At 37.5% G+C, this 62,381-nt stretch overlaps 5 protein-coding genes across 5 annotated transcripts; 2 read left to right on the forward strand and 3 right to left on the reverse strand.

The window, feature by feature from the left end:
• Positions 1 to 8,880: 8,880 nt before the first annotated feature.
• LOC146137889 (uncharacterized) lies at positions 8,881 to 28,661 on the forward strand. Its single transcript, XM_083394464.1, has 22 exons — positions 8,881 to 9,169; positions 9,694 to 9,841; positions 10,180 to 10,333; positions 10,562 to 10,930; positions 11,197 to 11,251; positions 11,729 to 11,919; positions 13,845 to 13,979; positions 14,348 to 14,429; positions 14,862 to 15,060; positions 15,255 to 15,312; positions 15,420 to 15,537; positions 16,178 to 16,690; positions 17,340 to 17,577; positions 18,133 to 18,276; positions 18,754 to 18,837; positions 19,349 to 19,429; positions 20,103 to 20,263; positions 20,814 to 20,929; positions 21,313 to 21,474; positions 22,083 to 22,189; positions 23,883 to 24,077; positions 26,611 to 28,661. Exons 1-22 carry the CDS (start codon positions 8,967 to 8,969, stop codon positions 26,908 to 26,910), a joined length of 3,813 nt encoding a protein of 1,270 aa, XP_083250590.1. The 5' UTR covers positions 8,881 to 8,966; the 3' UTR covers positions 26,911 to 28,661.
• Positions 28,662 to 28,789: 128 nt separating this feature from the next.
• On the reverse strand, positions 28,790 to 37,374 carry LOC146137890 (popeye domain-containing protein 3-like). The gene is made up of 7 exons (XM_083393280.1): positions 36,911 to 37,374; positions 35,731 to 35,862; positions 35,460 to 35,551; positions 35,075 to 35,189; positions 34,628 to 34,739; positions 33,795 to 33,959; positions 28,790 to 29,402 (listed from the first exon to the last, which is right to left on the reverse strand). The coding sequence occupies exons 1-7, from the start codon at positions 37,292 to 37,294 to the stop codon at positions 29,260 to 29,262; spliced, it is 1,143 nt and encodes a 380-aa protein (XP_083249406.1). The 5' UTR covers positions 37,295 to 37,374; the 3' UTR covers positions 28,790 to 29,259.
• Positions 37,375 to 40,412: 3,038 nt separating this feature from the next.
• Positions 40,413 to 46,730, forward strand: LOC146137891 (popeye domain-containing protein 1-like). Its single transcript, XM_083393508.1, has 6 exons — positions 40,413 to 40,744; positions 41,601 to 41,802; positions 42,573 to 42,721; positions 43,319 to 43,427; positions 43,786 to 43,917; positions 46,315 to 46,730. Exons 1-6 carry the CDS (start codon positions 40,593 to 40,595, stop codon positions 46,435 to 46,437), a joined length of 867 nt encoding a protein of 288 aa, XP_083249634.1. The 5' UTR covers positions 40,413 to 40,592; the 3' UTR covers positions 46,438 to 46,730.
• Positions 46,731 to 47,079: 349 nt separating this feature from the next.
• On the reverse strand, positions 47,080 to 60,010 carry LOC146137892 (proteasomal ATPase-associated factor 1-like). Its single transcript, XM_083393507.1, has 7 exons — positions 59,434 to 60,010; positions 52,263 to 52,500; positions 50,749 to 50,847; positions 49,660 to 49,787; positions 48,638 to 48,873; positions 48,009 to 48,216; positions 47,080 to 47,572 (listed from the first exon to the last, which is right to left on the reverse strand). Exons 1-7 carry the CDS (start codon positions 59,490 to 59,492, stop codon positions 47,260 to 47,262), a joined length of 1,281 nt encoding a protein of 426 aa, XP_083249633.1. The 5' UTR covers positions 59,493 to 60,010; the 3' UTR covers positions 47,080 to 47,259.
• LOC146137893 (uncharacterized) lies at positions 52,525 to 56,431 on the reverse strand. The gene is made up of 5 exons (XM_083393506.1): positions 55,615 to 56,431; positions 55,323 to 55,445; positions 55,077 to 55,228; positions 54,682 to 54,802; positions 52,525 to 54,436 (listed from the first exon to the last, which is right to left on the reverse strand). The coding sequence occupies exons 1-5, from the start codon at positions 56,413 to 56,415 to the stop codon at positions 54,173 to 54,175; spliced, it is 1,461 nt and encodes a 486-aa protein (XP_083249632.1). The 5' UTR covers positions 56,416 to 56,431; the 3' UTR covers positions 52,525 to 54,172.
• Positions 60,011 to 62,381: the final 2,371 nt, after the last annotated feature.

Raw genomic sequence — 62,381 nt, forward strand, 5'->3', positions numbered from 1 at the left:
ATTTTTGAGCTATTTACCTAACTTCCCTGCAAGCAATGAGGGCTCGCCGAGTTTTAAACTTCTATTTAATATTTTTACATTTTAAAGACGTTTAATCTTCGCTATAAAAACCACGAAAAGAACACGCATCTCAAGCAGTGCTTCGAAACTTTTTGCACTTGCAGCATAAAAAAAAGAAAAATAGGCGGCATAAGCCTACTCAGTGTTTTTTAAGGCGTTTTGAAGAACCGAACGGTCGCCCAAATTCTCTAGCGGTTTCCCAAATTTTGGACTTGCAACTTTTTGGTACTTAAATGAAACACTTGCGGTCTCTTAAAACTACTTGGCGGTCACCCAAACCAAACCTTAAAAAAAACCTTGGCCTACTTATAAAATATACTTGAAACTGCAATGAATGAAGGGAAACATTTGTGATATAACTAATAAAAAAATGTCCTTTTGCGATGCTATTTCAGGGTGACTAGCTCATGGAAATTACATGCCTCTCACTTAATGACGTGCGGTGAGGTCCGAGATGGTAAGGCACTATTTTTTTCAAGCCACGCTTTCTTTAACAATCACAAAAACGGTATCGCACTAATAAAAATAAAAAAATTAGCGGCATGCTTTCACGTTTATTAGAAAAAACAAGAAACAAGGAAAGTAGAAAAGGCTATTTTTTTAAAGCACAGCCACCGGTAGCGCAGGCGTAGCCAGCCATAAATTTTGGGAGGTGGGGGGCTGGGCAAAAAGTTTAAACTTTTGCCATTGTATGAACTGCGTATCGAACACAAATAAATACGCTAGCAAGCCGTTTCGAGCAGCGACTTATTGAGTTTTAGCGCAATACTCAAAAACCATTCAGAGAGAAAAAACAAAATGACTAAAAAGTAGTAAAATTACATCAATAAGTATAAGAATTTAATAATAACTAAATCGTTTATGACGTAACAGTGCATAACAATTGAAGGTGTGGCATCGACTTTAGTGGTACTGCATATAATGCTACAAAACAAATATTATTAAGAGTACAATATTTATAAATTTTTAGAGGGGTTATGGCCTCTGTGGCCCCCTGGCTGAGCCTATGACAGTCATACATCCATTCCTTTTTTACCAATCTCTTTGAAAGTTGCGTGTTATTTGTTTGTCCAGTCGTCTGATGCAAACCTTTTAAATGTGAAAAAGATTTGCCTTTATTATGACTCTAACTTTCGACTGATTAAAAGTGTTAATTTCCACCATTTTAGTAAAATTTTATAAAAAAAATCCTTTACACTGCAAGAAGTCAATGTTGAAAGGTTTTATAGCTGAGACGTCACATTTGAGGCATGCCTCAAATCCTAGCTAAATCGTTTATCATGTACTAGACAAAATACCCGCGCGTTGCCCAGGTTAAATAGAATATTTACCAGTTATTCTTACTGGTTAAAAATAATTACACCAACAATAACCATCATAATGTACGAAGTCTACCTGAATTTAATCTGGTTAAACAAAATGAAACAATCCATCATACTGTGGCTCTTTATTACTATTGCACATTACGTTGTAACATGTTAAACTGATAGCCTCATGTTATAGCCTGTAATTATGGAATCAGCATATAACCCGAAAGTTATGTTACGGATAGCGTAGGATCTTCGTAAGAGGCATGAATAATGCAATAAAAAATGTTAAATGTCATAACAAATTTGCTTATGCCTAAACGTTTGTACTGCGTGTCACTAAATAGAAAATTCAAATCATGTCATATCGTATGTCTAAAATCGGTTACCCTAATGCAGGGATGTCCAACCTGCGGCCCGCCTGATATTTACGTGCGGCCCACCACTAATTCTCACTTTCAGTAACCTTTATTAAAAACAGTTGTTTCGAATATCATCAAAACGTGAAGATCGCGCAGTATTTGATGTAGGCATAATCTTGTGTTTTTTATAATCGAGTCTAATGTCGCATTTCAACATCCATCGAGCACTTTGTGCACCCATCATTGCTAAGTAAGATGTTTGTTTTTCTGAATGTGTGTTTTTCCGGACCGTTTTAAGGAAATATGTCAGCCCAAACACGTGAAAACTTAAATTTTTGCATATTTGCGCATAACTTCACTCTCGAAGAACGGGTGTTTATAAGTTAGGTTGTTTTATGACGTCACGATATGACGCAACTTATGACGTCACCCCTTTAATTTGAGAGATTTTGGTTGGACATCCCTGCCCTAATGCTTCTCCACAGAATAACACGACACAGCCTGTGTGAAAGCGGGATTTATTTGAAAGCGGAATGGCGTGTTTAATTGTGGGACTTATCTGCGTGGCTCTAAAGATCTTATTTTTTGTCTCCGTAATTTCCCAGTACTTTTTTCATTTGGTTAACACAATCTAAAGATAAAAAATTAACGTAGGCCTATAACCTAAAAAGCAGTGTCTGAAATTTGGGTCACTAAAGGAAAGTCGCGAACGCGCTGTGGCCGTATAATTACTAATTCACGTGTTACCAGCATTGTAGCATCCAACGAAAAAAATACAGTTTGAAAAGTAAATTTGCATAGAGTGTTTAAACCGCTGCAATACACGCGATGTTTTGCTAACTCAGTCCAAATGTTTAGTAGTTTATACTCGGTTAGGGTTGTTATAAGTTGGCTGTGTAATTGTCTTGGTGCCTCATAAAAGAATGTTAAGGACGCTACAAAACGCTGCAATAAACGCAATATTTTGCAAAATTAGACTATCTTTTACGTGGTTAAACAAACTGCAAAAAGCTATTAGACATACAGGTATAAACTTTGCCACATTAAACTTTATTTTTACCAAGGCAATGTAGTTCACGCAGGTTGTTGCCTTATAAATGTGTGAAAACGTTTTACCTTTTCGTGAGATTTTGCAAGAAGTCGCACGCCCGCCCTTTCGAGTTAACATGCAACCACTGTTGTGTGATGTTTTTGAAATTGTAAGACTCAATAATCCACCATAGCACACAACACTTGGCTAAGCATGTCATACATCTTTCAAGTAACGAAAACCCTTGACATTTGTCAATTGACAATAACTCTCAAACGTAAAACTTCAGGTTATACCAGCAATTTTTTTGCGACTTGCTTGATAGCGTGATATTTAAGCAAATACGTAATCTCGGTGCTAGCTGCGTCAAACAAATTGCGTCGAAAATCCTCATTGAAAAAACAAGTGCTTTCTGTTAAACTGCTGCAATGAACGCAATATTTCGCAAACTATCCCAAGTATAGCGAGGTTAAACCCATTGAAACCCTTATAGTGTTCAAACTGCGACAACAAACGCAAAGTTTTGCGAACTCTGTCTAAATTTTGCGCGGTTAAATATACTGCTAGACGTATTAAACTTAGCCTATTGTGGATACCGAAGCGCTGGTCGTCCCTTGACTTGTAAGGATTTAAATTAAATTACTCTTTTCACACGTTTTTTTATACACAGCACCAACAAAATATGTAGCGACGTTTATCGATCCAGAATTGTTAACTAACGCCTTAAAAATAAAAGTTGCTCACCCGTGACCGGTTTGCGACGGCGCTCGCTTGAGATGCGCGAATTTCTCTCACAGAAAGAAACAATTTTTTTTCTGTCTGGGAGCACACGTGTTTCTTTCTATTTTACCCACTTGCCAGGCGACTCGCTTAAGAGGAGCAATATAAGCCATACGTTTCTCTGTGTGTTTCCCTAAAACGCGAACTTGCTGACCACTCACAAACTTTTCCATTTTATATATTAGATTCCGAGAGAATGGGAAAAGAAAAAAGCACGCATAATGCAGTACATAGAACTTTTGTGATCTGAAGAGAGGCACAGCTTGGCGCTGCCTCTCTTCGCGTATTTCAACGAGTTTGAACGCTTGATATAAATAACGCAACAGAAATTGGAAAAAATAAAGCACGCTTTAGGTATAGAAACGTAAAATTTGCGGGAGAGGGAGTATGAACTACAGCAATTCATACAAATTAAAGAACTCAAAAACATGCAATGTGTGCTATAATTTAGCAAATAATATATATTCTGTGATAACTATCTCTTAATATACGTTTTGCCTTGCCAGGTGTTGGCAGTGCCTCACCTGCCAGGCAGTGACTCACCTGCCTCCCTTGACCGCACGTCCCAGCTCTCACTTTCCGCTTTACAGTAGTAAAACGATTCGAAATCATTTTTGTAAAGTTTAGACACATGAATCGCCTGCTAGTTGAGTTTGTTAAATATATTTCTACATATAACTTCTGTTTTTAACTATGTCGAAATACGAACATACGTTTAAAAAAATATTAAACTACAGCTGAGTTTGACGAATACGTTTGTACGCGTAACGGAAAGATGTTTTAAAATATCACGTCACGCATATTTCCAAATATGTTATAATAGCTGATACCCGTTGCCTGACGCAGCCCTTTCTAACAATAACCAGTGCTTGTTTTTACTTGCTTACGCAATGGAAAATGCCATACGTCGCCGTATGGGTCTGCTGTGTGGTGTTTTAATAGTCCCTAACTGTTTTGGGAGTATATGAGTGTTTCCTTTATGAGAAAGAAAACATGATTATTGAAACATGATAGCCTTTGCTAATTTAAATGATAAATGTTTATTCGTGTTACAACATCGCAGCTGCGTAGCACCTATGACCAACAGGCTGGTTAAGGCAATCTAGGCATGTCTTGACCATTATACAAAGGAAACTAAAAATGGGAACTAATGTCATGTTAAAAATGACAAAATGAAATTTCATATTTAGTTTATTTTGGGACGTATAATATCCTAAATTTCTGCTAGTCGCATCTCATTATATCACATCTAATCGTTGATTTTTTGTCATAACGGTAAAATATATTTTTAAGTGGCAATTGTCCTAATTAAGTGGCAATTGTCCTGCTTTCGGCCTTCTCAGTGATCCTGCTAATTAACACCATTTTTCGCTTTTCTGGTCGCACCGAAGTAATTTTGTTTTCTCAGTGGTCCAATTGGAAAACTGATTCGTTAGGCAAGCGAGCAACGGATAACGACAAGAAGCTTGCTTAAGTCTTAGAAGTTAGCTTGCAGCATCCGTACATCGCAGCATTTCGCTTGCTGCCATCCACCCACAACAAAAGTTGCTTTCGGACAAAGACGCCTTCGCCAGAAAACAATGGCCGACACTGCTGCTATTTGTATTGGTGGTGAAATGGTGACAATAATATCCGTCCAAGGTCCGTTTAAAGCACATCGATCTTCGAAGAAGGCACGTAGATAAAAGGGCAAGCGAGTTTTTTTTTTCGTGTGTTGGGGCATTGCTTTAAAATAGCGCACAGACAAACCGAATGCCTTTCCGAAAGTGAGTAGCTTGTTAAGATGTGCAGGGTTATTTTCAGCGGTGGTAGACTTCATTAAAGCTTTGGTCGTATAGTGAATAACAGCTTGGCAGAATTACACTATTTTTGGCTGATGTCTGTTTGGTTGTGCAGGAGTATAGGCTTGGTTATTGACACCGTAGACATGTATTTAGATATGTTTTTTTCTTATATGCCGGTAACTAATTGATGTTGCATGACAATTAAAAGGAAAATACAATTATGAAAAATAGAATTCTAGCCCTGCGTAAAATCGCAATTATTTTACTTATTAAGTGTCATTTTCAACCGACCCAATAAACTACGCTTATCCCAGATGCATGTTATTTGGTTAGTCGCTACTTCACTTTGGAAATATCAAGCTTCAAATAACGTTTGACAGTAAATGTCTAATATGAGACAAGTTGAAAAAATGAACTAAAAACAAACAAAATGTTTTTTGGGGTGTTTGAAGATTAATTACAGTATCTTACAAAAGATTTGGATAATATTTTTAGATACCGTACAGAAAACAATTAATCGCTGGCGGAAACGATAAGTGGGGTGGGTGAACACATTTGCACGTACGCGAGTGAATCGCTGAATGTTAACGTCCCCTAAACAAGAAGTTGGTGACCAATAACAATATGTTGGAGAATTTGGCGAAATACGCTGCCTGAAAAAAACAACCCTAAATTTAACTAATCCTTTTTTGTATGAGATCGGTATATAAACAAGTAAATCCAAAATTATGTATAATAAAGTACATTGCAGGATCGACGTTTGTTAAGAGTGTATCTTTTGCTTTTGTGCCATCATTTCTTTTTTTTAGTCGAACGAATTAACCGGCTGCCCTTGGTTTCGAGTTCCATGAAGGTACAACCATTTATTTCGCTTACCGAAAAAAAAACTAAATGAGACGAAGATAGCAGTGATCAACAAGCAGATATGTGCAGAAAATGGTTTCCAATTTCGTAAAGTTATCTTCCTTTATAATATAAGATCTGTGTTTTTAGGCAAATAAATGAGTATTAATATGTTTCCTTCCCTAAACAGTAAACCATATGGTCCATATGAATTAAACAAGCAGATAAATTGCTGCAGCTATAGAGTTTTTTCTTGGTATCGAACAGGCGATCAACTTATATAGTTTCTACTTCAAAATCAACAATGTTAGTTCTTTGTTCGTAACCTTTAATATTCCAAGGCAATATTCTTCTATAGCCTATACCCAGATATCAGTCTAGTCGATACGTCGCTGGTGGCCGATGGTAGGCAGTGAAATAAGTTAGAAGAATGCAAAGCAACTCAGCAGATGCGCTGTGAGCAATAATAATAAGATGTCCTATAAAACAACAAAAGCACGCTGAAGCTGTTTCAGACGGCGACGGGACAATAACGATTGGAACTCGCGGAATTTCAAGGGCCCCCAATTTACAGCACAGAACTGAAAGGGAGCGCATAAGCACGAAGTGACGCAACTACTGTAGCCTATAGACGGCAACATGTTATAGATAAAAACTTTGTCGAAAAACTCGAGTGGCGAATTTTCATACTGAATCACGACACCATATATCCTACGCAAAGTGACTTGAGTGGTTCAGTGACGACATACTTTATAGTCACTCAACCCGGTTGACTGTGCTAAAACTCAACGTAGTTTCTCTATGCGACGTTCAAAATTTTCTCAAAGAATAGTGTCCGCTTGATATCTGTACCGATAAACAGTAACACTAAAGAAGTAATGGAAAATGTTTTCTACCTTGTGCCAGCTTATGTCCCTGATATGTCACTCATATGAACTTCCATAAGTCGAAAGATGTATGTAGGCCTAATGCTGATTAAGGTCGCAAACTTGTTTCTTTCGAAAATTAGGTCTCTCCGGTACATAAATCACCAATGAGAATAATTATTTGTTAAATGCTATAATTGAAATAGTCTGACTTAATGTGGTCCTTTTTAATTTTCTTTAATCTTTATTTTTATATCTTTAAATGTGCCATTCTGATTTTTCTAAAATAGAAATCTTACATCAAAATCGATTTTCTCAAACACAATTAGCTGTGCACTTTGCCGAACGTTGTTGGAATTCCTTTCTTGTTTGTTTTTTACAATCCAAGGCTGTAGTTCACGGAACTTGCGTTGTTTTAGGGCTTTTTATAACATTCCTAAATAATGTTATTGCTTAGGATAATATGACGACTAATATGTGTCTAAGTTTCACGTAACCTCAGTAAAGTTATTTCTAATTATGTTTTGGGTCAGACTCAAGAACTGATAGTTACGCAGGGCTACAATATCTTAAGAATTTCCTAAAATATTTGTGTTGTGATTTATATCAGTAGTTGACCATATTTTTACAACCAAACGGTCAGCGCTGGTCTAGAATCCTACCACATCAAACAATATTTGGGTTAGGGTGCAGGTTAGCGTTTTGGGCGCTGGTCTAGAATCCTACCACAACGAAACACCATTTGGATTAGGGTGCGGGTTAGCGTTTGGGTTAAGGTGGGTCAAGTATTATTATTAAACAAAGAATATAATAATACTTGACCCACCCACACCCGAACGCTAACCCGCACCCTAACTCAAATTTTGTGCGTTGATTTTAGAACTGTGGTAGGATTCTAGACCAGCGCCGCGTTTTGTTTAGGGTGGGTCGAGTATTATTATTATTAAATAAAGAACATAATAATACTTCACCCACCTACACCCCAACTCAGATTTTGAGGTTTGATTTCATAACTGTGGTAGGATTCTAGACCAGCGCCAAACGGTTTAATTTTAGAACGAGTTATCAAAAAGTGTTGACTCATAGATATGCATGTATTTGTCCCAAGTCGAAATTGACAAGATTTCAACTGGTTGTTCATGTAGCATTTAGCCTAAATAAATGCTACAGTTCATTAGAAAACTTGTTCAAATCTTGCCGAAATTACTAGCTTGTGTTTGTTGGACAAAATATTATGTTGGATGCTGGTCTAGACACGAGAAACCTACCACTTTTTTAACACCAACGAAAGGAGTTGGCAAAATTGAATTTGCAAGGATGGAATTAAAATGGGAGAATAAATGCGGCTCCTTTATATTTGGTACGTAAAAACCGAAGTTTTACAAATATTGCATCGGTCTGCGTTGGTCAAGTATTATTATACAAATAATGTGCGATTGGCGGTATTCATCGAACTTTTTGCATTACTTTCTACATACCAAATCGATGGAGTGCCAGATAAATATAATAATACTAGAGCCAACCAAAACCAAACGTTAACCCGCACCCTAACCCAAATAATTTGGCAATGTTAACCCCTCAGATGAAAATATGTTAGGATTCTAGACCAGTGATAAATGTTGTAAACATGTAACATTTAAATATTTCAGAAAGGATTCATGCTGATTTTCTTGAAAAATATTTTTGGTTTGCATCCCTTTTTATTATTTAACCTATTTCTTGCTTGAAATTTACAATGTAAGATTGTATAAACACTGGATTTTCTTTACTTCGTACGTAAGAGGCCAACATTACAATCTTGGTTATTTGAGCTTTTTTTTATTTTGATTTCTATATAGGTTCTTTGTATTGTTTGCAATAGGTCTAAAATTAACTAAGCTATGAATCTGGTGAACTAAATTTGAAGGTGCTCTGACATATCCGCCTTCCTCAGAATGATGAGGCGGACTGATTCATCGGCTAGCGATTCTTCGCACGGTCGTGCTTCACGACCATCAAGACCTGTTTCTTTTCCAACTGGCTCTCGGGGAATCCACGAGCTTGACAAACAAATGAAACAATTTTCTGTGGCGGATAAATACAAAAGGAATAGCTTGATAGAGTCTGATGGCCACGAAACTCCTATCACTGTTTCTAGGTATATAAATACACACACACCCTTGTGTATAAAATGTTTTTTGGTAATCCAAATACTGAATAATAGCCCAATTAATAAAACCAAGGGTAGAGGTAAATTAGCAGATTCCTGAATTGTAGCTTTTACTTTAAAACATAAACTATTTTGGTGAGGGTTAATTGTTTTCTTTATTAGTTGACAAAATGCCCTACAAAACAATTAAATAAGGCTATTGCTTTTTCTAATGTCAGTTACTTCATTTATTAGGTGTTTAAAATAATTTTTAAGCATAGTGGTAACCTAAATATCCATACCCATAGGGGTTAAACTGTGATCTAGCTATTTCAAATTTTAGTAATCATTGTCAACTGCATATCTTCATATAGGGGTTAAACTGTGATCTAGCTATTTCAAATTTTAGTAATCATTGTCAACTGCATATCTTCATACTATATTAGGAGGGGTAACCAAAATATGTCAATTAATTATGGATTTTTGAGCAAGCATGGCTAGGCTGGATACCAAATGTTCGCAATTTTTTTCAGGCATGGCAGCAATGCAAGCTCCAAAAATTCTCATCGAAATCAAACCCTGCAGCAAATACGTAGCAACCTTGATCAGTATGCAGCAGGAAACACTAATGTTCAATCACAGCATGTGAGAGATCTCATGGCAGAAATGAAGGTGGACAAGGTAAATTTAGACAAACCATGCCTTATGTTTAATTATTTTAAATTGTTAAGATTTTATTTAAATTTATATATAAAAACATGTTTTCATTTTTTTGTTTTTTGTCTAATAATAGTTATGTGATTGATAAAACTAAATAGTATCATTTTTCTTTAACATTAAAATATCATTCAGCAGTCAAATAACATAACAGTGTTTGGTATTCCTATTTCTTATGTATTTTAAAACCAAGGCAGTTATTATTTTATGGCATTAGTAGCCTTGTGTTTAATTTGATTTAAAAATGCTCATTTTATAACAATGTAACAGCAACGCTTTATACAGATTTTTTTATTGCTCAGGACACTGCCACCAAAGCACTACGGGACACCAACAGTGTTCAAGCTGCCAGAGAGAGACTCATGTCAATTTTGAGTCGCAAAATGCAGCAGGAACACAAGCATGCAGCCCCTGTGAACCAGCAGATTCAATATGGCTACCAGCAACCTAGCCCAGGTGGTCCTAATATGCTTGCTAATGTAAAATTAGCCTGTCAAATGGGGTAATCTTAAATGGCAATAACTCAATGTGAAGTTTCTATGGTTTTATTTAAAGAATTCCATAAAAATATTTTTTTACTATGTGCATGTTTTGATTTCGCTATCTGGTTTTGCATATTTCGTAGTTGGTTCGCTTGTTCTTTACCCTATGTTTGTCATCATTTACCAGCTGGTTCATTGACAGATTTTCATCAGCCCCTTGGTCGTCGCTCCTACTATGGATCTCACGAATCCCTGATGATAAGAGGAAGTCCGGATGGGGCAAGCAGCAGAGCTGAAAGTCCCCCACCCAACGGCCCAAACTCAGTCCGGCTCCTGTCAAGTCCTGGTGGAACCCACATGTATGAGCAAAAGTCATACCACAATCATAAGCCGCCCACCATGGATGGAAATTACAACCAGTATCCAAGACACTACAGGCCTGAGAATGTCATACATCGCAACACCAGGAAATGCCCAACCACCCTGCCCCCAAGTTACCCTGGAGTTGACATGCAGTCCAATCGAAACAGTGGGTCGTTTTCACCCCAAAGTTCAGACTGTGGAATTTCAGGTATTTGTCAGTTATATTTTTGTGTTCTAATATATGTGTTTACAAACTTTTAATTAACCACTTTGTATTTAATAAAAATATATAGCGTGTTGACCTTAAACTTTGTTTTTTAGGGTATAAAAAAGCCTTATTTTGGAACATATGCGTTTTTTTTAATTCTCAACCAGTTAACACTGTTGCTTCTTAAAAGAACTTTATATTTTTATGTTGATGGGTTTTTAAGCAAGATGCTTTACATGTGATTGATTGCTTTATTTACTTTTCAGGCCAGAATGTTTATCATATGACAAGAGATCAAAAGAATCGATACAGCTCCACAATGTATGTGTCTGTTTTTGAAATATCCATGACTAGTGAAGTAGTGATATATTTTAATATTTTTACTAGCATTTTATGTAACAAAATCCCCTATATCACTCAATCAATTGTTTAACTGCCATTTGGAAGGTACTTGTCACAAGTATGACTTCGATTGATAGTTAATAAGTTTATACCAGACAAAAAATACTTAATTGGTGCCAAGTACTTGTAGTCAGTGTTGTCTATATATGTATCACAGTCGTTGTTATCTTGATTGACAGAAATACAAGGTTTGAATCTATATCTATTTATATCTATATGATGCAAACTGCCAAACTTGTAGGGCGTAGTGGAATTTTTTTAAAGCTTATCATTTTGTTAGTTCTGTACTTATTTTAAGAGTTTAAATCAAAGCTTGTGAAGGCCACACGACCAGCATTGTTTCCTATTAATTTAAGGAAAGCGTCCAGACTTTAAGATATACTTGTGATTGTGCAGCATGGATGTGTCTGACCCCGAATCGTCGGATACAGGGGTTAAGCAAGGCCATGTGCAACAAATGATTCGACAGATGTCGATCAGTAATACTCACCAGCCAGGAATGCAGTCAAATAGTTCAGTGGATGACATTGACATGGCGGTGTTGACAACTTCAGCTGAGGTTTCCACTCATCAGCCAATCATAAAAGGTATCTTTTCCTATATTTTAAAAGGTTTATATTTTAGACCCATTCTTATTTATTTTCTGTTCATAAACCACTGCCACCTTGTTTTTGCAAAAATCGGTTGAAAAATATGCCTGCAATACAGAGCAACAAAACAAGTTCTTTGTGAATACTAAAAATGACCGAAAAAGGGAAAAAAAAGTTAATATTTTATTTCTGACCATATTGATAATGTTATCACTTAATCGTTTAAATGTTTAATGAACACTTTGTAATGATCATTTAGGTCAGTGTTCCCCAATGTTAGTGGTACTGCCTACCTGTGGGACCCACAGTGTGGGTGTTTAAGAGTTACAAGGGGATGTCAAGAGTTTTTTCTTTATTTTGTGGCTGCCAAAACCACATTTGGCGGCGTTCATAAAAATCCTTCCACAAATTAATCTATTTAAAACATGCTGCAACGTACAGTATTTTGTTATTTTGGCCTGCACAAAATGTACTGTTTAAGCCTATATATCAGGGTAGCCAACAGTGGGAGACTAAAGAGCCTTGTTTCGTCTTTAAAAGTGTTTTGTTAAATACCAAAAGCCACATCACCAATTGGCGACGACTTAGTCAAGTTGCATGTGCTGTGACCAGGGCTTTGGAGCCTGAACCCCGGAGCCGTGGATGTTTAACTGAGCAGGAGCTGGAGCCAGTTGTTTAAAAAATAGCTCCGGCTCCGATGTATTTCATAGGATGATATGCTACTAGCCTTTCACTAATATCTGAATTCACATAATTTAACAGCAACCCTTCACAAAATTAGGAATTGTTGCCTCTTTGGCGCACCTTTTCTAAATAACCATTGTGGTGTTTCGTTTGTGAATATTTTAAAATGTTAGATATTGCAAATTAAGCGTTCAGCCTTAAACCTCAGTGTTTGACGTAATGGAGCCGGAGCAGTGGTATCAATAAGCTCCGGAGCTGGAGCTAACCTATGATAAAAGAGAGCTCTGGAGCCGGAGCCATTTAACATTTACGCGTGCTCTAAAGCCCTGGCTGTGACCACTATACACAGAAAGCTGCATATGGCTCTCTATCAATTGCTGTTCAAGCCCAGAGCCCTATACAATGTGTTTCATCATGATTGCTAACCTGTGTTTTTTTATGTGTGGCCACAAAAATGTTTGCATATAATGCAAAAAGTGTTTGGTTGTTCCGGGCAGTGACAAATAAGATGTGGGGTAATGCTTAGAATAATTTTGCTTTTTATTTATTTTTTCAATTGGTTGCAAATAATGTCTACAAAACAACAACTACAGAGGTGGCCTTTAATCTTTTAAATTACCCTTTTTATTCTTGTTGTAATTTTTCATTTTAATTAACTCTTTTTTTTACCTTGTGTTTTTTAAATGTATAAAATAACCTATATTCATCATCAACACTTAATTACAGGAAATGCTCCATAAAATTCTTTTTAAGTTTAGACTGAATCGCAATCCTCTATTTACCTTCACACAAATCTTGTTTGGCTTTTTGGTAGCATGTGTGTCTTCGTTTAACAGTGAAAATGTTTGTCAATTTAAACCACAGATAAATGCGTTTTTTTCGTGTGTAAATTCTTAAAGCAAACTCAGTTTAGCCAAGGTAATTTTACAAAAAGTCCCATTTTAAAGTTGTAATGCCACCCCCAACGGCCAACAAGTGTGTTGTAGTACGTACGGGTGTTAAAAGAATTCGTCTTTCCCAAGGAGGGTCAAAAAAAAAAAAAATGTTGGGAAACTCTGATTTAGGTAATGCAGTACATTATCCTCATGATCTTTAATAAACAACTTGTAGTGAACTTGTGATTGCAATAGAGGCATTTTTTCATTTTTTGTAGGTTTTTAAACTAGCAGTAATCTCTACAAGTTAAACTTTGATAGTTTATAAACTTTTGATTTTAAAGTTATTTGCAAACACTACAGGTTCCTCTGGTAACAGCCAGTTTCCTGGAAGCAACAGTCAGACAGGCCACTCCTCCTATGTACGCCCTCCTCCCAGCTACAATGCCACACAGCATCACCACCTAATGAGGATGACACAACAGCCAATGTATCACCGTAAGTACACATTGTATTTTCTATTAATTGCCTTATGTTATACCTTTTTATTTGTCAAATGATCTAAACTATTTTATATTTCCATGCCCATGGTATGTATTTTTGTAACGATAAGCAGGCATACTTTTTGTTTTTAATTTGTGGAGTTGTTCAGTGTCGAAAATGGTTGGTTATTCAACTTCCAACAAAACGTTTCATGAACCAATTAAATTACCATTCTATAGACTACCTAATAAATGGCTTCCATCCACAAATATGTGATTTTTTTCCGCTGGCAGAATAAAAAATTTGGCCTGCATTAGAAAATAAGGCCGGTGTGAGTTTTCTTTTATTATTTCATTTAAAAATTGTTTTTAATTATGGTTTAGCTACACAGAGCGCCACAGGTTATACCCACATGGAAGCAATGCAACAACAGCTTCCTGATACAAGGCAGCAACAAGCCAATAGGTTTGTAATTACTTCCTATGTAGTGATGGGTTTCTATAAAACGCTTACAAATAACAGCAGTAACTCCCATTATCAATCAGCTGATGTTTTCTATTTTTTATGGCTAAATATTATTATTACCTATTTTGTTTGTAAAATACCATTGCAATTAATATGTCTATCCCAATGGTAGGATTTATGCATAGGTTTTTTTGAACGAAGTTAGTTTTTTTGGCAAATCAATAAAATATTACCAGTGTAAAGTTAGCAATTAATATGTCTATCCAATTGGTAGGATTTATCTAATGCATACTGGTTTGAACTAATTTAATTTTATGACAAATCAATGAAATATAAATTTGTGTAAAATTAGCAATCTTCTACATTTTTCGGGCAAACTCGTTAACATGCATTGTGACCACAATCCACAATAATTTGTTGTTTTTTTGTCAGAACAATTGATTCTGCCAGCTCAGCCATCAATAGTGCCTTGTCCGGTAACATTCACACTTTTGATGCCTCTGGTGCTAGTGGACTTTATGTGAGGCAGAACGGTGACATCGGAATGTCAAGGAACGGATACAGTGCCGAACAACTTCACATGGAGAGCTCTGACCATTCCAAGCGTAACCCGCCCCCATCTTACAGCCAGGTTTGTTGGACTACTGTCTTAATTAGGGTTACAACATAATTTGGGAATAAATAGGGTTTTTTTGCTCCAGGATTCTGTACACCCAAAAGTATGCCTTTCAGTCGATTTTTAACTATGTAGCACTAGTTTTTTCTTTGCGGTACATTTATGCGTTGAAATTAAACAAAATAAAAAAGATTTTCCCATCTTTACAGATTCCACGGCAACCAACTACAGCATCCCAAGCTGGAATGCAGGTGGAACCCACAATAGGTAGGAAAACTCTTGCTGTTCTTTTTGTAACTCTTCACTAGTTTTGTAATATTCAATTGGATTGGATTGCTCAATATAATGACGTTGTTATATCGGGATTGTTGCAGGAAATCCACAAGCGTTCGCTGACCCAGGAAGACAAAGCACTGCCTCTCAGTTTGTAGTTTCCAACCAACCCTACATTTCAAGCAAAAAAACGCGAACTTCTGCAACGGCAAACAGGCGGTAATTATTTACTATGTCCTATATACTGCAGTGAAGCAGAGAATACGTGTTTTTGTTTTTGCTGTTTCTTAAACTAATATAATAATGAAAAAAGTTAAGTCTGTTACTAAATGCAACTTGCAAAATCTCTGCCTTTTTACAAGAACTACTGAGTAGTTGCTCTGATAAACAAATAAGTCGTGCATAACAAACTATTGAAATGTTCACTAATGGGTATTTTTGTAAAAAACAATTGCCATCTGCAACTCCGTTTTTTCTAGTGATCGTTTGAGATTTTTACAATCAGTAAAGCTAATTTCTCAAGTATGAGAAGTTCTTCGCTGTAACGACTAATCTACGTAGCTTCATTGGGAGCTGGCTGGCAAACGACCATAGCACCGTTGCCGGCTGCATTCTGTTCGTACATACAACCTAATTTGTAACCTTTCTCTTTGTTTTCTCTTTTCAATTTATAATGTTTTGCGTAATTTGATAGGTTCAAGTCAACCTTAAAAGTTTACAATTTGTTTGACACAGGCAAACCACCCGCTCAACATGTGTGAAACCTTTATTTAAACTCCCGCTCAAGTACAGAAATCGCGTTGAATCCAATGAACAAATCAGTGACAATAAATAAGTAAAAGCCGTACGTTTTGCGCAGGGAACCGCCTCCATACGTTGGCGGCAGCGGGCAGCAGCAGCAACAACAACAGCAGGCTCAATCCCAAGCCGCGCCTGCTTCGGTTCCCCAAAAGCTGGCGGTGGACATTGCGCAGGCCACCAACACAAACAGCGCAACCAGCAGCAAGTCGAACACGCAGCCGCGCGGCGGAAAGCCCAGTCCCACGTCGAACATCACCGACGCTTACCTATTCGCCGTTGACAGCAACAAGGTGGTGATGCGCCATCCCAAGTCAAAGGACCTCGAGCTAGTAAAAGGCGCCGCCAAAGTTACCAACAAACGACATTCGGGCGGATCTTTCACGGCGGCTCCCAGCTGCAAACAGATGAACAATCGTTGGTCAGACAACTCGGTCCAGTCGGTTCACTCCGACTCTAGCCAGGAGCAGTCACCACTCTTTCAGGTTGACCCTGCGACCGAAAAGACGATCAGCACGTCGCCGGTGCCCGTTCGTCGCGGCATCAAGCCCGAACCCACGTCCGCCCAGCAAAGGTGAATTTTGGCGCTTCTGCTTAAGTACCGTGGGTTTGACGATTAACGGTATATGAGCAAACAATGATTGCGTTTAAAACACCTACCGCTTCGCACCGCCCTTACTCTCTTTGCAAAGCTTTCGCATCGCCCTTACTTTCTTTGCAAATTGAATGTTTTTAAATGCTACAGAATCGTAATGTATCATTTCAGATTGCATGTACACTTTTGTACACTGATTCAACTCGAAGTAGGGTGTTTACCAAAAATTGAATTTAAATGGAAAAATGTCCCACTATTGGCGTAAACATAGCATCAATTTTGCCTGCTACCACGTACAAATAAAATAGAAGAAATTCCATAGACAGAAAATATGGTAGACATATTAAATTCACAAACGTTCCAGTTGCGGTCACAAGATATTAGTCATAAAATTTAATATGTCTACCATGTTGTCTATTTATACAATCTACATATTTTTGTTGTGTGAAAACGTGACAGTCTGACAGCAATATATCTTGCGTCTCTAAAGCTTTATGGTGCCTAGATTATCAAAATTTTAAAACACTAGCTTATCCTCGTATTAGTATGTAATTGCAGTCTCGATCAATACCGTACTAAATTTGCAATTATCTCCATCATCTTCACGTATTTTCATTTAAATTCACAGCCGACTTCTGGCGACGAGCCAAGACGGTACCGACTCGGATTGGGACGAAGAGTCGGGGGTTGACTCCAGCGGCCCCGGCGAACCCCAACTGCCCCCGTTGGCCACCAAGACGCGAAGGGTAAAGAAGTACTCGCCCGAGGCCTACAAGTTCTACATGGAGCAGCACGTCGAGAACGTGATCAAGGGATACAAGGCGAGGACCAGCAGACGTTGGCAGCTGGAGAAAGAGATGAGCAAGGTAAGGTACTGCTTGTGTTTGGCTTAAGGCACGGTTCTTAAACTGGGCTTAGGGGATCCATGAATTAGTTTTAGGGGGTCCATTAAGCCCCAATTAAAATATTAGTGTACATTTAAAAAGTAATCATTTTTCAAAGAAAGAAGTTTAATTAAAAACAAAACGGTTTTGCACTGACTGTATTTGGATTCCATTTCACTTTTCACCTTAAAATAAGTAGTTATTTACGATACGACAATCTTCGCAAAATCACTTAACTTACTGTTCAACTAATAACATTGAAATTTGGTGAAATGCAATCGTTAAGCAAATCATTTAAGTTATAATTGCACCTCTGTCATTCTGATCGATTCACTTCACTTGTAATATTCTGATACTTGGGGTTCACAGCACCTTGATTGAATGCCAGCCTTATATTGTTTGCAAGAATACAAAACAGGTCGACACTAAATTAAAATCACTACTGGGGTAATTTTCTCTTAGTAAATGAAACCAATATACAGCAGTTTCAAGGTGGCAAAACTGATGTGTAAACTAGACGTCACTCTTTTATGGCAGTTCTGCCTTCCCGAAGACGCCAAGTCGGAAATGCGAAAGATGCTCTTCAAAAAGGAATCCAACTACATTCGCCTGAAACGAGCCAAGATCGACCTGGACATGTTCCACATGATCAAAAAGATCGGCCACGGCGCTTTCGGAAAGGTACGTCCTGATTGTTTCACAACTATCGCAACTGGATGCCACCTGTCAATATACGAAACTGCGTATCAACTAATGCGCTGTGATGGCAAAACGCTTTACGATGTCTTTTAATGACGCAATTAAAATAAATTATCGACAAAACAGAGAAAAAAGAAGAAACGTGGCCAAGGCGCTACCACTTAGCCCCTATATAAATTATAGAATCATGCTAAGCAACTGCATCAAACACATATTATATGCACCGTCTGACATTATTATGTTAATATTTTTTACTATTTCTTGTGTCTTTTGACTGATTTTGTAGCTCTAATGGTACTTTACCAAGAAAAAGTGCAAGTTTTTCATTAATTTTGAACCTATATTATTGAACCTTTTCGTTGTCATTTTTACGTTGTTTAGAACTTTCGTATGTGAGATGATTTTATAAAACGTTGACTAAATTGTACGTTAAACTAGCGATGTGATTCTGTTGTTCAGGTTATGCTCGCGAGAAACAACGTCAGCAACAAGCTTTACGCAATAAAGTTTCTCAAGAAAAGCGACGTGCTGAAAAGAAACCAGGTATATAGATCGACTTGTTACACAAAACTAGTGTAGCTTCACACACACCTTAAGCAAACAATACATACAACATAACTAAAATGTTGGTACTATTTACGGGTACAAAAATATAAAAATGTTTTATTTAAGCAGTTTAAATGTTATACCAATACTTATAAGACTGCGTCGGATTTTGGCTATTTTTTGTTATGAAATCCAATAGTAGCATTCAATTTGCGTTGTATTTCCATCCTTTGAAAGTAAATTTCTTAAATTTCGAACCCATCGTATGCTATAGTCGACTGGTCAGTGGTCCAGTCGACTGTAAAGTTAAATTCGCTATCTATATTTATTGTGAGAAAACAACTGTGGGCGTAAATTAGGACAGATTACAAACTTTGTTAAATACGTTTGTAACATACAAATCGCACACGTTTTTCAGATAGTCAGCTTCGCGAATACAATTCGCACTATTAATTACTATAATCGACTGGTCAGTAGTCACACCTAATTTCTCGTTTTCGATCACAAGGTGGCGCACGTGAAAGCAGAGCGCGACATTCTGGCTGAGGCGGACAACGACTGGGTAGTGAAGCTCTACTATACCTTTCAGGTAAAATCTTGTGAACGATGAATTGCGCGTTTAAAATCAAATGTCCGCGAAACAAATTGCACGCCTGCTAAATTAAACTCCATCCCCCGTTAAACTTGGTTACTGGTTAGGTATGCAGTTTATAAGTTGTCTCTTGTTAAATTTCGATTGTCCGCATCGACATTTCTTAAGAACAGCTGTGTTTAATATTTAAAAACAAAAATAACCTGCTTTACTACTAAAGAGCGCTTGTTTACGCTAATTGCAGCTTTACAATGTTTACTTAAGTTTGTCCATTCCTTAATCGACAATAGTCATAAATTTAAAATAAACAATTAGGCTACGTCGAAATATAAAAATGTCATTGAGATGTCAAGCGGCGTTGTCTTATTTTATTAAACGTCAGTTGTGTTTCATACATATAAGCGAAGGCGCTACAGATAGACCGTCAGAATTGTTCTAGAGGTGCGTCGCCTTTTCCAAACGAAAAAGCCAAAACTGAGAATCGCTTTGTATTTCTCGTGCGGCAATCTATTAACTAGTCGCACACGTAAAACGCCCCCGCCTTGTATCTGAGCAGTCCGCTCATTATTATCCACCAGCACGAAACGCCTTTCAACGGTTTGCGATCGTGTTACCCGCCAGCCTTTTGTCCGCCTCTCGTTCTCAAACAATGACTTTGCGAATGTGGCAGGACAAGGAAAATCTCTACTTTGTGATGGATTTCATTCCGGGCGGCGACATGATGAGTCTGCTCATCAAGAAGGAAATCTTCAACGAGTCACTGGCGCGATTTTACACCGCCGAACTCACCCTGGCGCTAGAGAGCGTACACAAGATGGGATTCATCCACAGGTAGACACTTGCTCTGGTTTGGAAATGTTGGTCACCATTTTATTCTAACGCACACCATTTACTTATTTTTTTTTTATTGCTCAAAAAGTGTTTTTTTGTTTGTCACATAGATACTCGCAGTGTGGTTTGTTTGCAGTATGTATAATGTTTATTAGCCAAGTGTTGAAACGTTTTATTTAATATTTTTTGTGTGGAAGAACTTTTTTAACCGAAAAGACTCGCATTGTTTCAGTTGTATTCATATACCTTTCGAGGTAAAAAAATTAAATGGCTCGTGCCATAAATTACATCTATGATCTATTATACCCGAAAATAGATATAGCTCCACCAGGCAACATATCAATAGATAGAAATCGCTCTTCTGGTGTAAACGAAGTGTAAAGAAAATTAAGAACGATTTTCATCTATTATTACTACTTGTTTTAGATGTAAGGTCCAAACAACATTGTTAGTGGCAGAACAACGTTTTAATTTTGTGCATTAAAATTCAAACGTTGCCAAATCGAATCTGTACAGCATTTGACTTATTTTTTCACGCTGTTTTCCACAGGGACATCAAGCCTGACAACATCCTGATCGACCGCGACGGTCACATTAAGCTTACCGACTTCGGCCTTTGCACCGGATTCCGCTGGACGCATGACTCCAAGTTCTACCAACGCGACGGTAATTTGTTCGCCCCGCAAGCTACGAATCCCTGCAGAATCTTTCTTGTCGCAACCGTACACGAGAATATGGCGCGAAAGAGCTTGCTCGAAATTAAGCTAACACTCCTTTCGGCGTTTATGCGTCTCCTGAACTTCAAAAAGTTGGCTTTCCGCTGTTTAACGCTCTTGAAGGTCAAATAATATAAAAAAATTAGCCCAAAACAGACTGAAAAACCAGGATTTTGTAACTTTAGACACAATAACGAGCGGTCTATTGCCCCCAAGACTAGTTGTGCAACAATATAACTACAACACAACCCAAAAATACTTATGGCTTAAAAAAGGTAAAAACACTGCCGAAGACCAATAGATAAATTTGACCCGCAATCCTTTGTTGTTCAGGTGGTCACGGGCGGCAGGACAGCATGGACTTCAGCAATGAGTGGGCAGACGTTCCCCTCAAACCACTGGACCGGAGGCGGATAGAGGATGCCAACAGACACGTGGCCCGATCACTGGTCGGCACGCCCAACTACATCGCACCTGAAGTTCTGCTGCGCGAAGGTAAGTCTCTTTTTGCGACACGATGCTGGTTTTGCGAGTTTTTTTAAATGTGTCTTTTGCAAGCGTATGAATTTTTTTTTGTTTAACTTTCTAAAGCCATACGGGATATAATTCATGTAAAAAAAAACGAAGTATTGCAGCTATTTTTGGTTGAAATCTAATGTTAGCCCTGTAAGGCAGTGGTTCTCAACCTTTCATGGCTCACGGCATCCCTCAAAAAGAATAAATAGATTTTCGGCACCCCGACTAGAATTTTTGTTGAGTAATTTACTGAAATGTCACTATAAATGGAACTGGAACAACACAATCAATATAAAACATGTAGGAAAATGTCGTTTGATATAACCGTATCCAATCGTATACATTTGTATGAAGAAGCTTACCAATTCAGCTAAAATCAGATTTAAAAAAATTCGCAATACCTATCGGCACCCTTGAGCATTAAAAATGGTACACCAGGGCGCCGCTGCATTCCGCTTGGAAACCATTGACTGTAAGGTAACGGTACCCATGGTCACTAAAAATAATAAATCGGTTTCCAAATTTGTGGGGTTAAAACAAATAATATGTTAAAGCTGACACCAATAACATCAAGTCTTTGTACGCAGGTTACAACCAGCTGTGCGACTGGTGGAGTGTTGGCGTTATTTTGTACGAGATGGTGGTCGGTTGTCCGCCCTTCCACTCAAACTCGCCGTCCGAGACGCAACTAAAGGTAGGCTGAGTCTTTTTAACCCGTTTTCAAGCCCTAAACACACTTTTTATTTGGCGCCTTTTTCAAGTAGATTGGTTTAGGGTAGTCTATTGAGGTCAGTTTACATAAAGGCACCCAAAACAGCAATAAAAAAGGATTCCTTTGTGCCCATTTTACACACCGACCTGTTAAAGTAACTGCAAGCATAGTACAAACTGGCACTTTTTAGGGACTTTTTTTTCAATTTCATTTTATTTTTTATTTGGTAGTTTCTACTTTTAATCGAACTTTAAGACTGAAAAACCACTAGGACTGAAATTGAATAACTCTATTGTGGAATTACATCGAACTAAAATCGACTAATACCTTAGAGTCGAGACTCGAGACAAGACCCTAAGCAGCCAGAATAATATCTAAACAACTTTTTCACTAACTCACATTATAACCCTACGTATGGCTACCCCCAACCCCAAACAAAGGCGAACAACAGTCCAGTGCTAAAAAAGCAGCGGACCGATATTTGAGCCGATCTTTTCAGACAGGTTTAAGTTGGAGAGTCTTATTCCGCCGTCGATGTTACTATGTATTTGTCTTTTATAATGTCGAGTGGTCTGAATACTACGTTATCAGAGGGCAATCAGGTGGCACTATACGAAAACAAATTGTGTTGCAATTTTGACAGAAAAAAGCTTTTTCAATTAGGCTTCTTATAGTGCCAACCTATTTAGACTTAGACAAATACAACCATTTACAAAGATATGTTATCATTAGGGCCATTTTTATTTTAACCTAAAAAAACATTTTTTTAGCTTTATTTTTATCAAATTTTAACTTTATTTTAACCTAACGAAATTGCTTATTTGTGGAGGCCACAGTTCTTCCTTGAATTGATGCCAGTTACCCAAACATAATATGTTGTCGATTTTAGACCCAAACGTGATATTTTGTCGCAAAGGCAAGTTGTTTTATGGATTATAAAAGTGCGTCGTGTTTTGGGCGATAGATTTAGCTTGCTTAGGCCTTTTCGTATTACAGAATGTCAGTAGGCTATTTCTAAAATTCAAATTGTTCATCTTCGAAAAGACCACGTTTATGAAGATAAAGTGTTTTATAAGAATTATTTAAATACGTAACAATAAAAAAAAATAGACAATTTGCGATAAAAGTTACCGCTGATCCAAGTGGGCACTGTGACATTTTGCCTGCTTTTATGGGTTAATATGGTTTAATTGTGTCGCAGTTCCTGATTTACGACGATTTTTACAAAAATTACTCTCAAGAAACAAACAAACTTTATCAAAAGCTATAACATGACATATTTTGACTTTATTAAAAAAATTTAACTTTATTGTAAATTTTAACTTTATTTTAACCTATAAAATTCTTAGAAACAGTCCCCTAGGTGCTGAAAACAACTTTATTCTTTGATTCGTGGACAGACGAGGTCCTTAAAAAAATTTAACTTTATTGACTTTTGCGGGCCCTAGTTATCATAGATAGTTCTGCCTTACACATTGCTGCTTTATGGATCCTGTTGTGTGTTACTCTTTTTAACAGGTGCATGCTTGCCATATGTCTGGGAATTAGGCTTGACTTACTAATCTAAAAGGATTATTCGGCAACTGTCTGTAAATTGTCCAAGGGAGGAAATAACTACTATAGACCCAACGTGTATCTCCCGAGTCCCGATTAATTCTCCTATTCTCCCCCGTAGGTGGTAAACTTCAAGCACTACCTGCGCATCCCGTCCAAGCCTCGCCTGCATCCGAGCACAGTCGACATCATCACTCGTCTCTGCTGTGACCAGAGCGAGCGAATCGGAGGCGCGGCCGAAGTGAAGCAGCACGACTTCTTCGCGGGCCTCGACTGGCAGCAGCTGCGACAGATGGAGGCGCCCTTCGTTCCCGAGGTAAGGCTCTTTTTATTTTTCTCTTTTTGGGTTGATTTTTTAGCTTTCGTTTTCGAGTAAAACTTTTTGTGTTTGTCGGGTACAGTAGTTTTTTTTTTCTTTTTTTCATTAATTGACCCGTTATAGTCGGCTTTGGTTTCCGGGTTGAACTAGACATATTTTTAGATTGTGTTCGCTAGGCCGTCCAAAATCAGCCTTTATTATTAAAGAAAGTTTTGATGGTATTTTCTTTAACCACTCGCTTTCCTATAAATGCATTTATTTTGGCAAGCTTTAATTGTGCATACTGTTTTTAACTATGATTTAAGTGTAGTGCTTTATTCACCCGTGTAAAGTTTTAAACGTCTTAATTAACTAATTAGCCCTGCAAGCTGCAACCACCACATTCCCCCGAAATATCAACCTGCTTTATTTTTGCATGTATCAGCTGGAAACAACTGCTGTTGTACATTGAGTTTGTAAATCTCAATTGTATGTGAATTTTTTCGGCGGTCGATAACATTTGCCCCGCGTTTCTACAAGTGAATAGCGTAAAACAACGCTCTAATCAATGTCGGATTTATCTTGCTAGACTGCCGCCAATGTTAAACCTTTCATCACAATTAATCCACGCGAACATATAAGCACCTGTCAATAACCCTTTGTCGGGCGTGATATATTTCGATTGGCGTTTAAGCGCAAAAATGCCCGATAGTCATTGTCTTTTGCGCTTTCTGTCAATGCTAAAAGCCTTGAAAATGCCAGACAACGTCAACCACCGTTTAAAGTGCTCCGACGGCTTCGTATCTGTCCTTGAACTACCCGCTTTGAATGACTTTAATTACCCGGCCGGATTAAGACCTTTTGTTCCCCCAACCCGAGGCATTCCAAAACGCACTAATTCTCTTAACTTTAAGTGGGACCCTGGATACCGTTCGTCAAACACAAGTTCATGTCATTTGAGTTCTGTATCACCTGTAAGCCTAATGCGAGATCGCTTATTTGTAAAATTCCATAAAATAATGAGTATAAGAAATCATTCTACAAGTTTTCCTTTATTTAGTACAATAAGGTTTTCGGTTTCGGGTAGTTATGTGGCTTTCTACAAAGGTGAAAATTCAGTCGTTAAAAATTCGCACAGTAGTCTGAGAAAATAAAATGTTAAATGTCCTGGTATGTTACATAGTGGCATGCGCACGGTAAAAACTCAAATAAAATACTCCCTCCCCCCTTACTACAGCAAGATTTTTAAATGATGGACATGGAAAACAATGCTTTATCATTGTAATTTTCAATAGCGCTTGTCGTTAATTCGATCAAGATCGCCCCTTCAACTGCACTTCTTTCTATTCGTCCTCGAATGTGCTTCCGCTTTGCTGAGTACCCTGGATTAAAATCTCGATCACTTGAATGGCGTTGTACGCGCCACTATCTCGATATCAAATGGCAAGCATGACGAAAACGAGTAAAGGTCACACAATCGTTTGTCACTGTCCGTCTTTCGACAATGAGCTTGTCAATCATGTCACGTTAGAATATATTATAATTGACAACCGGAATAAATCGTTTTCCACTGATGTAAAACGTACCGTTTTCCCTGATTTCCATAACAAGCCGAACTTACAAAATTTAAGTTATGTACGTCCGCAAAACGCAATGCTCTTGAGATAAATACTTGCAGGCGCGCGATAACCCCACTTAAATTTCTATTCATTTCCACGTTACGTTTTTGGGGAGTGAAGGGGGAAATTAATGTTTAAAACAAGATATAGCTTTTAAGGTAGTATAAAAAATAAAAAAGCGATTCTACCGGTTAAAATATGACAGCTGTAAATAAACTTTATATTATTGCATTTTACATATTGTTAAGTTTTGTTAACGAGCTTGTAAACCCGTTGAGTACATAAAATAATTCCGAACACAAAATCGAATGGTTTTAATAGTAAAACGAAACGAAAAAGCCACTCGAAAAACATTACAGCACATAAAGAAGACTGACATCCCGATGTTTAGGGCCTGTCCAGTTAACAGGTTTCTTCGCTCGTAATTGTCTTTTCAAACATATTTTTTCCGCTTCCAGATTTTTTTTCGGTGTGCCTTAGTGTTATTACACTTAAACAGCATAACAGAAAGAAGGACAAGAATAAAAAATAGCACATATCAAGAAGCGACAGGTTGGGCTAAAGGCCAGCCCAATTAACTTAACGAGTTTTTCAGAATTTAAAGCAGAATATACTCGGATTGTTTTATTTAACTTCTTGGTGGCCAAATGGTTTAGGTTTGTTCTCACGATGTAATCTGGTATTGATATTTTTGCCGATTTTGTTGAGAAGTGCGACTTAAAGAGACAGAATATACACATATGTGTAATATATTCGGCAGACAAACAGGCCAAATTTTCATTGAAAAACTACATGATTTTAGGTAAAAAAAAATATAAAAAACAAACATAGAAAGCATCGGTAATGTGTTTGCTCACTTACAATGGATAACAAACCGCGTACATAACAGTTCCAAACCGGAGAGTTACAGGGTTCTTTTTCCCTTTTATCAGATTCGTTTTCTGGAGGACACGTCCAACTTCGACCTGCCACCCAGCGGCGAGAACAGCACGCTGAACCTGGGCACTTGCGGCGCCAACCTGAACAACGGCACGCTCAAGCTGGCGCCGGGCGAGCACGCCTTCTTCGAGTTCACCTTCAGACGCTTCTTCGACGAGGACGGCCACGCCCAGTCATCAGTTCCCCGACGCTACTGCGACGAGTACTACCCCGCTCTGCCTCCAGACGACGAGCAAGGGAACGAACAGCAGCAAGCACAACAGCGTCGCTGCTCCGACTCGCTCTATGTGTGACGTGGAGCGTTTCAACTCCAAATTAACGTCACCCGATTTTGGGCCGCGGGTCGAAACGCTACAAAAAGGCGACGCGTGATGGGGTGGCGGGGATAATGCACGCGAGGTTGCAAGGTTGGCTCGCAGGGCCACAGCCGTGTGCGTGCTTCGTTAAGATAACAAGAGTATTTTTTGACGAAGCATGTTCGCGATTGTTTCGATTAACAACAAAATGGTTATTCATCAATTTGTCAGGTCTGTATATTTAAGATTGAAAAGCGAATTTGACCGTAAGATAACTGTTTTTGCATCAATGAAAAGTGTTAACGCAAAAGGCTGGAGGCGAAATGAGACGCCAATTGTTAGTCCTGCGTTGCTTTTTTGAATTTAGCCACCTGCATCAGACACCAAAGTTCATATACCAGCGGCGCGTGTTACCTAGCTTTCTCGTATTAGAGGTCGTTTCTCTATGGTGGCCGTCTGTGCCATTTTGTCATATCATATATATTTATAAAATTGTTTATTTTTGTGTTGTTTTTAGCCTTGGCAAACACATTTCGCGAAGTAGTTGATTTTACCGCAGTGCATTTCAACTTACAGTTCGTCGCTTGGTACAGCACTCGGCAAGCCTCACGACTTTGTATTTTTTAGGCGCTAAACTTTGATTTTTCAAAAACTGTACAGAAAGTTTAGCATTTTGTACTGTTGAACGCACCATCTTGTTTGGCCCTATCGCCAAGTTGAAACGTTAACATTTTTGTTGTTTAAAGCGTCATGTTTGAGGATAAAGTGGCCTAACCAACAGTGACGGCGTGCCGTTTTTTATTGGCAGAAACGCCTTTTAAAAGTTTTTGTACTAGGCAATTCTCGTTACGACACACCTATCCTTTCGCAACTCGGTTATTGCTTGAAACGAACGTATTGGTTTTCGTTTTTCGCGTTTCCGTGCCTTTAGTTACTTACCTTCGTGTTGTTCTGCGCGTAACGACGTTATTTATATTCCAAACAAAAATATAACTTAGCCGGGTTTATCAAATCAATTTTTTTCACTGGTTTCTAAAATCCTATGTATATCTGTTTTGCAAATTATCGTGTTGTTGTATATTTCTCTTAGAAGCCAAATATTTGTTTTATTTTTGCATCGGCGTTTTCATGAGGTTGCATTGTTGAGTATAGAGAACGAGACGGATTGCGAAGCGTTTCGGTTGCAATGCATTAGCTTTTTACATTTCTGGAACTAAAATTTTGCTAAATAAACAGTGCAGCTATTTCTTTGCACCCAGCTTTCCAGGTCGAAAAACGATGTTTTTGCGTTGCTGGATTAAATTTTTAGAAATGCAGAAATCTTTGGACCAATGGTTGTGCGCTGGCCGCCACAGTTAAACATTGTGTTTAGCTGCAAAGAAAACTGTTCTTTTCATATTACGAAAGCTCAATTGATCTAATTATTTCTGTATTCACAAACTTATTTCGTTTATTTAAATTCTGAACTCGCTTTCAAACAGAATCTTTGTTTTTTGTAAAATCATCGCATTTAACCGTATAAAGTTAGTAGTCAAGTGGTTTATAACTTGGTAAATTATTTTGTGATGTGCTTTGCTTCGCTTATGTTGGTGTTTTACTGGTGCCTTAGTGGTCGTTTGTGGTGCGTACACCCATTCTTATATACTTTTTTACCATTTTACTGTCTGGTGCGTGTCTTTTCCGTGTCATATCACGATGCCTCGGTCGTTTATTTTTGACTCTTTTTTTGCCATGTTTTAGTTCAAATAAACCGTACTACATGTATCGTGTCGGAAAATTGCTCAAACACTATACACAGGTTTCCGTATTTAGCCCTAATGCTTAAACGCCATTTCCTACTTAAATTCACCTAAAAAGTGCCAAATAAATCCTCCGGTACAATTCTGTACTCGAGTCTAAACCGCGGTTTTTGTAGTACAGTGAAAATTAGACCAAAAGTGTGCAAGAAGGCTCGTTGTCAAAGTGGCTGAATCAAGGCATGTTTAAGCGCTGGCCTTAATCTTTTTAGAATATAAACTGAGTTTCTTCATATTTTCTGTAATTAAAGTTATTCAGTCAAAATCGAAACATTATACATAAATACAACATTATGCGCTGGTTTTCAACAAGTGATAATAGTTATTTGAGAAAATCAAGCTACATTGATGGAAAAGCCATCTATTACAATCAAGTTTGGCAAAATGGCAGAACTGTAAACAATTTATGAGCAACATGAACTAAGTCAAACATAGCGTTATAAAAGGGCAGATGTTTTTTTCCCAATTATTAAATTTCAAAAAATGACAGCAGCAGTCCCCAAAATACTTCAGTTAGAGAGGATGTCTGCCAGCTGGTGTCCTGAACACTTCACTGTTTATCAGCGCCAGCCGAAGACGGTGCTCGCTGCTTAAAGCGACCTCCAAGCAAACCTAGTCGCTCCGACATGCGGCGAGTGAACAGATTCCGATATTTCTCCGACGCCACCTTTCCCATCTTCTTGTGTCGGCGACCTTGGCAAGTATACACTTGTCGTTAAAAAATGTATCTGCTACACCGGCCTGTTTATTCCAAAAAAAGCGCACCGGTCCACACTGTTTGTTAGCTCAAAGGGAGGGAAACTACCGGGGCAAAGCCAAAGGGAAGGAAGTCATATTTTTGGTGTTTCCTTGACTAGTGCTCCTTTGAAAAAAACAAAAATCTTGTTTTTTTTGGATGCTATACAGCTGTAGGGAGTGTTATTTTTTTATTATCCTTAGCATTTTAGGAAGACTTATTCGTAAATCGAAAGTAGTAGTTCAATTTTAAAATGTTAATAAAGTTTTGTTTACACCTTGAAAACTGTTGCTTCTAGATAAGCTAGGATATTTGTCTAAATTCAACGTTCTGCGATTATTACCGAACGAATTTTTAGCCTAAATAGAAACCAACGAATTGTTGTAGTGGTTAAGTATCCTATGTTATGCTAGTGGAAATATCTCTAGCAAAGCTATACACGAAACAAAAAGAGGCAGTTCAAAAAAAGCCTGATTTGCCTAAGAATGTAGATTCGCAAAGCATGGCAGGAAAAACACGAGAATGCCACTTTGAGCCCTCTTCATCGAGTGCTTAAATCCGCCAAGGGATTGCTACAAAGGTCTCCCAACGCATATAGCTGCTAGGCTCCCTAACCGATTACTTCGATGCAAATTTACTCGACCTTAACAGCACAGGCTATAGTGCGTCAGCGTCACCGTCGAAAGGTGAATTTCGAAACAGCGTCGTCGTGTGTATTCCAAACCCGGTCGGGTCGCCGTCGCCATCGACTGAATTATAAACGCCCAACGCAACAAGAGAGGCGCGCCCTGGGAATCGCGAAGGTCAAACGACCGACTGATGCAGCCTGAGTTGCCAAGCAGCAGTAGCAGCAACCTGTTGCTGTCTGCGGATTTCTGCGCAACAGCTGAAAGAGTGGGCACGGCCGCCAAGTTTGCTTTGAGCCCAGGCCTCAGCTGCTGCGCGCTCCTGTATTCTTAGCGCCTTAACGCTGATTAGTGACCTTGTGTAATTCGATGTTGCCCGTTGCTGCTTAATCCAGAAGCTAATCCGCGCGCTCAACCTGGACTAACCCCAAGCGTGGGCCAATTGATGGTGGCTGGACCCTTGGCCGGTTAAACTTGATTTAGCGATATTCCGAGTGTGTTTGTTCTTGCTGAGTTACGAATGCCGACGAAGTTGCAAAAGACTGTAGGAAGGGTGTCTAAAATAATATTGCAATGGGGACAATATCTGAGATGGTTGTCGCTTGACATTAAAAGTGGAAACTCAGACTCTGTTCTATTGGCATACCAACTATATTCAGAAAATCCTAAACATTTAAATAAAATTAAGCGTAGAATGAGGAAAGCTTACCATTATGTTTACTGTTTGAACAAAAGACCACCAAATGGAAACACACTTGGAAATCAGCCTTTTTTATCAATCTACATAACTTACACAAGTGGTTCACCACTGTTTTGCCTTCAAAAATATAAATAAATAAAATAAGTTAATTGCAAAACCTATTAGCATTTTGGGTAGATATTAAAATATGATGTATAATGGAATGGCAAAAAGACGACCTGACTCTGCTCCAAGTAGAAAAATATTTCGTGATTCCTTGCACTCTAATCGCACTTACACAGATATATCGAGATGCTTACTAATGGTGCAAGTAAAAAATATATTCTGAAAGAATGCAAACTATCTCTGGGAACCCTTTAGAATTACAAACAATATTTTGGGATGTCGCTGCAGCTCAGGTGAGAACCGCTGATGTAGATTTAGGCCCATAGGAAAATTCTTATTCGCAGAGGATTTTTGTTGTTAACGCTTCAGTATTCTAGCTATTTTTAAGTTTCCTTATTCTATGATTTTGAACATTATTATCCTCTGGATTGTCAACTCAAAATTCCTAAAGTGAAATACGTGTTCTATCCGTTGCAATTAAATCGCTGGCGTTTTTAGCGTGCGCGTGTGCCTGGGTCGCCGTTAATAATTTAAAAGCGGTCAGCAACAAAGGTCTTATTTTGTTTGACAGTCTCTTACTAATTCTTTCACACGTTTAACGCCATTAGACCGGTGAAAGAAAAAATAGATTTAATTTCGTTTGCGTAACTAGTCGGAAATTTATTTTATTGCCATATTTAATTTATTTTGATTGTTTGATTTGGGTAATTATTTTTGCGACTGAAAGTGAAAAGCAAATTTGTTTGAGATTTATTTCTCTTAAATACACCACACGCCATTTGCTTTTGGGGTATATGTTTTTAGAAAAACAATAGATTTGTATCATGCCAGTCGATTTAATTAAAATATCCCGCCTGTCAATCAAATGCCCCTCCCCACGCATCTTTAACGTTGTGCGCCTGGACAACGACAATAAGCATTTTTTGTCATTTGAAGTTAAGGTGACATATTGGTAAACTGGTAATATACCCTACAGCAATTATCCTTGACAAATGTATTTATAACATCACGTTTCCGTCACATGTCTAACTTTGACAATCCTTTTTTTAAATCAACGGTTATTATCATAATATACGTTCGCACATTTTATTTCACGGGAAGGTCTAAACAAAGAGGCCACAGCAATTCCTATACGGCCACGCTGATATAATTGCTAAAATTTTGTTTGAAATAATTGAACACTGTTACGTCAAAAGCGAATAAGAGGCCACATCTTTATGGTATTTCGGACAGTAGAAGCTCGCGTTTTCGCATTGTCTGTAACTCGCTGCAACCGACCAACTATTGTTTTGTTATCGTCGAATTCCTAATGAATGAATACATGTTAGCCGTCTATGTATTTTGTATTGACTGATGTACAAAATTGTAGTACGGTAATGTTTTTCAAACATCTTTTTAATTAAAAGCTACGAAACGCCACTTGAACAAACTTACACGAACGTGGCTTAACATAGCAGTGTCTATATGTGGCAATTGCTTGTTTTTTTTACATTTTGTTAGCCCACGCAAAGAATCGCGGTTATTGCAACAGTGATTACTTTACATCACCGTGACAACAACAGCATGACCTTGACAACCACAGCTTTTTAGTGTTATTCCAGGGTGAAGGGAAATATGATATTAAACTGATAAATACCCTATTAAACCTTGGAAACGCTGGGTATTTCGTCTAGTTAAACATAAATATTTTTTTAACCCGATTAAAACGAATTTTAGGACTCAAAGTAAGCATGCTAACAGGCAGAGACAGAAAAACGTATAACACGCGTCCGCAATATGACGTTAAGAAAAAAACAAGCATGATGTCGAGAGGATGAATGATTTTCAGTAAACCGTAATCAAATCGTGATTCGCCCGTGCTCATGTGATTGACAAGCGTCACACCGATCTTTCATAAAAAAATCTCAAGCAGATGATTCGCATGGTTTTTCAATGGAGGTGACTTGCTCTGAAACAAACAGAAGTAATGCGGATTAAACCCCCGGGATAGAACATGAACCCCAAAATTAATCATATTTTTTTAACGTTTGATGTGGAAATCACATTTTCTCAGTGTTGTAATGACTTAAGTCAATGACTTGACTTAAGTGCACTTAAGTCACTGTTTTAAAATGACTTGACTTGACCGAAGTCTTTCGGACAAATGACTTGACTTCACTTAAGTCTTATGAACAAATGACTTGGGTTGAAATAAAGCATTTATTTAAGTGTATTTTTTATAAAATTGAGCTATTTGTCCAAATTTTTGCACAAAAAACAAATTGCTTGTTATATGTTTCGTTTTCGTTAGTTTTTAGTTCAGTTATTGTACATAATCATGCAAGTTTAAAAATTCTAATAGTTTAACGTTTTATTTTTATGACAAGGACATGACATGAAGTTGACTTGCTCTAATTATGACTTGACTGGGACTGGACTTGCGCAACTGATGACTTGGACTGGGACTTGACTTGTTATTTATTCGAAAAGACTTGACTTGGACTTAAGTCATTTCAAAATGACTTGTTTACAACACTGCATTTTCTTATTAGTTTACTGAGTTGATGATCTTGCAGAAGGCGTTATTGATACCAAGGTTTATCCAGGTCTAATTATAACCAGCAAGCTCTAATAGGGAGATATTCGGAACATATTTATTTTTTCATGATTTCCTTACAATGGACGGTATTAACCAATTTAGTATTTATGTTTGATAACAACAGTTTGTATATTGAATGGTATATTTAAAAGCAAATGATACAGAACCGATGTTAAATAGTGTATAAACCACAACGCGAGATAAAGTTCAACATGATCTGAACTCAACAGCCATATGCTACTTTAGAATGTAATTAACGGATGGTTCAATCATGATCAAATGAGGCATCGCAAAAAGTAGCTGGACGCCCGGTTAGGCACGTCAAGCCTGATATTCTCACCTCCGGGGCTTTCAATGCCAACCAACTGGTCCTTCTTACGCTTCTGACGTTCCATGACGTCATCACGTAATGACATGATCAAAGGCAGGCGGATGTCGTAGCGGTAGCCGCGGTGGTTGAAGTGGACGTTGTTGAGATGGTAGAGCTTGTTCACCACGTCGCGACCTTGAATTAATGGAGGTCAGGAAGGTCAGAGGTCATTTGAGTCGGCCAATGCGATGTCAATAGGCCAAATAGCATATACGTGATGATAGGTCAGTTTACGTTAGTTAGCATGCTTTTAATCTTTCGACCATCCCTGACCATTTTTACAGCCGATTTAAACCAGCTGCCTCTAATGCTTTTAACCTTGTCATGGTTATTCAGTTTTCAGAAAAAAAATCCTTTGGAAAATAGAAGTATTATTCCACGAGCGTTTGAAAATAACCAAACATTAATGAATATAAATTGCATTATAACCAAATACTTTCAACCAGTGGAGAAACTAACAAATGATTTAATCTGTAATGAAACAAATGGATCAAATTGTTTGAAGAAGGTGTCACAACACATGTTCCTAGCCAAGCTGAAATCAATTTGATATACGTTCAAGTATAAATGTTTTTGTATTTGCATCTGAGTGATTGACAAGACAACGAATTATTTGACAAAAAATACTAAATGTTCGAACAACGAAACACGACCATAGTTTGTTATAGTTTATGACACTGATTTTGCAAAGTTAAAACAGGGCCTAAAGTGCAAACAAGCCAGTCCACCGTTGTTTTATTACTGCTGGAAAACACGGCCTCTGATGAATATACAAGTTTTCATCTATTCGTAAGGTAAGCTACCTATCATGTGGCCGACAAGCTTTCCAAGACGCTTGCGTTTGGTAAGTAGGGCAAGAAGAGGCTTTCTTTTCCAACTGATATACTTGCAGTCGGTCTCGGCAGTAATGGTTACCTAGAAATAGAAATTCGATTTAGACTGTCTAAGAAAATAATTTCAAGATTCAGCTCGATTCTTTAAACCACGTGTACTTCACTAATATTCGTTAAACCTGAATTACAAGTACTTTATTTGACAGATTCGTTATTTTGAAGTGAAATGTCTTAGTTCAGGTTTAAAAAAATCGATTCATCTTGAGACTTGAACTTTTTACAGAAACGTTAGCAGTTCATTAAATATATTTAAAATATAATAATTAATGTAAATAATTTTTTAACAAAGTAAGGCGGTATGTGTTTGTGCATATTTGATAGCTAAAAAATAGGAAGGGCGGATACGCCGTAAGTCACCTTGTAAGTTTCTCTGGCACTGCTGGAAGCTTTGAGAGCTTCCCATTCCGATGAGTCGATAAAGTCATTTGGTTTAATGTTGTGAAGCACTTTGTTGTCCTGACACACTCTTGCCCTGATCATAATATGCATCTTTTTTTATTTCGTTGAGTAGTTTTATTGTTCTTCAGTCTTAAACCGTAAATAAAAATGTCTTAGTTTTTGATCTATTGACAGTGACCGGAAACCAGCATGTAGTATAATTTTGATTTATTAGGAAATTCATATTTTAATTTATTAGGAAAATTTGTGGAAAACAAACACTAAACGAAAGGTTTGTTGATCTGATAATTCTCCTATATATTTTTCTGGACGTAAAATTAAATCATTTACTTAATACGATTACCTGCCAGCGATGAGAAAGGACAGTCGATCAACAGGGGTCTTTCCCTCGGCAGAGTAGTTGTGGCCTTTTGAAAGGGTGAAGATGTCACAGCCCTTTAACGAAAACGATCGATAATCTCTTTATGATGAAAAAACAACTCGCCATAACTAAAGAAGTTACCCCAGCAGTTTAAAAGCTCTTTTTATTACAATTTGAACATCCGATTGTAATTATCATCGGCGGCTCATAAAGGTACCAAATTTGCTTGGATTATACTGCAAGTATACGTCACCTTGCAAGTAACCAGCTCGGCAAAGACTTGCTTGCTAATTTCAAATGGGGCAAATCGCATGTTGTACATGGTCTGCATATCGCTGTCAAACACCTTTTCCATCTTCTTGCTTTCCAACTTGATGTACACGATCTGTCATATCAACATAACGATTGCAATGAGGTTCGGTTGGAATTTTAAAGCTACTTATTTCGTCGCTGTGTGATTAAACCCGTATTTTCCTTAAAATTGTTTGTTACTCGCTGTAATTGGTGTCGCGACAAAAGGTTTTCTTCAGTCGTAAGACTGCCACCTGATTGTCGTTATCAATGACAAAAAAAAACAAAAAAAAACCCGTATTTGGATGCAGTTTCAAACGAAAGGCATTTTAATACAAGATGATTTCAAGGAATACTTTATGGGGCACAAAAAATCCAACCATAGTTAGGAAACTGGGCTGATGTCCAAACTCATTTATTTGCCGAGGCCGACAAGATTTGAGTTAGGGCCCCCATTTTCGTAAACAAGCAGATTTTTTTATCAAAGAGGCGCAGTAAGTAGTTTTAGGGCAGTGGTTCTCAACCGCCGGTCCGCGGACCGGTGCCGGTCCGCATAAAGTCTTTAGTTCAAAACCAGTTGTAGGTTAAAAAGTTCAATGAACCACGTAAAACATGTATGATATCAAAAAGACAGCACCAAATTGCTTATTAAATTGACGTTTCCAATCTTCGCTTTTACGTTGCGTATACTTTTGTCGTAATTACATTATGGGTTGAGTTTGCTTTTTGAAGGTCCACCGGTCCGCAAAACTTGTTTTGAAATTTTACCGGTCCGTAAGTTAAAAAGGTTGAGAACCATTGTTTTAGAGGACGTGACTAACACAAAAGATAGTTTTAATGGTGTGACTTTTTTCGGCTAATAAATTTTCAACTCAACTATTTTATCGAGGACCCCGACTACTTTTTGAGGACCTCAATTATGTTATCCAAGTGCTAACTGCCAATTGCCGGTTGTATTCAGCAAGTAGGCTATATTTAGAGTGACCTTTGGAGAAATTCAAAATGCATTTTTGGTCTCTCAAAGCACCTTAAAACTCACTAGCCTTCAGTAGAAGCCCTTTTGTATACATATTTTTGGATATATATATTTAGATATATATTGTTTTTCAATAGGCAACCCCTGATGAGGCAGTCGAACTTACCTGGCCGACGTTGACCAGGCATAGGACCAGTCCCCAGATGGCCAGGTCGGCGCTGCACGCGTCAAACACAGCCCAAACGGCCAGGAAGAAAAAGGAGAAGGCGCCGAGGGCGTGTGTGTAGAGCGCCGTGAAGGGACTCTTGCCGCAGCCCCAGAAAGCAAGATAGAGCCCGACGCAGAATACTTGGAAGAACGAACCGGGCATCGACGGGTACCAGACCTCGCACTCCTGCCACGAGTGACCCCGGGTTTCGTCTACAAACGCCGTTGACGCCACCACGTCACCTGGTGACGTAGGTGCCTGTGCGACGGCAGCGGTTGTCAGGACGACGAGCGGCGGCGCAAAGTTGTCGCCCCTCGCCAGTGCGGTGGCTGCGGACGCCATTCAGGTGTGTTTGGGCGCTGCGACAATTTCAATCCCAACTTTCGGTTAAAAATAATAAATCTGCAAAAACAGTAAGAATTAACACATTCTCGTGTTTTGCAAAGCGTATAATAAGGATTAGATTGTCGCTCAGTAACAAGTCTTAAACATAGCACCAAAATAGATAATATTTTAAACTTGCAAAAAATTTAGATTTTTGTTGCGCTTACACAGTAAATTTCCCTTTCTGACAACGAGTGTCATTTTTTCTGATCTTAATCTAGGCATATTCAGGGTACCGTTATTTGTCATTTTAACCAACAATGTAATTTAAATAATTTACAAAAAAGAACAATGTGGTTCTCGAATTTGGAACTATTTAACAAACTGCTGGCAATTAGTGTCGTCGCCAATTACGCCAATATATGTCAACTCGTCCAGTTTTTGAATATGTCATTGGTTACTACTACAATTAATAATGTTGACTCTATCTAACGTTTTTGTTATATTAATTTGTCTATGTTGAAATAATATAGAAGTTTAAAAAATATACTTCATAGTGTGACGTCACAATACATGTGGCTTCAAGGTGCCTTGCGTTGCTAGTAAAATTCTCGACCAAATGTGCGATTAAAAAAGAAAAAAGTGTCTTGTGAATGTTTGCGACGAACTAAGAAATCTTTCGTGTGAGAAAATCTGCCTTCGGTGAATTTTATTTTTAGGCACATTGTTTGTTCGAAAACGCTTCGCAAACAGCTTAATAGTTGCTGCAAAACAAATACTACTATAGACTACTATCGTAACATACAGCAAGACATATATAGCAACAATATCTGCAGTGGAATTATTACAATTAGTATGTTTTGAATACCTATCGTCATCCATATAACCATAACACCTACTAGCAAACTATTCGTGAACTAGCTAATAGAAAAAATCGAATTAAAACCACTGGGCCAATTACACACTATCCATAGCAACCTTACAATACCCTTCACATTTAGCGCAAGGAAATGAAAACGCACATCGGGCACAACTCTTCTACAAGTTCAGTGTTTCTTAACCAGGTGAATGGTTCACCCTAGGGTGAATAAAAATTTTACAGGGGTGAACCAACCAAAATGAGTGAATAAGGGTGAAGCGTCAGAAATGAATGATTGGTTTCGAGCAGGGCGGATATTCCGGGTGTTCATTTTGTGCCGTTATATATAGACAAGATAGTTTTATCATATTATAAAACAAGGGTAATTGAAATCTGGAAATAGATGCTAGGGGTGAACAAAACTAAAAAAGTTTAAGAAGCACTGTACAAGTTGACAAAACAAAATGTGGACCGTCCCGGCTACCATTGGACGTATCGTTACTGTTAGCCTAGACTTTTAGGTTTATTCAACAATGTTTTCAGGGCATTAATATGTGCTGGAACAACGTTGATATCGGTCTAATGTAGGACGAGGGGTGGGAAGAATATTGCGCATGACAGCAAAAAACGGCATTATTTTATCACAGCAAGGTTGCACTGTTGCATCGAAGAATATTATGTTTTTGGTTGCCAAAACATTTTTCAGACAGAATTGCCGATTGTTGTTTATATAATAATCCGGAATCACTTGACCTGCCATAATTTCGTACATTTAGACAGCGTACAGCCTCTTGTAATATTAAGTTATGGGAGGTAACAAAATCCGAAAAGGCAAGCGTTTCGGAAATTTCGGCGAGGTCTCGGTAGTAATCTCTCACATTTGCTGTGTAGCAATGTGAGACAGGGCGTAGCGGCTACACGCGCCTATGAAATTAGCCAACGCACTCGTGTCGTCTGCTGTTATTTCGCCCCTCCTCAATAATTCATGCCCTCATATCTAATGGACGACCGGCTAATATTAATCACAGCGTGCGCGCGACAGAAATTACGCGATTTATTGCCGTATTGCGTTGATGAGGTTTATTACAAATTCGCGTGTTTTCAAGGCGAGTCAATCATAAACGCTTGGGTGCTCTCGATTTCGTCGGCCGATACGGTCACGACAACCTCACGACAACCTACTCCTGACTATATTTCACATTCGTTAAAGTCTATGTCGGATATTGCGACGTCCTATAGAAAGAGTCAAAAAGCACAAACAACTGTCAAGGCAGCACAAATTAGAATATCCTATAGCGTTGTCATTGTAAACTCATTTAAAGCCTGTTGGTAGTTTTATTTTTGACAAAATTAAAAACTTTTATAGCTGGTTTGTCCAACTTGTTTAAGCTGCAAACGACAACCTAAATAGCGAAACAAACCACTTTTCTTTATTTTGTTTTCTAATTAATCTACACGCGCTGCATTTCGCAAACGCTGCCTTTTTACAAATCCATCTTTTTACTGTTATTAGAACGATAAAATACTTCTCTGACTTGGCGAAATAAAACAGAAATTGCATAAAGCAGCATAAAAAGAACAAAAGAACAAAGCTGCAGTATTGCGCTTTGAAAGTCATCCTGACCGACCGCCACCAGAACAACGACCTGTCATTACAGCTGCAATTTGAAAGTCTCACATGAGGCGACTTGCTCTCTTGAAACTTCGCTTGGCGGGATGCGCGCCATCAACTCGCAACTTACGAAAGGGTAAAAATAACATCCTAGCCGACGCAGCTGCTCGCCGTCGCTTCGCTGTTCGATACGGCTGTGTAGGGGTCAATCGAAGCGGCCGGATTAAAACCGGGCGTCGCAGCATTTCGACTTGCGAAGCACGTCAGTCGGGAGTAAGGCCATCGTCGTTCAGCAGTACTCACGTTTCAGCAGGAAGGGTACAAATCTCCGTTAAACTTTGTGAAATGGCCGAGGTCAGCAGTTTGGCTGCCGTGCCATCGAGGTCAAGGCACAGTGAATAACTTTAAGACAGCCCCTTACAGTTAAGTTTTTGCAAACAGTTGTAGTTTATAACGAGCCCCGGCGAACGATTTTAAGAACGAGCGGGAAAGCTTTGGCGAAGTTCGCATTATTGACGGCATATTTTGCGATTTTAATCACTGGAAGTGGAGTAGGTTTTCAGCCTTCAGTTTACCGTGTGTGCTATTTATAGCTACGCTGTGTAGCATGTTGACAAAATGGTCATTTTCTTAAATCAGTCGGTAGCTTAAGCATGTTTAAACAATTTTAGAATTCGACAAACGGTAGTTATTTGTTTGGGAAAATAAAGCATTGAAAAGAGAGCTATTGTTGGACACGCATTGCGAGTTGTTCAAAGTGTGAAACGCCATCTTTACGTCAATACTCAACTTTTCCAAACTTGCTAGAAAACTAAAATAACTGATCAGCTTCAGAAGTTCCTAAAATGGCGTCGAACGCTACGACGGCCGCTGATTTGGTCGATAACACGCCCTACCTGAAGGGCGATTGCAAAACCTGGCTGCCTCCGCAGAATCTCACCGTTCATGCTGGAATGGCGCTTTTCGTTCTCGCCTTCTTGGTTCCCGTGACGTTCAAGTAGGTGCAAAAAAAAAACAAAAAACAAAGTTTAAGTAGGTGCTCAACAATTCAGAACCTTACCGATTTCCTTATATTATTTCGTAGCGAAACTGTCACTCTATTTGAGACAATCGATATGTGAATGGGATTCCATTTCGGCAGACAAACATCTACCTAATATTTGAAGTAGTTTGCCGGTTTTCATAATTTAAAGTTTTATTTTTTTTTGACAATGGTTGGACTTGAAGTTGACTTGGTCTAATTATGACTTGACTGGGACTTGACTTGGGCAACCGATGACTTGGACTGGGACTTGACTTGTTATTTATTCAAAAAGACTTGACTTGGACTTAAGTTATTTTACGAATGACTTGACTGGGACTTAAGTCATTTCAAAATGACTTGTTTACAACACTGGATATATGGATGGCCTTAAACTGATATATCGATATAGTTAAATATTTACAATAATTGGTATAGTTGTATATTTATAAAAGTCGTTATTATAGTTGTTTTATTAAAAAGGAAATACATATGATAGTGACACCGCTAATAATCTTGCGATCGATCAACGCCCGACTTTCGCACGAAAATCAACCCTTAAAAGCTTGCGTTGGTTCGCCCAAAGTCAACCAGACGCCTTACAGCAAAACACATACTGAAAATAAGTTTTTCTGGTATTTATTTGTTTGTCCAACGTTTCGGCTAACTACCCAGAAAGCTTTCATCAGGGAATGTCACATTTCCTACAAAAGGCTTCCTGGATAGTTAGCCTAAACGTTTGACAAAAAATAAATAAATACCAGAAGAACTTATTTTCGATATATACAATGCCTGGTAGCAACAGCATAAAATTATTTATTGAATACTACAGGCACTACGTGGTGGCGATTCGCTCGCTGTTCGTCTTCGCCGTGTTGCTGCTCATGGTGTGGGACGCCCTGTTCTGGTGCACCTATGACGTCTTCATGTGGGGGATCGTCTTCCTTGTGCAGAACCTCGCCCAGCTGCTTTTTGCCCTCTACCAGATGCGCCAGGTGCGCTTTCCCGCTGACCTGGAGGACCTCTATGTTGAGGTGGGCTCAGCTTGAAGTTTTGCGTGTTAGCTTATGTGGAATATTACAGTTTTGTAAATGTGTTACCGCGTTAGGCATACATTTGCACCGTGATCCGCTCCTATTTAAAATGACACGTGGTTTGTGTTTGTCAAGCTAAATTTGTCGAGTTCTTTCCTCGCAGACAATCCCGGGTTAATTGCCACGTTGATATAACGCCCGCTTAAACGCGCCGTTTTGATACATTGAAAAATATATAATGCGACGACGTGGAATGCACGCGAACATCTTTAGAACCGCACAAGCTTTGCATCTGACTGTTATTGCGGCCCAACAGGAAGCCATACTTAACAAATTAGTGCGACGTTTAGATAAGTTTCACCAGTTAGAGTTTTGAAAACACAAAACAAATTTCGATCGAACAAATTTAACGTTATTTTTATTTATATATGATCCTCTGATTTTACAACAATGAATTAAAAATTTTTGAATTGGAAAAACATGATAATTTTAAACTAAGTGACTATATAGCCTTATCACTCGATATTTGCACGCCTACTCAACTAACGAAATATAACAATTCAACTCGTGCCGCGCGCAGCTTCGTTCATTGCTATTTTATGCTATTTATATCCCACGAATTACCACAGTCCTGGAACCGCCGAATCGCCAAAGAGACACGCGTTTTACATCGAGTTTACAAATGCACAACACGCGCTTACCCGTTCCTCTCGGTCGGTCGATCGAATACGACAAAAGGCGAGCGTTTTAATTATACATGACGACCGCAGGTTTTCGAGCCGTTCAACATCACACGGCGGGAATTCAAGGCCCTGGTGAACCAGAACTGCAAATGGGTGAACATCTTTCCAGGTGACAAGTACTCAGTAGAGAACCACACGACGGTCGAGGCCCGGGTCTCAATGCTCGTCTCTGGATGGTGAGTAACAGTCGAACAGCCTTAAAATTTTAGATTGCTTTCGTTTTTTAAGAGGGTAGTGGAGGGAGAGGTAGACAGGGCCGGTTTAGGGCGGGTGCTAATGGGTCTACAGCTCCACGATTACCCGAAAATAGCAATCTTTGTAAACAATAGAGTAAAATTTTAGTTGCATACTTGCACACCGCAGTTGGTTGGACAACTCACACTTTATATTACTTGAATTATAATGTCACGTTATGATGAAACTTGTAATTTTTATACGCTTTTTTTAATATGAAATCAATAGGCCACACACTAGCATAAATCCCCAGGTCCATCAAAACTTTAATCCATCCCTGGAGGCAGAACTAACAATAAAAGGGTGTGCACGTTATAAAACACGCCGTCATAATCCAAATTCGTCGTCGTACTTTGCAAACCTTATCATTGTCTCCACCATTGGTAACCATCGCTTGGATTGTCCGTTTGTTAGCTGCTGCTACATATTTTAGGTTTTAACATTTTGAAATGTTAAAACCTAAATAAAAATCAATACTAGTTGCAAAACATAAAACTGAATACGAACTAAAAGTTAATAATAAATTACATCGCTTCCAGTATGCGTACAACTTACAAGGGAACCTTTCTGCACGACGTTCGCGAAAGACAGATGATTGACTCTGCTGAATGGGACACAACTAAGTTGAAAAGAGGCGAAATGTTTCAGGTAGACTTACAGAACCATTTTTTGCATTTAACAAACGGTTTTGTTGTCGGTATAAGATTAATTCTTTGTTGCAAATCGCCCAGGTAAAGTTTATTGCATTTGTTTGTTTATATTATGCTTTGGCACCTTAACCTGATCAGATATTTATCTTCTCATTAAGTTAATGGAATGTTACACATATCCAAAACCTTGTGCGTCGTATGCTCCATTTAAAAAAGCGAGGCTTCAAAAGACATGCGAACGAAGTAGTCGTCTATTTAATTTTTATTTTTGTGTCGCTCAATTTCAAATTATTTATGCCCTAATTTGGGAAGATTTATTACAAAATTGCGCTTTATTTCCAAATGTGGAAATTTAGGTGACGATTGAGGCAATTGACCGGTGCTTTTACTTGTGTTGGAACCGTGAGAAGCTACAGTATTACCTGGAGGTCAACACTAAGCTCAAGAACGCCTTCGAGTACATCCGCGGAAAAGACATAATGGACAAGGTCAGACTATTGTTTGAGGAGCAAGAAGCGTACGCATCTCTTTAAAAAAGTCAATGTTCATAATCCTCAAATAAATTGCGTACTGAGATAGAAATATAGGGCGCTGCAGAATAATACGCGCAGCAGGTTTTTGCTCTAAATCGTTGTCTCATCAAAGGATTTGAAAAACAAGCGGATTCATTTGAAAACAAGCGGATAGCTTTGTGCCCATTACCATAATATGGGAGATTGAGAATTGCTGTAGGAAAGGAAGGGAAAGATATATTTACTATACTCAAAAAGGTCTCTGCGGGCCGCACAAAATGCTAACTAAGAATTGTAGTATTAATATGTTAGAACAACTGTGAATCAGGTGGGCCTCGGATTTTTTTGCACTTAAAAACGTGTTTAAGTACATCTAGGAAGGCTGTAAATTGTTTACTTAAAGCGCAAACAAAAGCGTTTGTTTTGTTTAAAATTCAAGTTCACATTTCGTCATTCATAGGCTACTACCACTAATGAAAAGTGTAACAACACTACTTTGAAGAAAGGCAAAACAATTAATAGGTGTAATGCAGTTCAGTGTTTGTTAACATTTTTAAGTCCGGTCACACCTGGCGAGCAAGTAAGCGCGATTTTTTTGATGTACCGGCATTTCTTTTAAATTCCTTGCAAGTTTTAATTAAATTGCCGAAAATAAAAAAATATTAAAAAATGTATGTCCAATATTTTTCAATACGTTTTCCGTTTGTCCACGACGCACTTGGCAGCCTTCCACGGCGCAATGGTATAGAAGCACAGATATACTTCAAAAGACACCATCAAATGGTAAACAAACCGGACGGACAAAGATCATTCGCGTAAAGCGCAAACATTTTTCGCACTTACTTAGTTAAAATAGTCACGAAGTATTAGTAATGGACTCGCGTCTCTAGTTTGTCAAAGAGGCGGCGGGCCGGATCCAGCCCGCAGGCCGTAGGTTGCCGACCCCTGCTGTAGAATATAATAACTTGAGATCTCAAAAAGAAAATGTATAGGCTACAGTACACCAACACCTACTTTAAAATATCGAAGCTATTTAATTGGCTGTAGGAATAAACTGCGTGTTGTTCTCGCAACCTAAATAGAAGTACAATCACATTGTAGCCTATTGTTTTGTTTAAATCAATAGTTAAAGCTACACAGAAGAAAAACCAAAGCGTTCTACTCAGGGCCGGATTTACCAATAGGCTAGGCAGGCTGAAGCCTAGGGCCTCGACGTCCAGGGGCCTCGAAATTCGGTTTCGAAGTTTGTAATTATTTTAAAAACTTGAAAAGTTTAAACCCTACCTATTAAAGTGTATTAGGCCTATATCAAGGTTTTCAGAGTAGAAAATTCTATACAAAACTGGTTTCAAATACGTTGTAAAAAGTCATTATTACGTCGTTTGCATCATAATAAAGGCAATTATTACGCGCATTACCGTAGTCTTCACTGCAAAAACAGTATCGGTAGTTGACATGTTGCTGAAATTACTAATAGACATTGTGTTGCTTACTGTTAATGCGGTAAATTGTACGTTTCATCAATTGAAATTTACTAATGCTATCGACTTATCTTATTATAAGGCGTCTTGGTATTGCTAACCTGCGTTTAGATCAGGGGTCGGCAACCTACGGCCCGCGGGCCGGATCCGTCCCGCCGCTTCTTTGACAAATTCGACACTAGTCAATTATACATACTTTTTGACTATTATAACAACGTAATTGCGAAAATTTTTGAATGTTCATTATATTTGCGGGTTGTTTACGTCTTGATGCTGCCTTTTCAACGCACCGCAAAATGGGAAAAAGTATACAGTCCAAACAAACGCTTTTTTTCGCGACAACACTTTACTGCCTCCTTAAATGTAATTAAACACGCTTAAGTGCAAGAAATATCCTTTTTAATAACACAATTCTCAGTTATCATTTTGTGCGGCCAGCAGAGACCTTTTAAGTTTGGTTTTGGCCCGCGACTAGAAAAAGGTTGCCGACCCCTGCTTTAGATCAAGCAATAATCTTATTTCATATTTTTTTGAACTTCTTTTAATTAAAAATTTGCACTCATGAATGTGGAAAATGAAAAGAACGAAGAGTTTAATGTGTGGGGCGCAGCCACAATGAAATCAAGTTTATTACTAATAAACAAACAAACAACAAACAGTACTTACGATATACGTACAATAATTACCTCCGTAACGTACGCGATCTGACTCCAGCTAAGTGAACAGTGGGACTGCTGTTTTTGGCATAAAACAAAACCCCTTTTATATACTTAATACCAGATGGCGTTAATTACAATTCACAACAGTTCGAGCTCAAAATTAGGGAGGGGCCTCACAAATGGAATAGCCTAGGGCCTCTCATGGTCTAAATCCGGCCCTGGTTCTACTGCAGGTTTACCAAACGTCCATCAATGCGCTTCATCGGAGCAGAGGTGACCACGATGACCGGGAATTGACTGCATGCGACATACGAGAAGGATTGTCTCAGGAAAACCCAAACGCCATGTACGATTAACACCTAGCCTCCTGGATGGCTTCATTTCATCAAGAGCCTTTTCACAAAAATTTTGCTTGACAACCACAACCATTGTATATTTTTTGAAAGCTGACTGTAACACAACGGTCATCTTAATAATGTGAGGTGTAAAAGTATTTATCATGAAACACGAAGTGAACTTATTTTGAAAAACCCCTTGAAAAAAAAATATATATACTCAATTAATATTTATACCCACTGATTGGTACGTAGTGATTAAAAATTGTGTGCCCTGTCGTGTTGAATAGAAAATAAATCTCGTAATAAACGTCTGGTGCAGATAAAACTGCAGCAAAATGCCGACGAACAGCCAGAGTGCCAGACTACTGTTAAATAGCTTGTCTAACGATTGAGTTCGGTGATTATCCCTACTCCACTGGCCTGGCAACTCTTCGATATTTTAAACCGATTATATCTTAACGGTCAAACCCGTTTTTTACTAAGGTAAACGCGTTTGGGAAAAAAATGATCTGCGTTGTGGTTTCGGACGAGAGTTTCAAACAGTAGGCAAAACAAGAATTGGCCTGGTAATTTTTGGCAAAAGTAATTTTATGTATATGAAAAAAAAAATCGGCCGAAACACTTGATCAACTGGCTGCAGTAAAAATTCCAAGTATGCAGAACAAGTGTTCTATTATTTTGTTACGAACGAACTTGGAAAAACAACAAACGAACAAGTTTAAATGGTGAGCAAATTGTCGCGCAGCTCGCAATTGGTGGAAGTCCGGCGTCCAGTAACCAAGCCGGGCATGTTTTCGAGCACCCAAATAAACCGAACTTGTCTTAAACTGCTCGAGTCGTTCAGAACGGAAACTTGTACTTTCGCACTCTTCCATCGCGACAAGCAGTGAACACCAATCCGTTCGCGCTCTCTCTAACCGCCACGATAGGGTCGCAATCCGAGCCTGTCAGTTCGCAGACGACGCGCAGCGAATTAATCGCGGTGACGTCATCGCCGCTTACGTCATCGGGAGGTGACGCGACGACGCCGAAGAGGGCGCAGCGCCCGTCGCCGAAGCCGACCCAGAACGAGGCCCGGGAAGCGTAGGGTCGGGTGCTGGGAGTTAGGGCGAGTACGTGCGATGAGGTACTTTGGTCCAACAGCATCGCAGAGCTGCAAGGTATTTCCAAAAAACAGTTATTTTAGAAAAAATTTGGCTCGATAGACGACAGATATGCGAAAATATAATTCAACTATATGAGCGTGATTAATGATAAACGTTTTTTTACCCGGTAAAGACTGGTAGATCACAATTTTCTCCGTCGATTTTATTGCGCATAAAACAAGACACAAAACCTTTTTGTCTTGGCACCATAGGCACGATCGTTTATGGATAAATTAGGCAGTCGGCAATATCAGTCGTTGTATGAGAGTCGCCATACAAGTAGAAAAAATTAGATGTAATAATGTCTAGCAGTGCTTCTTTGCGCAACTATGCCAAAAAACGCCCTCAAAACAAACGATATGGCCAAGAAAACGGCCAAGGCGTAGATGGAAACAAATCTACATTCTTTTCTGGAAATGATCAAATTTAAAACCAAAAACGAACCTCGGCTTTCTGAGATCAACGAGGTACAAGGCTCCACCCTGACACCCAGCGGCAAGTGTGAGGTCGTCGACAAAGCAGCAACAGTTTACCGCGTTGTTGAGCGTCAGGTTGAACACAGTCGCTCTGGATTCAAGGCAGATCGCCTCCAATGCGCCGTTTTCGCATCCGAAGACCAGCAACTTGTCTTCAGTTCCAGCCTCCAAATCGCCTAAAAATAAGTGTCGTTATGGAGTGTATAGCAATATCCAATATTACTCAGCATTTCTGTAAAAAGAACGGCGTCTTAGACGAAGTTCACCTGCTACAAACTCGTTATCTACCTAATAATTTACCGAATTAGCTATCAGGTTAATATGGAATAGTTTGAAAAAACATTCAAGTCATATGATTTAAATCTGACCAGTTACAAAGTTGTTGAGGAACAGGAAAATTATGACGTTTTTTTTTAGATCAAATGAAAATAGCGACCTTGCGCCATTCAGGATAGCTTAAAAATACATGTTTAAACAATAAAATAAACAAAGAACATAGAACATCACTTATCTTCACTCAACGCCCCAAATAAGACTTAACCGGAACCATAGTTTTTCGAGCTATACGCACGTTAGCCTTAGTTAAGGTGTACTAACTTTTATTAGTGGTCGCCGTTTTTCCTGTGCACAGCAGTTGCTGCAGTTCGTTCGAAATAGCCTTTATGGCGCAGCAGTTGACGGCGGCCTTGTCGCTCGCGATGCAAGCGATTTCAGTGGCCGAGCCGCAGTCCCAAAGCCGGACGCTGCCGTCGCTTGAACAGGACAGTATGTTCTTTCCCTTCTCCACAAATGCCACGTCGTTCACGCTGGTTTTGTGCGACCCGCTCAAAGTCCTTCGATAGGAAATCAGCGGATTTTACTCGATGGAAAATGAAGATTGATTTGCATTTGCCAAAATAAAAAAATAAAAAAACATTTATTATTTAGCACAGTGGTTCCTGAACCCTTTACATCCCGTGGACCCCTTCAACGGCTTTTTAAAACCCAATTCTCCCCTTAAGAAAAACAGCACAGTCTGTTTATTTGTCTTTTCAGACGCTCTATTAATACCGAACTATTAGTAACTTTGTTGAATGATATTTTAAACACAAATAATGTATGTAGTAGTGGTATATCACAAGAGAGCATACAGAGTACATGGTGACGTAATAATAACGAACTATAAACCTCAGCCTATACTTTGTCTAGCTTGAAAGGACTTATGCTGTTACTTGTGCTGCGAAAACGACTTGTGCTGTTTAGATTGTGAAGTGGGCCAAGCTCATAACTTGCATCAATATATTTCACGCCTAACTTTAAATGTTCCAAATGAATTTTAAAAATTCCTCCATTGAAGCTTAAAAGTTTCCCTTAGGGTAAAATTCCCCCCGTTAAGAACCTCTGATGTAGCACATTCGGAATTTACAACGTGTAATTCTTCGGCCTTAAAAAAAAACCCAAAAAAAACTGGAACTCAACAGTGTTTACGTTTCAAAGTTATAAACAAGCTCTTGATCCCTATTGAAAAAACGACTGTCTTTTAAGCCAACAGGAAATTTTTGAATAAGTTTAAGACCATTGTTTGGATGCATTTGGCTAAATTCCCGCAGAAGAAAAAAGTCAACGTATATTGGTCAAACCTCGCGCAAGATCCATCTTCGACCGACCAAATCTTCAGCTGAGTGTCCATTCCCCCACTAAGCAGAACGACACCTGACGGAAAGAATCGACAGCACTCCACCTCGCCAAAGTGACCTTCAAACTTGCGCTGAGCCAAAAAAAGGAAATACATTGTTTTTAAAAAAGAATTTTTCGACCTGCCCATTTCACCCCTCACTTTTTTTGGATCTTGCAACAGCTAAGATAATTTTGAAAATTATCCTAAGCAGAGCTGCGGAGTCAGACTACGGGACGTATTGTGGGTGGATGAATTATAGGCCCCATAAGCAGGGAGTCGAACCGTTTGACTTTTCCAGTTCAGGTTCGGTTCGGGTTCAAGAAATGTTTTGGAATCCGACTAAGTTCCGGTTTCGGTTTCGAGCATTTTAAAAGTTTGGGTTCAGCTCCGGCTCGACTAAATTTATTTTGAAAACCGGTTTATAAAATTCCGGTTCGGATGCAATATGAGATGAAAATGTGGGTCAACGATTGTAGAGTCACGTAACGTAAACAAGCAGCTCGTTATTGAAATATCTAGAAAATAAAAAACACCGTTTTATTTAATCGGTATTCAGTTTTTCATAAAACTTTGAACATGGCATAACTTGACTCTGCAAAAGTTGTGACATCATGCTGGAGTGAACCGCTTTTGTTTACAGTTTCGGGTTAGGTTAAGGTTCAGGTTCTTTCAAAATATTGGGATTTTACATAAAATGGTTCAGGTTCGGGAAAATTTAGACCAAAACCGGTTTATAAAGTTCCGGTTCGGTTCGATTCACTGCTCATATGTGGATTGCTGAATAGCCCGCCTTATGTAAGTTTTGTAAATTGGCGGAATACAGGCCTGCTGTAAAATCAGAGCCGACTCGGGACTCAACAAAGTTGCACATTTGACATGGAGGAATTAAACTTTAAAGAATACTTGTTTTATACGATTTGAAAACATACACAAAATACCAACGATGTCTTGTACACACTACCACAGGTCTAAACAAAAAAATATAGTTTTTCGGCGACAATTAAAATGAGCTATAGAACGGTCTTATTCTATAAAGAACAACATGGTTTACTCTGATCGATCCAGTTATTGTGTCCCAGACCACCAAGCTTCCTTCCCTGCTTGAAGATACTCCAAGACCTCCACCACTGGAGATATCCATTGATAAGATCTAAAAAAAAATTAACGAATTCATTTGCAAGGAACTATTGCGTGAAATTTCAGAACGTTAAATTTAAATTTTACACCTAATAATTCATTGTTACGGTATGCCTTTTGTAGTGCGAAATAATTATTGAAAAATAATTTAGATCAAACAATTTTTCTCCAAATATCACATAGTACACGTACCACCTGGGTAACACTGGGTACACGTACCACCATGGTCCAGGGGTCAGCAAGTGATATTTCAGTGGTATGTAAGCAAGTCTATTTGTACTAAATATCCAAACTGGTGATTAAATGAAATCGTTGCCAACATATAGGTGACAGGCCAGAAAACAGTTTGAACTTACTAAGTGCAGTGTGCGTAACTGCGTATTACTTTCTGGCAGACACCAAACACTTACTATTATTGGAATGTTATTACAAATAGCAGACACCGTTGATATATAGCAGGCAAATAAATCTTTTACCCTCAACAAACGCTTTGTTTTAACACCTTTTCTCGCCCTTGAGAGTCATAATTGCCTGTTTCTTAACAAATGAGCTTTTACATTGCTTTGTAACATTACTGAAAACAACTAGGTTAACTTCAGTGAATTTCAGTTATTTACTGCGGCGCCGATTAGGGATGTACGATTACATAACATCATATCAGAGCAGATACCGGTGCAAGTTATAAGGTGGTATGTTTAAATTCCGATATTACATTAGTGTAGCGAATTTTAGTCATGATTTGCAAACCTGTGTAGCAATTCTACGTTGAAAGGTAAATTTATGAAAAAAACAATACCAAAAAAAATGGTGATTCCTAAACATCTGAATACTACAACAAAGTTTGGTCTTAAATGTGAAAAAACACCTCCATATGGTTAAATTTTATCTATTTTGCATATTTGAGTTTAGTAATGAGCTGATGTCATTATTGTGGTATCAGATAGTTTGAGTAGGATTTTACTGAAAATATTGGGTACAATATAGGAACAAAATGAGTTGTATCGGACAAACATAGCGATAATGATGTAAGGCAAGGTTTCTTCATGAGTTCTGCACATGCTAATGGGACAAAAACAATTTTTGACATTTGTTTATACTTTTAATGCAAATAGACCAAAGCTACGACTGTCAACTGTAAAACCGTGTGTTTTGGATATTAAATTGTTTATTAGGGGTATGTACGGTATACATGCTTATAAATCGAAGGGTATGCAGCTAAAAAAAGTTCGAGAACCCTTGCTGTATCAGCAAAATACCCTTTTTGAAACTGTTATGTTTGATGATTTGGTGGAAGGTTGTCATTTCTATTTCAAACTGTGAAGATTTTTCATTTAAGTAAAAGTTTGATACTGACTCTAGTATGGAAGTGTCTGCAGTACAAACTTTTTCAAGAGTTTATTACTATTGAGTAAAAATTGAGATACTTACATTTTTTCTGTGAATATTCACAAACTCAGATGCGGGAGCAACAAAGCTTGTAGTGATTCCATGTTCTTGGTTGGATACTTTGAGCAGGTGCCGTTTAACTGATTGAATAGCGAAACCCTGAGAAAGGCACAAACTAGGATTGCCATCTTCAGCGATTGCAACAGTTTTGATATCACCATGGACTGCAGTTGCAATATCAGGATGTTTAAAGTAAATCCACGCTTTGCCACCAGTTTTCCTGCGAACCAGTACAAACATAAACAACCTTATATCTTAAGACTGTTTATTTCTTAAAACAGATAAAACATAAAATCATTTCTTAAAATCTTACAGAAATATATATGTTACGCCTATAAGGCATCATCAGTTTCTGTACAAAAAAATAAATAAACAGTCTTAAGATTTGAATACGAAGACAAGAATCTTTCTTTTACATTTTATTGTCCGCGGGAGATCCTTACTTTCTAAAGTGTTTCAGCTCATAAACAACACTATTTATTCTATTAAAAATATTCTTTTGTTTTATGAGGACAAAGTTATTGAAAAAGAACTTCTGCAGTTATCACCCTGTCACATTTTCCACAAAATAGTCACATTTTCAACAAATATATATTACTTCAAGACAAAAATTAGTTACTTCTTAAATAAGTAACAACATAGACACAACACTTTCAAAAATATCAACTAAGTGACTGTTACAGGATTTGAAATAAAATACTTGTTCTAAAAGTTGTAAACATAATATAAATTCACATTTCTTTATTTCTTCATTGTTCTGATTTCAGCCAGGTATAGTGCGGTGCTAGTACATTTTAGCAGGTGTGTGACATACTGCAGTGCTGCTATATTTAACAGAGTGGTACTAGGGAGTTACACGATATTCTTCTCACAGGTATAATTTGTCAGTGACCCTACACCCCCAATGTTATTTTCCGTTTCATTGCTTTAGCAGGCAAAAGCTGATGTTGACAGAAGTTGTGTGTCATTAGTTGGGTATAGTGCGGTTTTACAAGATATTTGCCAGTGGACTTGTTTTTTTTAATGTTTAAACGATTCCCTAACGTTTGTGAATTTTTAACATTTCCATGTCATTTTTTTATAAGTTAAATATATCATTGAAAAAAAAATGGAAAAATACCACAGGGGTGAGGATCCAAATTTTGTTACTTAAACCTCAATTGACATAATTGTATTTATCATCATTTGCAATTTCTTTTTTTTTTTAGAATTTTTTATCTCTACAGACTTTTGTCTAAAATGCACCCCTTGGTTTACGGCCATTTTTTATACAGGAGAACAACTTTGTAAAGGTATCTCACAGATGTAAAAATGTCATGATGTAACTCCGTTTTCTCCTCTGTTGAAAATGTGCCACAAAATAATTGACCACAGAAAAAAATTTGGACAAAAACAATGTATCCAAAATTAATATTTTTTTCTGACCACATAATAATAATAACACAAAAATTCAAGCACTGTTTTGAAAAGCACAAATATATTGCCTGTAAACTTTCTGAAAAGGAACATGTGTTATGCACAAAACTGTGCTCAATGCGGAACAACACAAACACAAGAAAAACCTGAAAACGACCAACAAAAAACATTTAAGCTGGTAAAACAAACAAAATAAAAACGTAACTCAACATAACTTTTTATTAAATATATAAAATTTATGGTTTGGTAAATAGTTAAACAGAAATGCTATGTTAGAACCAAAATTGAAAGACTTCATTTCATGTTGTCTGTGCCTTCTCTATCTCAACAGCACAATGAGAGTTCATGTATGATTCTTAACAACATAGTACAGAGCACAACAACAACAAAAGAATGCATCAGAAATTTCATTAAATGTCAAATCAAATTTCTGATTGTCCAGCAGAAAGTTAAAATGTTCAAGCCTTCAATAGAATTTAAATGCATAGAGGGCACTTGAAGCTTTTGACTTGTGACCCAGCTTTTAACTTCACACAAGACATGTGAGCCCAGCGATTACATTTATCGCATTGCACCCAGTGCGTGGCACCCTTGTTGTTACAAAATGGCAAGTCGCAAATCATGTTGCTGTTGGTTCTGCTGTTTTTAAGAAGGGAATATAGGACCCACTCCCTGTACTTGGAGACATCTTGTTGTCCATAGGATCTTGGGTTGCAGTCCTTCATTACAGCTTCCGCATTCTATGTCAACAGAAGATAATATTCAAAATGTCAAAAATATAAGAACAAAATATCCTCTTAATTGATTTAATATAGTATTATTGAATTCTAAATAATAACCTGTAGTATTATTGAAACTTTCATTATGATTGGCTGGGTGATTTGTGTTACAAAAAAAGACTAAAAAAACATATATACCGGTTCCTCAAATAACTGTAAACCTACAAATTGTTGAGTTGAATTTCTTCACAAAAAGCTAAACTTACCATCAAAAGAAAGACTCCACAACTGCAGGTATCTAACTGTCTTGAGCTTTCTAGGTTTAAAGATAAGTTCCATTCATAATGGGTTAATCCAAGAAATTGACTTCTTTCAGTAAAATACTTTCTGTAGCAAATTAAAACAAAATAACACCTTTATAAATGCAAAAATATACAAACTAAACAATATTTGAAAAAAACAAAAAATTTAATTATAATCATTTAACAATTATTCTTTTTGGATTTATAATAATAATTATACCATTAATCAAGTTTACTACAAAAGCTCTAAACTGTAAAATAAAATAGTGGTGTAAACAATAATACGTTTAAAAAAAAAAGATAGTAAAAATACCTCTTGTTTTTAGGGATATTCAAAATTTGACATACTAACTGCCTACCTCCACAAATTGAAGAACTTTACTGCTCGAGAGTGGTTAGGAAAAGAATCTAAAACCATCAAACTACAACTTGACATCTCTGCAACAAGCAAAAACCAGTGATCATCTGAATGTACTGGGATCAGAATAACTCGTTTCCTATCAAATGAAACCTTAAAAAATTAAAACAACAATTAACTGACATTTTTAACAAATATTTTATTACAATTAGTAGAATGTTTTTGCCAATAGGGAAAAAAAACTTACCTTAGGATAAAAAAATGATGACTGTTGACCGTTGGACTTTGCCATTACTGTCATAACAAAAGAAGGCAAAACATATATATCTGTGTAGTCTTTTGCAAGAAGTTGAAGATAGGCATTTATAATCTAGCAAATTATAATTAGCATATTCATTAGTAAACATAGGCTTTTGTAGGCATTAGCAAGAAAATGGTTTGCACTTGGTTCATATATTTTTGCTACGAAAAAAAATATTGCTGAAACATAGCCTTTTGTGGAGTAAAACCTAAATGTTATTTTAAAATAAAATAAATACCTGATCATCAATCCAGCCATCCTGCTCCAATGTGTAAAGATTAAGATTTGTTATAGTTATATTGCAGACAACTCGGGAAATATTTTGTTTAGGCACCCGTATATGTTTGGCCAATTTTGTCCGTTCTTCAAACTCAGTTGAGTTTGAGTAGAAACTCAGATCATTCCGAAAGGTTTTTCCCCTGTGGTGTAGCTTGTTTTGACATGGCGACGAATTTAGTGAGTTTGTTTGTTTATTGGTAATATCAAAATCTACAAGGGAGTTTTCCTCAACGCTCTGTAGTGTCGTTGGACTGGGCGGTGTATCAGAGTAGTCAGAAAGGTTTGAATCTTGATCACCACTACTATCTTCTGAGCAGCTAGGTTCGGAAGTGCTCTTTACCTCATCATTTTCAGCACTGTCATACAATGTTTCAAGGTCCTCATATGTTTCCTGGTCAAATGAAAGCTGAATTTCTTCTCGAAGCATCATACATGTTTTCAATTTTTTAAGCATCGCCATTGTTTCCTTAAATTCTTTTGGATCCAATTCGCTCGCTAAGGATGCTATTTGTTTGACAACATTAAGAGCCTGGTTATATTTTTGTTCTTTTGATAATAAAGGCAGTCTTTTTATTCGTGTTGGTGTTATTATATGAAACTTTGCAGGTGGTAAAAAGTCATCTTCTGATGAATTGTCGCTCTTTCGCTTGTTGCACCTTACTTTATTGTTTGGTATATTAGGTTGTTGCTTCTTGTTGATGTGTTGCTTTTCTGGTCCAAGCGGGTGATTGTGTTCGTGCTTAACGGCAGTCACAACCATTTCTGCTTTGTATCGGTTGGTGTTGATATGAATGAACATGGGACAACCAATTTTATGAGTTCTGCAAATTGCATATAACGGTATGTTTTACTATAAGTTGTTTGAATAATAAAATGGTTAAGCTTCAGTAATTTATAATTTGTTTTACAAATATATAGCTTACAAAGATTAATAATAATTTTAGTGCTATAAATATAAGCGAAAACATTTACATCCAGCATTGGTGAATTGATGAGAAATACAGCAAAAATTTAGTATTGTTGTTATGATACATTTTTAGGCATGATCTACATCTATTTTAGTGTTTATAGATTTTTCTTTTTGCCTTTGTAGCGTTTTTGGAACACTAAACAATGCTTACATAGAGCATAGGCGATAAATCCCAAGCAAATATAACTTGATAATGTATCAACCAACTGTACTTTTCCCTACCGATAAATGTGTAACAAATTTTATAAAACAATTTTATAAAAAATACCTATAAATTCAAATAATTTTTATAAATTTAAATAATTTTTATAAAAATAAATGTGTAGCAAATTTTTAACAGAAAACAGTTCACAATGAAAAACTGTGTATATCAAACTTTGGTCTTCCAAATTTTTATGAAAAAATACCTGCATTGTGTAAAGTATTAACATGCAGCTTTAAACAGCTTTCGATAATTTTCTAAAATAGCTACATTAAGAACTAAAACGGATAAGTTTGACTTACTTTTGGCGTGGTCTGTGTCCCTTGCCTCTTGACCTATAACTTCCATAATGCTTGCAGGCATATTTGACATAAGAATATTTGAACTTTTCCAGATAAAAGGGACCTTTGACTGGTTTTAATTTATTAGCACAGTTCACTGTTCTGCCATCAATCTTTTTCAATTGACAAAAAGTTTGTTTCTCTAATGATTTTATAGCTGCAGCAAGCTCATTAAAATCCTTAAACTTCTTTCCAACATAAAAATCTTTGTCACCCATTATTAACAGCAGACTATTGAAGGTATGAATATAAACAACTTTACATTATTTTATTTAAATAAAAAATATTTTTGTTGACTAAGTTGTCAAAACAAAAAGACAATAAAATTTTATTAAATCACTGTTAACTTATCAGTGCTGTCTTAAGTATTTTATAAGGTATACACCAGTAGTTCATAACTAATCAATTCTTTGGAGGGTTGGGGGGCGCAAGCTCTACTTCAATATTTAACGTTTTGTAATGATTTTATTGGTTCCATGTTACGTTTTTTGTTGTCCATTCTGCTTAAATGCTGCCCTATACTTTATATCAGAATTGCACATGTAGATAAGTAACTGAAGACAAATTGTTTATGATTTTGCAAGCTTCTACTATGTTATAATAATTTTTCGGTTCTTGGATATGTTTCGTCAGACCATTATGACAAGGTTGATGGAGATCTAAGTTTTGCACAGGAGTTGGGTACCATGCCACCCTTTTTATAAACAAAATTTTTTGTCAACTTTAACCACAAAACTGCAATTTTTTTTTTTTGCGAAAACAGGTCATTCTTTATATCACAGTTGGTTAGTGCAGAGAAACTTATTTTTAATGTTATTTGCAGTATGGCAATTACATTGTGTGTTATCACAGCTTTTAAAACATGATTAAAGCAATGTTTAATTGCGCTTCAGCAACACTATGGCTTGGTTTCTATGCAGCCTTCAAACTCTGAAGTTAATTTCTTCACAACATGTTTGCAAAATCATCTTGATGAAAACCAATATATAGATGAAAACCAATATATATATATTGTAACCAGGGCTGTCGAGCCGGAGCTGGATCCCGGAGCTAAGCATTTTCTCTGGAGCCAGAGCCATTGTTATTATTTTTGTGGAGCTGGAGCCATTTTTCAATTTGTGGTGCTAAAGCTAAGAAATTATATTTTGTTCCATCTCCAACGTTAGTTAGCCAAAAGCAATTTTTATAACTTGCAATTGAATAAGTGACTGGGGGCACCGGAGCTGGATCCGCAGTCATTGGGTGTGTGTTTGATGGCTCCGGAGCTGGAGCCATTTAATAATTGCCTGATGGCTCCGGAGCTGGAGCTGGAGCTGGAGCTAATGCTATTTTACGGTGGCTCCCCAGCTCTGATTGTAACAGGAGCATTATTTTATGTGCCCAATGCAGCAGGCATCCTCTATTAAAGTTAACCCATTTCAACCCAACAAACACAATTTTTTTGGCGCTATAGGCAATTAAGAATGAACTTTGTTTTTTTTGTGTTGTCTCACTGGCGGAGTGCAAGGCACAGGGTAACAAAGGGGTGACATTGAACCACTTGGCACTGGTATAAGTATATATTTGCATGAAATAATATAGATTATTTTATCTTACATATTTTAGTAGATACTAACACCTTACAATGGTACTGTGTTAATTTGTAAACAGATTCAAAACTTTGGCCTGTGTCACGCATTTTATGAATAATCACTGTAAAATTTGTTCAGCAGCACAAACTAACAACACTTCACCTGTATTTAGAGTTTAGGTACCGGTAGTAATTTATTCACAGTGAGAAATTTGACAAGTATCTTAATAAAATCTGCGCAAATTTATAAGTTATTAGTACTTATATTGCTATTATAATTACGCTTAGCAACAGTACCCATTTAGCTTTGCAAATTATAATGGAGCCTTCATGTGTAAAACAATGAAATGGGAAAATTTAGACTAAAATTAGAAGGTGAAATCATTTAGGAAGGCGCATTACCAGCATAAGAATTTTCTGAAAAAATTCCACTGACCAAGCGTTGTTTAGTTGTTTTTAAAGGCAAAAGTGGAAAATATTTCAATGCGAAAAAAAGTGTTGTAAAGCATTTTAACACAAAACACAAACTTTGAACAAGTTTAGGCCAATTAATGAAACAGCCTCCTCCTAATAAAAAAGTAAGAAAAAAAATATACTAAATTTCATTGGTGGTAAAACTTTTTCGGAATACAAACTTATAATTGAAACGGACTTACACAAAACTTTATTTGAATATTAAAAGACAATAATCTTACCATAGAACGTCATTCCAGTCACATTGAAGAACCATATACGGCCTTTTTTGTTTAATCATTGTATCAGCATGTATAGATTTAATAAATAGTATTCTGATAAGCTTAATACCAACAATTGATAATAAATTCAACAACCAGAATTATATCTACATTTCATACTGCTGGAACTTAGGAGAAGGCTATTTCACAGGCAAGCAACAAGGCTCGGAATTCAATTATATTTTTAGTTGTAGGAAATAACTTTGGCAGAGTTATTCAAAAGCAAATCAAGACCAGCAGAATATCCAAAAAATAAAATTTAAGTGAAAGATATTTGATGCTGCAGGGGTTTATATCGTCATTGTTTTTGAGTGGGTAAGGGTGCCAGTTAGCCTTTGAGTTTGGGTGGATCAAGTACTGTTACTATATTTATTCTTCCATATTCATTTCGGCGCTAGTCTAGAATCCTACCACTAAAAAAATTATAAACATGGGAGAATAAATATAATATACTTAACCCACCCTCACCCAAACGATAACTCACACCCAACCCAAATAATGTTAGCAAATGAAACCCCGGGCTAAAATGTGGTACGGTTTTTACACTAGCGCCTTTATTTCTTCCTTGCAATTAAAAGTTTGACAACTCGTTTCGGCACTGTTCAAAAAAGTGTAGATTAGCGCCCAAAATTCATTTTTTTTAATTAAACGCTTAATATACAACAAATCTAGCAAGATCGTATTTATCAAGCAAAAAAACAACCCAGTTAAATTCTTTCAGTAAACGGCCTGCCCGTAAAATAGCCACTCCCTTTTTTTCTTTTATTATCACATCGACAACGCGCGTTTCTTTTGCGAGTTTCAGTCATGCGCAACCAAAAATCTTTATGTCGTCACATTTAGCTGCTTTTACTAGAATTTTGTCGTCAAAAAGTAAATCCTACTGATTTGTTTGTTGTTGTTTACTGATTTTAATTTTGGCAAAAATCTATAAAAGCGGCAAACTATTCGACGACAGCAGAGAGTACAGTAAAATTTTATGCACACAACTTAATTTTCGCATTGGAAAACAGCATACCTCATAATGAATAAGGTGAGTTTTAACTATTTAAAATACAGAATATCGTTAAACTTGTTATCTAAGGTAAATCAGCCATTTTTTGCAGTGATTACATATTAACACATATGTTACTTGCATATACAGCAAGACGGAGATGCTGTTAACTCTGATATGAATGAACTTCAACCCTGTCAGGTGGAAATCGCAAACCTAGATTCGACCAATGTTGCTCAATATCTGCAAGGTGACTGTTTTATGCCATCTTGGTTACTCAATAAGTAAACTATTAGGCTGTTAGGTTTAAAAGGAATATCCTAATTAACATATTATTGTATAACAGTAGATACAACACAAAAAGTATGTTGCAGTTTAAACTTAGAATAATTTGTGAGGAATGGTAACGCTACGGCGTACATTTTTTACAAGTTTAAAAAATCTTGATCCATAAAATATAACTCACACTTATACACAACAAAATATTTTCAACGTTTAATAATTGCATTCAGTTAACCGTTCATTACCTCAAGAACAAACCTTATACGATGTTTAGGCTGTAGCACTGGACTCCTTTTTTTGCAGGTGCATCGGATATTATGCAAAAATATACCACAGAAATATACACACCAGCATTGAGGTTAGTATCGTGTTAAAATATATTCCGGTCCAAATCTCGTTGTGCGGGTTACAAATTATAGTGTTTTACGTTAACTAAATTTTATTTTGAATAGTCGCGTTCATATTTAAAGTGCTTACATTATAGTTTTCAAACACCGTTATAGAAAAACTTGAGCCAACGACTTGACTTTGATGCTCCGAGGCTTAAACTCTTTGGTAGTGGTTTTATGTCCTATGATTTTGTACATGTCAAACGGTTAATCTATGTTTGGAATTAAGAGTTTGGTATTTCAAATATTTATCGGTAGTCGAATAAGTCACCGATATTTTGAATTTAGATGTCATGTATAGCTGACTTTTAAAGAAATGGCTTAAGCTCACAATTTAGCTTATTATTTATCAAAAACGACTAAACTTATATCTGCCGTTACAAAAAAATGACCTATTTTATTTAAATGACTTATTTGTATCACTGCGCAATACCAACCGTATTGCAGTACGCATATTTAACTTCTATTGCAGTACGCATATTTAACTTCTAACAAAAACAAAATTTCACAGTCGAAGTCTTGATTCCGAAAGTCAGTTCATTGATCGGTCAGACGCGCTGATACAGCAACTGCAGGCCAGCGAAAAAGGTAGTAGAAAGGTCGATAAAAATAAAAACACAAAAGTAAATCGTCGATTTCGTGTTTTCAGCTCAGATCCGCCAAAAGGCAGCGATGCTGGAACGTCTTGACGTAGTTTCGAGAAGTCTTCGTGGCGCAGGAAAGTAGTAAAACTGAATGAACGGTTCACTTTTACGCAGCCGCGCGCAGAATGCTGGATCGCCTTTGGATTTGTTTTGGTTTTTGTTCTTTTTTGGAAAATAAATTGTATCTTTAAAACCTCTGGTAACAAAAACTTGTTGTTGGACAAGTGGACGAGAAACTTGTTTCTCTAAAGTTAAACGAAATCCGTATGTGCTTATTGGACTTCCTACCAGCTGTTGTATTCACCTTGAAAACAACTGTAGGCCTTTTGTCCAAACAGACTCCAGTGGTAGACAAGGAGCACACGATGTTGATGTTATTACATGAAAGCTCTTGCAATTTATATTCCATGTTTTAGAGTTGTGTGACAAATGTCAAGAAAGTAAAAAAGAATACAGAATAGTTAGCGCTGTCATCAATAAAAAAGTATAAAACACTCTCTTTAAATCACGTAAGCGGCGCAATCCTATAAAGATTTGGTCCAAAAAAAAATATGTATATTATGTGCCAGCAACGAAATATAATGGTTAATAGTGGAAAAT

Source organism: Ascidiella aspersa, chromosome 7, assembly GCF_963924565.1.
Source record: "Ascidiella aspersa chromosome 7, kaAscAspe10.2, whole genome shotgun sequence".
Taxonomy (NCBI): Eukaryota; Metazoa; Chordata; class Ascidiacea; order Phlebobranchia; family Ascidiidae; genus Ascidiella; species Ascidiella aspersa.

Coding starts and splice junctions, on each gene's coding strand:
- LOC146137891 (XM_083393508.1), top strand. CDS start 40,593: ATGGCGTCGAACGCTACGACGGCCGCTGATTTGGTCGATAACACGCCC. Junction 41,803..42,572: donor TGGAGGACCTCTATGTTGAG/GTGGGCTCAGCT, acceptor TGACGACCGCAG/GTTTTCGAGCCGTTCAACAT. Junction 42,722..43,318: donor TCAATGCTCGTCTCTGGATG/GTGAGTAACAGT, acceptor CATCGCTTCCAG/TATGCGTACAACTTACAAGG.
- LOC146137889 (XM_083394464.1), top strand. CDS start 8,967: ATGATGAGGCGGACTGATTCATCGGCTAGCGATTCTTCGCACGGTCGT. Junction 10,334..10,561: donor CTACCAGCAACCTAGCCCAG/GTGGTCCTAATA, acceptor GTTCATTGACAG/ATTTTCATCAGCCCCTTGGT. Junction 15,538..16,177: donor TCTGCAACGGCAAACAGGCG/GTAATTATTTAC, acceptor CGTTTTGCGCAG/GGAACCGCCTCCATACGTTG.
- LOC146137893 (XM_083393506.1), bottom strand. CDS start 56,415: ATGGTTGTGACTGCCGTTAAGCACGAACACAATCACCCGCTTGGACCA. Junction 55,229..55,322: donor CATCATTTTTTTATCCTAAG/GTAAGTTTTTTT, acceptor TAATTTTTTAAG/GTTTCATTTGATAGGAAACG. Junction 54,437..54,681: donor GTGGAGTCTTTCTTTTGATG/GTAAGTTTAGCT, acceptor CTGTTGACATAG/AATGCGGAAGCTGTAATGAA.
- LOC146137892 (XM_083393507.1), bottom strand. CDS start 59,492: ATGATTAAACAAAAAAGGCCGTATATGGTTCTTCAATGTGACTGGAAT. Junction 52,501..59,433: donor GACTGGAATGACGTTCTATG/GTAAGATTATTG, acceptor ACTGGTTCGCAG/GAAAACTGGTGGCAAAGCGT. Junction 48,874..49,659: donor GAAGATGGATCTTGCGCGAG/GTTTGACCAATA, acceptor TTCCTATCGAAG/GACTTTGAGCGGGTCGCACA.
- LOC146137890 (XM_083393280.1), bottom strand. CDS start 37,294: ATGGCGTCCGCAGCCACCGCACTGGCGAGGGGCGACAACTTTGCGCCG. Junction 33,960..34,627: donor GCTTGTCGGCCACATGATAG/GTAGCTTACCTT, acceptor CATTAATTCAAG/GTCGCGACGTGGTGAACAAG. Junction 29,403..33,794: donor TGGCATTGAAAGCCCCGGAG/GTGAGAATATCA, acceptor ATACTTGCCAAG/GTCGCCGACACAAGAAGATG.